Genomic DNA, 72,089 nt, shown 5'->3' with positions numbered 1-72,089 from the left:
TGCCATAGACACATAATTGGGTGAACCTTTTCAGATTGTGACTCAGCTTTGCTAAAGTCCCCAATTAGAGGTGTCCAGGGTTCTTAAGCACACTCTTTTTTTTGCTTTGGACCTTGACTTTAACCGCTCAGTCTCAAGTTTTCACTTGACACCTTCACGCCACAAGCACATGGTTAGGGACAGCTTGGTTTAGCCGCTTAGGCCTGGATTTTATTCCTTTAGGCCCTCCTATCCACTGATGCTCAAAGCCTTGGGATCCTTTTTATTACCCTTGCCTTTTGGTTTTAAGGGCTATTGGCTTTTTGCTCTTGCCTTTTGGTTTTAAGAGCTTTTGGCTTTTTCTGCTTGCTTTTTCTCTTTTTTTTTTCTATTTTTTTTCGCCATTTTTTTTTTGCTAGCTTTGTTCTTTGCTACTTTTTTTTGCTTCAAGAATCATTTTTTTGATTTTTCAGATTATCAAATAACATGTCTCCTTGTCATCATTCTTTCAAGAGCCAACATATTTAACAATCTTAAACAACAACTTTAAAAGACATATGCACTGTTCAAGCATTCATTTAGAAAAAAAAAAGTATTGTCACCACATCAATATAATTAAACTTAGTTCAAGGATAAATTCAAAACTCATGTACTTCTTGTTCTTTTGAATTAAAACATTTTTCATTTAAAAGAGGTGATGGATTCATAGAACATTCATAACTTTAAGACAAAGTTACTAATTACTAATGATCATGTAATAAGACACAAACATGGATAAGCACTTAACATAAAGAAAACGAAAAACAGAGAATTTAAGAACAAGGAATGAGTCCACCTTAGTGATGGTGGCGTTTCCTTCGTGAGGAACCAATGATGTCCTTGAGCTCTTCTATGTCTCTTCCTTGTCTTTGTTGCTCCTCCCTCATTGCTTTTTGATCTTCTCTAATTTCATGAAGGATGATGGAGTGCTCTTGATGTTCCACCCTTAATTGTCCCATGTTGGAACTTAATTCTCCTAGGGAGGTGTTGATTTGCTCCCAAAAATTCAGTGGAGGAAAGTGCATCCCTTGAGGTATCTCAGGGATTTTTTGATGATGAGCTTCCTCATGTGTTTCTTGAGCTCCATGAGTGGGCTCTCTTGTTTGCTCCATTTTTTCTTAGTGATGGGCTTGTGAGATGAAACTTTCCATCTCCCATGGCTCAGAGGTGGAAGCAATTGTCTTCCCTTTCCTCTTTCTTCAGGTTTCTCTGGCCTTAGGTGCCATTAATGGTTATGGAAAAACAAAAAAAGCTATGCTTTTACCACACCAAACTTAGAATGTGGCTCGTCCTCGAGCAAAAGAAGAAAGAATAGAAGAAGAAGAAGAAGAAGAAGATATGGAGGAGATGGAGGGATGTGTGTATGAATGTGAGTGGTGAATGGAAAACAGAAGGGATGACCATGAATGGAGAGGGAGAGGGTGAGGTGGGTGGGGATCCTGTGAGATTCACAGATCCTGAGATGATCCTGTGGTGTCCACAGATCCTGAAGTGTCAAGTATTTACATCCCTGCACCCATTAGGCATGTAAAATGCCTTTGAATACAATTCTGGCGTTTAAACGCCGAATTGATGCTTGTTCTGAACGTTCAGCGCCCAGATGAAGCATATTTCTGGCGTTCAGCGCCAGCTTTCCTCACTGTGCATTTTTGGCGTCTGAACGCCAGGATGCTGCTTGTTTCTGGCGTTCAACGCCAGAAACATGCTCTGTTCTGGCGTTGAACGCCAGACAGATGCTCCTTATTGGCGTTTAAATGCCAGTAAGATCCTCCTCCAAGGTGTGATTTTTCTTCTGCTGTTTTTGATTCTGTTTTCAATTTTTCTATTTATTCTGTGACTCCACATGATCATGAACCTAATAAAACATGAAAGAACAACAAGAATGAAAATAAATTAGATAAATAAAAATTGGGTTGCCTCCTAACAAGCGCTTCTTTAATGTCAATAGCTTGACAGTGGGCTCTCATGGAGCCTCACAGATGTTCAGAGCTTTGTTGAGACTTCTCAACACCAAACTTAGAGTTTGGATATGGGAGTTCAACACCAAACTTAGAGTTTGGTTGTGGCCTCCCAACACCAAACTTAAAGTTTGACTGTGGGGACTCTGGTTGACTCTGTTTTGAGAGAAGCTTACTGTGACTCTTTTCCATGTTTACAGAAGGATGACCTTGAGTTTTAAACTCAAGGGAGTCCTCATTCAATTGAAGGACTAGTTCGCCTCTGTCAACATCAATCACAGCTCTTGCTGTGGCTAGGAAAGGTCTTCCAAGGATGATGGATTCATCCTCATCCTTCCCAGTATCTAGGACTATGAAATCAGCAGGGATGTAAAGGCCTTCAACCTTTACTAACACGTCCTCTACTTGTCCATAAGCCTGTTTTCTTGAATTGTCTGCCATCTCTAATGAGATTTTAGCAGCTTGCACCCCAAAGATTCCCAGTTTCTCTATTACAGAGAGGGGCATGAGGTTTATCCCTGAACCAAGGTCACACAGGGCCTTTTCAAAGATCATGGTGCCTATGGTACAAGGTATTAAGAACTTTCTAGGATCCTGTTTCTTCTGAGGGAATGTCAGTTGATCCAGATCACTTAGTACATTGGTGAACAAGGAAGGTTCATCTTCCCGAGTCTCAATACCAAATAATTTGGCATTCAGCTTCATGATTGCACCAAGGTACTTGGTAACTTGCTCCTTAGTAACATCCTCATTCTCTTCAGAAGAGGAATACTCATCAGAGCTCATGAATGGCATAAGGAGGTTTAATGGAATCTCTATGGTCTCTAGTTGAGCCTCAGCTTCCTTTGGTTCCTCAGAGGGAAACTCCTTATTGATCACTGGACATCCCAGGAGGTCTTCCTCCTTGGGATTCATGTCCTCCTCCTCTTTTGTGGTTTCGGCCATGATGGTCATTTCAATGGCCTTGTACTCTCCTTTTGGATTTTCTTCTGTATTGCTTGGGAGAGTACTAGAGGGGATTTCAGTGACTCTTTTACTCAGCTGGCTCACTTGTGCCTCCAAATTTCTAATTGAGGACCTTGTTTCATTCATGAAACTTACAGTGGCCTTAGATAGATCAGAGACTAAGTTTGCTAAATTAGATGTATTTTGTTCAGAATTCTCTGTCTGTTGCCGAGTGGATGATGGAAAAGGTTTACTATTCTTAAACTTATTTCTTCCACCATTATTAAAGCCTTGTTGAGGCTTTTGTTGATCCTTCTATGAGAGATTTGGGTGATTTCTTCATGAGGGTTTATAGGTGTTTCCATATGGTTCACCCATGTAATTCACCTCTGCTATTGCAGGGTTTTCAGGATCATAGGCCTCTTCTTCAGAAGGCGCCTCTTGAGTACTGTTGGATGCAGCTTGCATTCCATTCAGACTCTGAGAAATCATATTGACTTGCTGAGTCAATATTTTGTTCTGAGCCAATATGGCATTCAGAGTATCAATTTCAAGAACTCCCTTCTTCTGAGGCGTCCCATTACTCACAAGATTCCTCTCAGAAGTGTACATAAACTGGTTATTAGCAACCATGTCAATGAGTTCTTGAGCTTCTGCAGGCGTTTTCTTTAGGTGAATGGATCCACCTACAGAAGTATCCAATGACATCTTAGCTAATTCAGACAGACCATCATAGAATATATCCAGGATGGTCCATTCTGAAAGCATGTCAGAAGGACACTTTTTGGTCAGTTGCTTGTATCTCTCCCAAGCTTCATAGAGGGATTCACCTTCTTTCTGTTTGAAGGTTTGAACATCCACTCTAAGCTTGCTCAGCTTTTAAGGAGGAAAGAACTTGGCTAAGAAAGCCGTGACCAGCTTATCCCAAGAGTTCAGGCTATCTTTGGGTTGAGAGTCCAACCGCACTCTAGCTCTGTCTCTTACAGCAAAAGGGAAAAGCATGAGCCTGTAGACTTCAGGATCTACTCCATTAGTCTTAATAGTATCACAGATCTGCAAAAATTCAGTTAAGAACTGAAAAGGATCTTCAGATGGAAGTCCATGAAACTTGCAGTTCTGCTGCATCAGAGAAACTAATTGAGGCTTCAGCTCAAAATTGTTTGCTCCAATGGTAGGGATGGAGATGCTTCTTCCATGTAAATTGGAATTAGGTGCAGTAAAGTCACCAAGCATCCTCCTTGCATTATTATTATTTTCGGCTGCCATCTCCTCTTCCTGTTCGAAAATTTCTGAAAGGTGCTTGCTGGATTGTTGTAATTTAGCTTCTCTTAGTTTTCTCTTCAGAGTCCTTTCAGGTTCTGGATCTGCTTCAACAAGAATATTCTTGTCCTTGCTCCTGCTCATATGAAAAAGAGGGAACAGAAAAATAATAATAATAGGGATCCTTTTTGCCCAGGTATAGAGGTTCCCTTATGTAAGTAGAAGAAGAAAAGAAGAGTAATGTAAAGAAAGAAACACAAGGGTAAGGAGAGCAAAGATATGAGATGAAGAGAAGTGTTAGTAGATGAATAAATAAATAGAAGGAGATGAGAGAGAAAGAGGATTTTCGAAAATAATTTTTGAAAAAGAGTTAGTGATTTTTGAAAATAGTTTTTGAAAATTTTAGTAATTTTTGAAAATTAGGAATAAAATTAAAATAAAAAATTAAAATAATTAGTTAATTAAAAAGAAATTTTGAAAAAGAGAGAGATATTTTCGAAAATTAGAGAGAGAGAGTTAGTTAGGTAGTTTTGAAAAGGATAAGAAACAAACAAAAAGTTAGTTGGTTAGTTGAAACAAATTTTGAAAATCAATTTTGAAAAGATAAGAAGATAAGAAGTTAGAAAAGATATTTTAAAATCAAATTTTTGAAAAAGATAAGATAAGAAGATATTTTTTGAAAAGATATGATTGAAATTAGTTTTTGAAAAAGATTTGATTTTTAGAATCACAATTAATGACTTGATTCACAAGTAATCACAAGATATGATTCTAGAACTTATGTGATAAAGTTAAGAAAAGATTTTTGAAAAATATTTTTAAAAATTTTTGAAAATAAAAAAGAAAAATGAAAAAGATTTGATTTTTGAAAAAGATAAGATTTTTAAATTAAAAATTTGATTTGACTCATAAGAACAACTAAATTTTAAAAAGTTTTGAAAAAGTCAATCCAAATTTTCGAAATTTTAAGAGAGAAAAAGGGGAAGATATTTTTTTTTTGGTTTTTTTTTGAATTTTTATGATGAGAGAGAAAAACATGAAAATGATGCAATGCATGAAAATTTTTAGATCAAAATATGTGATGAATGCAAGAACACTATGAATGTCAAGATGAACACCAAGAACACTTTGAATGTAAAGATGAACACCAAGAACATATTTTTGAAAATTTTTTATATGCAAAGAAAACATGCATGACACCAAACTTAGAAATCTTTAATGCTTAGGCACTAAGAATTCAAGAATGCATATATTAAGGTACCTCAGAAAGTGTGCGGAATATGTGTCTGCTATACTCATTACACTGATGAGTGTCCACAGCTCCAACAAGAAGACAATACTTTGGCAGCTACTCATAATTTCGATGACCGCCCGAATCAAGGATACTATTCACAAGGCGGCAACTATATCCAAGGTGGGAACTATATTAAGGATGGATTCATTATCTACTCCCAATAATCAGCCTTCAAGCTCTAGTGCAATTATTTCTCAACCTTTACCCAACACCAAAGGTGGAATCAATGCCATCACTTTGAGGTTTGGAACCACACGGCAAGAGAGGAGTCATGAGGAGCCAAGCTCAAAGGAAAACATTCAAGTTGAAGATATTGTTGAGGTAGAGGATGTTGAAGAGGAGGAGGAAGTACAAGACATGGTTGAAGAAGAAGCAGCTTGGTGCACGAAATTATGATCCCAGGCAACGGTGCCAAAAACTCTGTACGCACGTCTTAATAAATCGTTTTTCATTCACAACTTCGATACAACTAACCAGCAAGTGCACTGGGTCGTCCAAGTAATAAACCTTACATGAGTAAGGGTTGATCCCACGGAAATTGTTGGTATGAAGCAAGCTATGGTCACCTTGTAAATCTCAGTCAGGCGGATATAAAATGGTTATGGAGTTTTCGAAATTAATACTAACTAAACAGAAAATAAAAATAGAAATACTTATGTATATCACTGGTGAGAATTTCAGATAAGTGTATAGAGATGCTTTCGTCCCTCTGAATCTCTGCTTTCCCGCTGTCTTCATCCAATCAGTCCTACTCCTTTCCATGGCTGGCTTTATGTAAGTACATCACCATTGTCACTGGCTACTTTTCATCCTCTCTGGAAAATGGTCCGATGCGCTGTCACTGCATGGCTAATCGTCTGGAGGCATCACCGTGGTCAATGGCTGCATCCTATCCTCTTGTGAAAATGGTCCAAATGCTCTGTCACAGCATGGCTAATCATCTGAGGTTCTCGATCATACTGGAATAGGATTCACCCTCCTTTTGCGTCTGTCACTACGCCCATCACTCGCGAGTTTGAAGTTCGTCGCAGTCATTCAATCCCAGAATCCTACTCGGAATACCACAGACAAGGTTTAGACTTTTTGGATTCTCATGAATGCCACCATCAATCTAGCTTATACCATGAAGATTCTGACTAAGAGATCCAAGAGATACTCATTCAATCTAAGGTGGAACGGAAGTGGTTGTCAGGCACGCGTTCATGGGGGAATGATGATGATTGTCACGTTCATCACATTCACGTTGAAGTGCGAATGAATATCTTAGAAGTGGAATAAGTTGAATTGAATAGAGAAATAGTAGTACTTTGCATTAATTCATGAGAAACAGCAGAGCTCCATACCTTAATCTATGGAGTGTAGAAACTCTACCGTTGAAAATACATAAGTAAAAGGTCCAGGCATGGCCGAATGGCCAGCCCCCAAAACGTGATCAATATGATCCTAAGATGAACTAAAAATCATAAGATGTCTAATACAATAGTAAAAAGTCCTATTTATAATAAACTAGTTACTAGGGTTTACAAAAGTAAGTAATTGATGCATAAATCCACTTCCGGGGCCCACTTGGTGTGTGCTTGGGCTGAGCTTGAATGTTACACGTGCAGAGGCTCTTTCTGGAGTTGAACGCCAGGTTGTAATGTATTTCTGGCGTTCAACTCTGGTTCGTGACGTGTTTCTGGCGTTTAACTCCAGACAGCAGCATAAAACTGGCGTTTAATGCTCTTTTACGTCGTCTAAACTCGGCCAAAGTATGGACTATTATATATTTCTGGAAAGCTCTGGATATCTACTTTCCAACGCAGTTGGAAGCGCGCCATTTTGAGTTCTGTAGCTCCAGAAAATCTACTTTGAGTGTAGAGAGGTCAGAATCCAACAGCATCAGCAGTCCTTCTTTTACCTCTGAATCTGATTTTTGCTCAAGTCCCTCAATTTCAGCCAGAAAATACCTGAAATCACAGAGAAACACACAAACTCATAGTAAAGTCCCGAAATGTGAATTTAACATAAAAACCAATGAAAACATCCCTAAAAGTAACTAGATCCTACTAAAAACATACTAAAAATAATGCTAAAAAGCGTATAAATTATCCGCTCATCACAGCTCAACCAAGGAATGGAGAACCAAAGGAAGATGAAGCTACATGAGAAGCCATTCCTATTCCCTTTTCGCACCTTGCAATGAAGTCTAAAAAGCAGATGGAGCTCGACCCCAAGATGGTGGAGATCTTCAAAAAGGTTGAGGTAACCATTCCCCTTTTTTATGCTATTTGCCATGTACCTAAATATGCGAAGTTTCTAAAAGATTTATGCATGCATAAAGATAAATTACATGGTTTAGAAAATATTCCTCTATGTAGTTCCATTTCTGCTTTAATGGGTGATATACCGGAAAAATGTAGTGATCCGGGTCCATGCATGGTTACCTGTACCATTGGGGGTGTAACATTTTCTGACTCCATGTGTGATTTAGGAGCGTTTGTGAGTATTATGCCATTGTCTGTATATGATGCTTTGAGGCTCCCTCCCTTAAAAAGGTCGGCAGCTCGTTTTGTTTTGGCAGATAAAAGCATAATCACGGTGGTTGGAATTGCTGAGGACGTGCTGGTAAGCATTAAGGAGCTTACATTTCCCATTAACTTCTACATCTTGGAGATGCCCCCTAATAACTTTGGAAGACCGTCATCCATCCTGCTTGGAAGGCCATTTCTAAAGACTTCAAGGTTCAAACTGGATGCGTTCTCAGGAACTTACTCTTTTGAGATAGATGGCCGAGCAGTGAGTTTCAACCTGGATGAAGCTATGAAGCACCCACCAGAAGATCACTCCATCTTCCATTGCGACATTATTGATGAGACCGTGGCTGAAGTCCACCAAGAAGAAGTAGAAAAGATGACCATGGAGCAAGGTGCAAGTGTGGGAAACCCTCTGAGCCTACTGAAGATAACTTGCCACCACAAATGGATCCAGATGATCCAGTGCCCAACCATAAGCAGAAAATGGAGTTAAAGCCCCTTCCACCCCACCTCAAGTATGCTTACCTTGAGGATAATCAGAAGCTCCCAGTTATCATTGCAAGGGAACTCACTTTCCAACAAGAGGAGCAATTGCTTAGTGTGCTAAGAAGACACAAGATGGCTATTGGGTGAAGCTTGGCGGATATAGTAGGCATCAGCCCTCAAGTCTGTGAGCACCGTATATTTTTAGAAGAGGGAGCAAGGCCTGTCCATCAGCCTCAAAGGCAACTGAATCCCACCATCTTAAAAGTTGTCAAGAATGAAGTGACCAGACTGCTTGAAGCTGATATCATCTATCCAATCTCGGATATTGAATGGGTTAGCCGAGTACAAGTGGTGCCCAAAAAGTCTGGAGTCACAACAGTGAAGAATGAGCATGGGGAACTCATAACAACTAGAGTGCAGAACTCCTGGAGGGTATGCATTGATTACAGGCGCGTCAACCAGGCTACTCACAAGGATCACTACCCCTTGCCTTTCATCGATCAGATGCTTGATCGCCTGTCAGGTAAATCACACTACTGTTTTTTAGATGGTTACATTGGCTATTTTCAAATTCATATAGCTCCTGAAGATCAGGAGAAAATTACTTTTACATGTCCCTTTGGAACGTATTCATACAAAAGGATACCTTTTGGCTTATGTAATGTACTGGCTATGTTCCAAAAATGCATGATGAGCATTTTCTTAGATCTTCTTAAAGACTGTATGGAAGTTTTCATGGATGACTTTAGTGTGTATGGTGATTCTTTCAACCTTTGCTTGGATAGTTTAGCTAGAGTATTAGACAGGTGTGTTAGTTCAAACCATGTATTGAATTTTTAAAAATGTCATTTTATGGTTAAACAAGGTATTGTTCTAGGACATGTTGTTTCTAATACTGGTATTTCAGTTGATCCAGCAAAGGTAAATGTCATTTCTAGTTTACCTTACCCCTCCTCCGTGAGGGAAGTCCGTTTGTTCCTTGGTCATGCACGTTTCTACCGGAGATTTATCAAGGACTTCAGTAAGGTCGCACTGCCTTTATCCAGACTGCTGCAGAAGGATGTTGAGTTCGAGCTGAGTGAGGACTGCATAGAAGCATTTGATAAGCTGAAGATCGCCTTGAATCAAGTTCCGATTGTGAGAGGGCCAGACTGGAGCCAGCCATTTGAGATTATGTGTGATGTCTCCAACTATGCAGTAGGAGCGACGCTGGCTCAGCGCGAAGGTAAGGACCCTTATATAATTGCTTATGCTTCTAAGACCTTAGACGCTGCTCAGTCTAATTACACTACCATTGAAAACGAGCTTCTGGCTATTGTTTTTGCTCTGAATAAATTCTGAGCCTACATACTTAGTACTAAGGTGGTAGTGTACTCAGACCATGCAGCTCTAAAATATCTATAAGCTAAAAAAGAGTCCAAGCCAAGGCTAATACGTTGGATATTATTACTGCAAGAATTTGATTTAGAAATCAAAGATAGGAGTGGTTCCCAGAATTTAGGGCGGACCACTTGAGTTGCCTTGAGCACATTAAGAATGACTCTGATAAACCCTAATTTTGTGGTTTATATTGTGTAGAAATTGGGGGGTTTTGTCAATATTTCTCACACTTATTCACAAGAAATGCATGGTTTTGTGTTCACTTTTTAATATTGCTCCATAATGAAAAACATGCTTGTTTTGCTTTAAAATTTCCATATTTTAATCCTCTTCTATTTCCATTCGATGCCGTGATGTATTTGTTGAGTGATTTCAGGAATTATAGGGTAGGAATGGCCTAGCAGAGAGAAAGAAAGCATGCACAAAAGGGAGGAAAATGAAGATTTGAATTTTGGGAAAAGCAGCATTGGCGCTCACGCGCACTCCACGCGCATGCGTGGATGAGGATGGCTGGAAGCGGCACGCAAGTATGGACGCATCCGCGCGGATCAGAAGATTCCTATCGACGTGCACGCGCACTTGGCGCGCACGCGTGGATCACAAAAGTAATCGGCGCGCACACGCGGGAAGCTGCACGTGACCTCATTAAAGGAAATCGTGCTGGCGATTTCTGAGGCTCATCAGGCCCAAATTCAAGCTGTTTCTGCATGAAAAAGACCCAAGGATGCTAGGGGAAAAGGGGGGGGGATCAATCATTTTGACATTAAGACACATTTTTAGCTAATTTTTGGTTCTTTGTTCTTCTAGAGAGAGAAACCCTTGTTCCTCTCTAGATCTAGTTTTAATTTGATCTTTCCTTGTTGAATTGTGAATTAGATCTTGTTAATTGCTAGTTTTAATTGTTCAATTTGAATTCCTTAGTATAATTTTGCTTAGATCTTGTGATAGTTTTATAAATTCTTGTCAATTGTCATTTTATACCCATTTCGTGAATGTTGTGAATCTTGACTTGTTGATGTTGCATTGATGATTTCTATGATTAATTGTGTTGTTTGGATGATTGTATGTTAATAATTGTTAGTGGGTACTTGTTAATGTCAATTTAATTGCAATTTGAACATGTCCTTTATTAATGCTTACCAAGTGTTTGATGAATTGTTTACTTTGATTATGGAGTAGTTCTTTTCACTCTTGGCCTAGGCTAAGGGAATTGGGTAAACTTGAGTCATTTGGTCTAATAGATTTGATGATTTGGGAGCCCTTAGTGGTCATTTTGATAACCATTGATGCTAACCTTCTATTAAGTCAATTAGTAGTGAGGTTAGAACTTATGGGTTGATGTTGACCAAACCATTTGACATACTTCAAGTATAGAAGTAGACTTAATGAGTTTGGTTCCTCATAATTGTCAAGATATGATTATTAGACAAGGATGGTGACCCCAATTCCCATGCCTAGCCAAGAGTTGCTTTTATCATCTCTATTTGAAAACCCAAATTCTTAATTACTTGACTTAGTTATAGTTACTTGTTTAGTTTAGAATAGAATCATATTGAATGTTACTTGTTAATTTAAAATTGCTCATATTTTGCTTAGTTATTTGAATTAATTTATTGCAATTTAAGATTACTTGCTTGTTAAGATTCCCATTTATTTTTGTGCTCATGACTCACAACCCCAGATTTCTACCCAATGTTGAAGCACATGTTTGCCCATTCCTTGTGAGACGACCCGAGGTTTGAATACTTCGGTTATTTCTATTGGGGTTGAACTTGTGACAACCAAATCCCTCTCTAAATTTGATACTCGAGGCTTGTTGTTGGTAGAGCTATACGGCTAGTACTTCGGCCTCTCATGAGGAACATACCAAATCACTAGGCGGTACCGAGAGTGACTTGGAGTCTGCTACTTCCTATTCTTCTGTTGGCATTAATAATACTTCTTTACATCCTACAAGTGAGCCGCACATGGCAAAGCCACGATGGATCACTTTGCATGAGCAAGGAGCTCCGGATATCATACTTCAACCATTGCAAGCAAGGTATCCTAACCTTGATCCAAACTTTGAATTGAAGAGTAGCTTGATACATCTACTTCCTAAATATCATGGGTTGCCGGGTCAAGACCACATCCGACATCTGGTGCACAAAATCACAATCACACTTTTGCAATTCCGCACAACTAAACAGCAAGTGCACTGGGTCGTCCAAGTAATACCTTACGTGAGTAAGGGTCGATCCCACGGAGATTGTCGGCTTGAAGCAAGCTATGGTTATCTTGTAACTCTTAGTCAGGATATCAAAAAGTCTCAGATTTAATTGTAAAAAGTAGAAGAACATGAAATACATACTTGTTATGCAGTAATGGAGAACAGGTTGAGGTTTCGGAGATGCTCTGTCCTCTGAATCTCTGCTTTCCTACTGTCTTCTTCTTCACACACGCAAGGCTCCTTCCATGGCAAGCTGTATGTTGGTGGATCACCGTTGTCAATGGCTACCATCCGTCCTCTCAGTGAAAATGTTCCAAATGTGCTGTCACCACACGGCTAATCATCTGTCGGTTCTCGATCATGTTGGAATAGGATCCATTGATCCTTTTGCGTCTGTCACACGTCCAACACTCGCGAGTTTGAAGCTCGTCATAGTCATCCCTTCCCAGATCCTACTCGGAATACCACAAACAAGGTTTAGACTTTCCCGACCTCAGGAATGGCCACCAATAATTCTAGCCTATACCAAGAAGGTTCTAATCTTAGATTAGAAACCCAAGAGATACACATTCAAGCTTGATTGCATGTAGAACGGAAGTGGTTGTCAGGTACGTATTCATAGGTGAGAATGATGATGAGTGTCATGGATCATCACATTCATCAAGTTGAAGTGCGAATGAATATCTTAGAATAGAAGCACGCGTGATAAAATGGAAAACAGTAATAATTGCATTAATTCATCGAAACACAGCAGAGCTCCTCACCCCCAACAATGGGGTTCAGAGACTCATGCCATAGAAGATACAATATGAAACGTGTAGAGTGTCATGAGGTACAAGATGAATCACTAAAAGTAGTTTTTATAGTAAACTAGTGACCTAGGGTTACAGAAAATGAGTAAGCTAGAATAGTTAGTGTAGAAATCCACTTCCAGGGCCCACTTTGTGTGTGCTTGGGCTGAGCATTGAAGCTTTCACGTGTAGAGACCTTTCTTGGAGTTAAACGCCAGCTTTTGTGCTAGTTTGAGCGTTTAACTCCAGCTTTCATGCCAGTTCTGGTGTTTTGACGCCAGAATTTCTATGCTGACTTGGAACGCCAGTTTGGGCCATCAAATCTCGGGCAAAGTATGGACTATTATATATTGCTGGAAAGCACAAGATGTCTACTTTCCAACGCAATTTAGAGCGCGCCAATTGGGCTTCTGTAGCTCCAGAAAATCCACTTCGAGTGCAGGGAGGTCAGAATCTAACAGCATCTACAGTCCTTTTTCAGCCTCTGAATCAGATTTTTGCTCAGGTCCCTCAATTTTAGCCAGAAAATACCTGAAATCACAGAAAAAAACACAAACTCATAGTAAAGTCCAGAAATGTGATTTTTGAATAAAAACTAATAAAAACATAATAAAAACTAACTAAAATATACTAAAAACATACTAAAAATAATGTCAAAAAGCGTATAAATTATCCGCTCATCAACATCTAAGAGATTTTCAAGTTTCTTGTTCTACGGCTCGAAGGCATGGAGCCGATGAGGTGGCTATCATGGTTTTTGCCTTCATTTTCTCTCTTGAAGGGCAAGCAAAGACATGGTTTTATTCGCTACCGGATGAGATTGTGACTAATTGGGATTTCTTGAGAAGAGAGTTTTTAGATAAAGTCTTCCCACCGGAGAAGACCGACTACATCCGGAAGGAGATTTTGGGCATAATGCAAAGAGACCAAGAGAGTTTGTATGAGTATTGGTCTCGGTTCAAGAGGCTATTGGAATCTTGTCCACACCATGGAATGAACACTCACTTGCTCATTAGCTACTTCACCAGAGGTCTTTGTGTGGAAGATAGAAGATTGCTCACCGCTTCTAGTGGTGGTTCCCTTTCGAAAAACAAGACGGAGGGAGAAGCTTGAAATTTGATAAAGGATGTTGCCGAAGCTACACAACATACAAGGGTGAGAAGTAATCCTCTCAAGGGTGTGGTAGAACCATCCCCTTCCGAATCAAGCCTAACCAAAGCACTTGGAGATATGACTACCATCCTTACCCAAATACAAAATGATCAAAAGGAATACTACTCCATCCAAGCCATCCAAGCCCCACCTCCGGTTGCTCAACTTGAAGGTCCTCCTAGGATTTGTGGTTTGTGCTCTAGCACCACACATTACACCGATCAATGCCATCAAATTCAAGAGGAACATGCTCTTGTAGTAGCCAATGTGAATTACAACAACCGTCCACCTTATCCTTCTCAAGGCCAAAACAATTACCCTCAAGGTGGTAATCAACATCAAGGGTGGAGAGATAATTCACAAGGAAGCAATCAAAACCAAAGATAGAACAACTCCTCTTCTCACCACAACAATAACCAATCCTCATCCCAATACCACCATAACAACACTAACTACCAAGCCAACCAAAATCACTCCAACCAAAATCAAAACAACTACACCAAGTACCAAGCACCACACCATAGACAACAATCCAACCAAACTCCTCCATCTTCCAACAATTAATTTGATGAGCTTAGAGCCACCATGGAAAAGCGAGATGAGAGCAACAAGGCTCAATTCGATGCCTTGGGCGCTCAATTGGCTAACCTCACCAACATGCTCTCAAAGATGACCATGTCAAACCAACCATCAACTCCCAACAACAACACCAATCAACCTTCAAGCTCTTCTAACCTTCCATCCCAACCCCAACCAAACCCAAAGGGTGGTCTCAACACCATCACTCTACGGTCAGGGACTACATTGGAGGAGATACCTCCAAGGGTCATGGGAGACATTCATAAGGAAGAAGTGGTTATTGAAGCTCCACATGGAGAAGAGGTGGTAGAGAAAAGGCATGAGGAAGAAGGAGTAAATCTCAAGGAACCTAAGAGGAAAGCTATAGTGGATGAGTCCATTCCTATTCCATTCCCTTCCATGGTGAAGAAGGCAAAGAAAACACCGGAATTTGATCTGAACATGTGTCAAGTGTTCAAGAAGGTTGAGGTAACCATACCACTTCTTGATGCTATTCAACAAATTCCAAAGTATGCAAAATTTTTGAAAGACTTGTATACACACAAAGATAGGATAGGAGAATTGGAGACATTATCCTTGGGTAGTTCAATTTCTTCCTTGATGGAACCTATTCCAAAGAAATGTGGTGACCCTGGACCTTGTTTGGTGTCTTGTTGTATTGGTGGATGCACTTTTCATGATTGTATGTGTGACTTGGGTGTAAGCATCATGCCACTTTCTATCTATGTGCAATTGAATTTAGCTCCATTAAAGAAGTCGGCGGCGAGGTTTGCCTTAGCCGATAAAAGTGTGATCACAGTGATGGGAATAGCGGAAGATGTACTTGTGACGATCAAGGATTTGGTTTTTTCGGTTGACTTTTACATCCTTGAAATGCCTCCAACAGAAAATAGAAACTCATCCTCCGTTTTACTTGGTAGACCCTTCCTCAAAACCTCTAAATTCAAGTTAGATGCCTTCACCGGCACATATTCCTTTGAGGTTGGAGACAAGACTATCAAGTTCAATCTGGAAGAAGCCATGAAACACCCTCCCGAAGAACATTCCGTGCTCCGATGTGATATAATTGATGAAGTTGTAGCGGAAGTGCAAGAAGACCACAACAAGTTGTGCTACCCTATTGTTGAGGAGACGAATGACCAAGAGGATGAACATGAGAAAGTTGTCAAGAATGGACACCATGAGCTTGATGAAAAGGAACTTCAGCTTGAGGCAAAGGGTGAAATGAAGCCCCTTCCATCTCATTTGAAGTATGCTTTCTTAGAGGACAACCAAAATTTTCTGGTCATTATTGCTAGTGAGCTTTCAAGTGAAGAAGAAGAAAAGCTCCTAGATGTTCTAAGGAAGTACAAGAAAGCAATAGGATGGAGCCTAGCGGATATTGTGGGAATTGACCCCCGTAAGTGCATGCATAGGATATTTCTCCAAGATGGAGCTAGGCCGGTTAGGCAATCACAAAGGAGGCTTAACCCGACCATCCTCGACGTAGTGAAGAAAGAGGTCACCAGATTACTGGACGCGGGAATCATATACCCAATCTCCGACAGTGAGTGGGTAAGCCCAGTCCAAGTTGTCCCCAAGAAGTCGGGCATCACAACGGTCAAAAAGGACGACGGTGAAATGGTCACTAAAAGGGTACAAAATGCGTGGCGACTGTGTATTGATTACAGAAGACTGAACGCCGCTACACGGAAGGACCATTATCCCTTGCCCTTCATCAATCAGACTGTTTGGCAGGTAACTCTCACTACTGCTTTCTTGATGGTTTTACTGGCTACTTCCAGATTCATATTGCTCCTGAAGATCAGGAGAAGACCACGTTTACTTGTCCGTTTGGCACTTTTGCCTATAAAAGGATGCCATTTGGACTATGTAATGCACCCGCTACTTTTCAGCGGTGCATGACGAGTGTCATCTCCAATCTAATGGAGAATTGTCTGGAAGTCTTTATGGATGACTTCAGCGTTTATGGTACTTCATTTGCTTATTGCCTAGAGAACTTGGACAAGGTCTTAGCTAGATGTGTTGACACTAACCTTGTCTTAAATTTTGAAAAATGTCACTTCATGGTACGACAAGGCATAGTGTTAGGACATGTAGTATCTCATGAAGGCATTTCTGTAGACCCGGCCAAGGTCGATGTTATCACCACTTTACCTCACCTCTCATCTGTGAGGGAGGTCCGCTCGTTTTTGGGATATGCAGGATTCTATAGGCACTTTATCAAGGATTTCAGCAAGATTGCTTTACCATTGTCGCGCCTACTCCAAAAAGATGTGGATTTTGAGTTTGATAGTGAATGTGTGAAAGCTTTTGAAGAGCTAAGGAGAGTTCTTACCACGGTACCGATTGTGTGAGGCCCCAACTGGACGTTGCCATTTGAGATAATGTGTGATGCGTCAAACCATGCTGTAGGTACCACGCTTGCACAACACGATGGTAAACTCCCTTATGTCATTGCTTACTCTTCTAAGACACTAGATGCAGCACAATCCAACTATACCACTAATGAAAAAGAACTCTTAGCTATTGTTCATGCTTTAGATAAATTCAGATCTTATTTGCTAGGATTAAAGATAGTGGTATACACGGATCATGCAGCTTTAAAGTACTTATTGACAAAGAATGAGTCAAAGCCTAGACTCATACGTTGGATCTTGCTTTTGCAAAAATTCGACATTGAGATTAGGGACCGCTAAAAAGGTGTTGGATTGTGGATTCTGGTGGCCAACCTTATTCAAGGATGCTAACCGGTTATGTGTGTCTTGCCATCAGTGTCAGAGATCGGAAAACACATCCCAAAGGGATGAAATGCCTCAGCAACCTATGTTGTTCTGTGAGATATTTGATGTATGGGGCATTGACTTTATGGGACCGTTTCCCAACTTTAGTGGGTATTTGTATATTCTGTTAGTGGTTGATTACGTGTTAAAGTGGGTAGAGGCCATACCTACCCGCCTTGACGATGCCAATACCGTTGTTTCTTTTATTAGGAATAACATTGTGTGCCGTTATGGGTCGCCATGAGCAATTGTGAGCGACCAAGGATCCCACTTTTGTAACAGGAAGGTAGAGGCATTGCTCAAGCGCTATGGAGTGTCGCATAAGGTTGCTACTACCTATCATCCGCAAACAAATGGACAAGCGGAAGTGTCCAACCAGGAAATTAAGAGGATTTTGGAGAAAGTGGTCAATCCACAAAGAAAGGATTGGAGCCTCCAGTTAGGAGATGCACTATGGGCATATAGAATAGCCTACAAGACTCCGATAGGGATGAGCCCCTTCCAGATCGTCTATGGTAAGGCATGCCACCTTCCAGTGGAGATTGAGTATCGAGCCTATTAGGCGGTAAAGCAGTGCAACATGGATTTAGCCAAGGCGGGTAAAGCCAGGAAATTACAACTAGAGGAGCTTGAGTGTTTGAGGAACGAGTCATATAAGAATGCCCGGATCTATAAGGAGAAGACTAAAGCATTCCATGACCATCACATCCGGAAGAAGGACTTCCAAGAAGGTGATGAGGTCATCCTCTACAACTCAAGACTTCGATTCATGCCTGGCAAGCTCCGCTCTAGATAGGAAGGACCTTTCAAGGTGAAGGAGATAAAGCCCTATAGAGTGGTGGAGTTGTTTGATCCCAAGAGTGAAGCAACTTTCAACGTGAATGGACATAGAGTGAAGAAGTATCATGGCTACAAGCCCCCAAAGAAGCTAGAGGTGTACCTATTGGAGGATGCACCAAGGAGAGAGGAAGCTTAAGAAAAGGACCGTCCAACTTAAGGAAGTTAAAGAAAAGTGCTTGGTGGGAGGCACCCCACCGTGGTAAGATCTTCCTTGTTTATACCATTTTGTTCGTAACCTTAAACTCTTGTGATTTTGTAAATTCTTGATGATTGATTGATTGCATAGGAATATTAGTTTTATTCTTCTTGTAAATCGATAGGATGTTCATATAGTTTTCATCATTTTGGTATGGATGAATTGTTGAAGTAGGGAGAATGGTATGTTTTGGATAGTGCATGAAATTATGAAGTATTCTCTTTGACTACTAGCTTAAGCACCTACCAAGAATGTGTTAGAATAGGTCTTGTTATGTTGAAAAGAAAAAAAAAGTGAAGAGAAAAAGGAAAAATGGGCACCGACGCGCCAGCGCACTGTGCGCGCGCGCACCGGTGGTGCAATTCCAACTCTTGGGCCAAATACCCAAGAGTTATGCCCACTTCGTGCCCAACTCGCACCTGCACTCACGCGTCCACGTACTTGCCGCCTGCGCACACCATTGCAAATCATCCATTGACGCGCAAGAGCACTGTGCGCGCGCGCGCCGATGGCGATATCTGAACTCTCTGGTACAATATCCAGAGACTTGTGCCACATTTGGGCCAATCTTGCACCAAAATTGACGCGTCCACGCGTTGTGCGCGTCCGCGCCAGTCGCGAAATCCCTCAAGCACGCGTTTGTGCACTATGCGCGTCCGTGCGCCTGCGCCACTCACCAACTATTGTACATATTCCAGAGACTTATGCCAACTTTGTGCCAGTTCTGTGCCAGGAGCACAACTCCCCTCGCACGAGCGTGCCACTGCCGCGCACGCGTCCCTTGCCAAAATCTCACCGACGTGCCAGCGCACGGTGCACGAATCGATTTTAAAGCTGCGCGCTCTGCCTTTCTTACCCCCTTTCTTTCCTTATTTCTTTTTTCTTCTTCCTCCATCACACCCCTTCTCTTCTTCTCCTCCCACAACCCACCACCACTGTCTCCGGCCACTCACCGGCGACAACCACCTCTTCCGGTGGCACTACACTTCTCCTATTCCTTCTCATCTTCACAAAAGAAAATTCAACCTTGTTCTTTTACACTTCTCAAGGTTCCACTTTCTTCGTTTCTTTACTTTCATTTTCTTTGCATCATTTCTTCTAGTTAGATTCTTCTTGTTGCTTTACTTAATTTTTCTTTCAGCTACATGATTATATTACTTACCTTTTGCTTACTTTTCTTTTTTTTTTTAATTTTTCATGGATGTTGAATTTGAGTTTACATTGCTTTAGTAGAATTTTTGTCATTTTTTTCCTTATCTTTGCCAACATGTGATGTTTATGTGATGATTGTTATTTCAATTTGGGCTTTAATTTGATTGAGTATCTTATAATTGCTCTTTGCTTGACAATTGCACGCCAAGTGTTCGAGGAAATGCATCAATACCATTTTGGTTTCTTTTAATAATGTACTTTGAATTTGGATGCTTCCCCTCATTCACTTGTTGTCTTCTATACGCATTGAGTCCACTTTGCTTGTTGATTAGATACTCATTGAACATGACTTGCTCTTTGTTATGGATGCTTGAGACTATACTTCTCATGCCACTTTGCATGCTTCACTTCCTCTTGCATCCCATGCCAAGTGTTGTGACCCATGTCTTTATGATTAGATTATTGCAATGCTTCCTTTGGGCACTACCTTTTACTTGCATGTTTTGATTAAGATGATTCTTTGGGTTTAATGTTTTCTTATTTCCCTTCCCTTCCCAGGATGGCCACCAAGAAAGGCAAGGAGAAAGCTCCAAGGAAACCGGCTGCAAAGAGGGCACCCCAAAGATCAACTTCTAAGGCGCACTCTTCATTAGGAGCCAAATCCCTATCCAAGAAGGCTAAGACACCCGCTCCTATTGATGAGAAAGAAAAGAGAAAACCGGCAAAAGATTCTTCAAGGTTCCCCAACCACTTCTGTGAACTTGTGTTCCCCTCCATGGTTGTCAGGAAATATCATCCTGAGCATCTACTTGCTCCGCCGGACAAGGTTGCTCCTTATATTCTACCCCGCATTGAACAGCGAGGATGGGAGTTTCTTTTGAGTAAACCAAGGGAAATCAACCTCTCTTGGGTGGAAGAATTCTACACTAACTACCATCTTTCCTCTTTTCAATCGGTGTACATGCGCCGGAAGCAAGTCTCAGTTTCAGAAGACGCTATTCAGCAAGTGCTTAATGTCCTACTGGTACCGAGTGACATGGATGGCTACCAAGAAGTCTTACGTCAGCGAGACAAGTTTGGATTTGATTGGGACTCGATCCTCCGAGTCATTACTGAGCCGGAGACATTTTGGACCCAAGGTCGACTCCGGATGAGGACCAAGAACATTGACGCTCGCTTCCTCACTGTAGAAGCTAGAGCTTGGGCCCAGATCCTATCTCACTATGTACTACCTAGCACCAATAAGTCGTCCTTTATGGCATACCTCGCCTTGCTTGTTTGGTGTGTTATCACGGAGAGGCCGGTGAACATTTCGTTTCTTGTCCAGCAAGCGATGAGTCAAGTTCACGCCCGGGCTAATTTGCCATTTCCAGCATTGGTATCTGATTTAGTTGCTACTGCGGGTGTTCCTTGGGAAGCAAAGGACAGGAAGATTATAGTTTCGGCTAAGGGCGATGTGGTCCCAAGTGGAAAATACTTACATCTTCCCATGAACAACCCAAGCCTTAACATAGCCCTCCCATCTTCTGTTCCTTCCACTTCATCATCACCACCACGGCAAAGATCCACACATCAAAGGATAGAAGATCTACACCGGAAGCTTGATAGATATGAGCGGTGCAATCAACGCCGATACACTTACATCAAGAAGCTTCTGCGTTGTGTTACCCCTAGCATGGAGGAACCCGAAATATTCACATCCATCTCAAACCCAAGTGATGGAAGCTCTGAAGGAGAGGATAGTGACGGTTCCGGTCCCGACCACCCTTTGCGCATTGTTCATAGCACGGAGGACCGTGTGATGAACGAGTTTTGCTCGATGGTTTAGAATTTCTCTTCTAGAAATAAGAACTTCGTTGTAAGAATAGTTCTAAACCAACAAACAATTCCCACTACAAAAATTTGAGTTGTCACAAGTACAAACCCCAATAAAAATTAACCAGAGTATTTAGACTCCGGGTCGTCTCACAAGGAGTTGCAATGAAGTGGTCAATTATTGGCTACGGGGATCAAGGGGTTTTGTTGATAAGAGGGCAAGAAAATAAATGTGCAAGAAAAGTAAAGAGAGCAATTAAAGAAAGCAAGTAATAAAGAGAGACATTCATGGAAAGAATTGAGATCATAGGCTTTCTATCCTAGTCATGCAATGATTAATTCATCTTATTTAGTCAACTCCAACAAATAGGGAGAAAGTCAAACAAGATTAATCAATCATGTTACAGTATATAAACAAGAATTTATCTCATTACGTCAACTCCAACAAATAGGGAGAAAGTCTAACGAGACTAGCTAATCTCAATCCAAAAGTCCTAACCAACTTACTAATTAAACTAGCAAAAGATTAGCGTCAATCGAAACAATATTCCATAAGTCCTAATCAACTCACTAATTAAATTAGCAAAAGATTAGCGTCAATGGAAACAATATTAGCTAACAACTCTAGATCACCAACATAAGTTGGGTTTTCATGACTCAAGATTGCCTAATTACTCTTTCCAAGCCAAGAATGCTCAAAATCTACTCTAACATCCTTCCAAGCATTCTATCAAACACTTGGAAGGCATAAAAGGAAAGCATAGTAAATGTGCAAGAATAATAAAATCTACCAACTACCAATAGCAAGAAAAGTAAAATCAATAACTCAAATCAACAATAAAAATAACATCAAACATAAAATTGCATTAAAGGAAAATTAAGATCCAACAAGGTTCATGAACATAAAAGCAACAAAATAAAAGAAATGGACAAGTAAAAACTAGAAGAGTAGAGATGTAACAACAAGAAATTAAAAGGAGAAACTAAATCAAAACAAGAATTAAAAGTTGGATTTAAGAAAATTAAACCTAAACTACCCTAAATTCTAGAGAGAAGAGAGAGCTTCTCTCTCTAGAATTCTACCCTAAAAACATGATGAAAAACTAAAATTCTGACTACTTTCTCTCATTTCCCCTTCAATCCTTGGGTTCAATAGCATCAGAAATGGGTTGTATTGGGCCCAAAATGAGCTGCAAAATCGCTGGGGGCGATTTCATTAAAGTGGGCCACGGATAGCATCGGCATGCGCGCGCAAAGTGCACGTGCGCGCCCCTGAACGCGTAGCAACATATGGCAAAATTTATATCATTTCGAAGCCTCGGATGTTAGCTTTCCAACGCAACTGAAACCGCCTCATTTGGACCTCTGTAGCTCAAGTTATGGTCATTTAAGTGCCAGAAGGTCAGGCTTGACAGCTTTACGGTTTCCTCATTTCTTTATGAGTTCTCCTACTTGCATGCTTTTCTCCTCACTTCTTCCATCCAATACTTGCCTTATGAACCTAAAATCACTCAACAAACATATCAAGGCATCGAATAGAATTAAAGTGAGTTAAATTTAGCTATTTTAGGGCCTAAAAAGCATGTTTTTATATTTACGCACAAATAAAGGGAGAATTACAAAACCATGCTATTTCATTGAATAAATGTGAGAAAAGGTGATAAAATCCCCCAAAATAAGTATAAGATAAATCACGAAATCGTGGTTTATCAAATCTCCCCACACTTAAACCAAGCATGTCCTCATGCTAAGAATAAAGAAGGACAAGAAAAGGGTATGAACTTTTATTCAATGCAAATAAACTAGATGTTCCTATCTACATGCATGCAACTAATTGTAAATTGATTCTACCTACTTGGTTAAAAGCAAATCAATCTCCAAGAACATATATAAGCAAGTAGGGCAAAGATCATATGACAATTCATGAATCCTACCAATTCAAATATCAAAACGAAGTTCAAATATACTTGCAAGAAGAAAGCTCATGAAATCCGGGAACAAGGAATTGAGCATCGAACCCTCACCAGAAGTGTATCCGCTCTAGTCGCTCAAGTGTATAGGGTCGATTCACTCAATTCTCTTTTACTCATGCTTTCCATGATTTGTTTTTCATCTAACAATCAACAATTATTCAATGCATGCATACATTCATCATGAGGACTTATTCATAGGTTGTAATGGGGCTAGGGTCAAGGTAGGGATGCATATGGTCAAGTGAGCTTGAAATTTGTATCTTTGATTAGCCTAAGCTCTCACTAAACACATATAACAACCTATGAAATTCTAATACACAACCTAGCTACCCATGATTCTCACTTTTTTACATACTCATGCATTCTCTTTAATTAACATTTCATATGCATTGATTTTTATTGAACTTTACTTTGGGGCTGATGAGAGAACTTTTGCGTGGTCTAGAAATTTGTGGATAAATCCTCGTTGCAAGTATAGTTTCTAAACCTTCAAAAGTCCTTTCATACAAACGTTTTGGTTGTCACAAGTAACAAACCCCTTAAAAATTGTTAACCGAGTATTCAAACTTCAGGTCGTCTTCTCAAGGAACTGCAGGGAAGTATGTTCTTATTATTGGTTATAGAGGTTGTAAAATCGGGGTTGAGAGTAAAGAGTAGATATGACAAATAATTTAAATGGCAATTTAAAATAAATAAATACTGTAAAGCAATCTTTTGGCAAGGTAAGAGAAATTGGAAGTCCAACTTAGTTCTCTCTCTCAACAATAATGAAAGTTGAATCTAAATTCCACTTAGTTAACCTTTACTAAAGTAAAGGAAAGTCAAGGGACTAATTAGTTTGACCTTCGAATCCTATTTATTTCCTAAGAAAAAGTTGGGATATTTGAAGTTCAGTTCAATTAGCAAGATAACGATTATCAATTATGCTGAGTTTAATAATGTTGAGTTACTGATTTCTTAACCAAGACCAAAATGGGAAAAGTAAAATTGTTGGAATAAAAATGTCCTTAGATGGAAAGCAATGGTAACACAAATCAAGGAGAAAGCAATCAATAACTGAAATACCTCAAATAATCATTAATTCAAATCATAACATGGAAAGGGTTCATAAGTCAAGTTGGCAACATTTATAGATACGAATAAAAGCATTAAAGTAAATATTAAACCTGGATCGAGAGTCACTCTTACAAACTAAGAGAAGTCCTAAATCCCAATCCTAATCCTAAGAGAGAGAGGAGAGAACCTCTCTCAAACTAAATCTAAATCATGGAAAGTGAAAATTGGCGAGCTCTCCCTGAATGGATGTATTCCCTCACTTTGTAACCTCTGGTCTATGCCTTCTGGACTTGGATTTGGACCAAAAAGGGCTTCAGAATTTTCTATGAGCATTTTCTGCAATTTCTGGTGCATGGCCTCTGTCACGCGTCCGCGTGGGTCATGCGGTCGCGTCATTCGGAGCATTTCCTTGCCACGCGGTCGCGTCAGTCATGCGACCGCGTCATGTGCATTCTGCTTAAGGCGCGCGGTCGCGTCAGTCATGCGGCCGCGTCACTGCTGATTCGCGCTTGGCACGCGATCACTTCGTCCATGCGATCGCGTGGATGCTAGTTTCTTTAGGAGCTCTGTTTTGTGCTTTACTTCCATTTTTGTATGTTTCCTTTCCATCCTTTAAGTCATTCCTACCTTAGAAGATCTGAAACTACTCAACACACTAATCACGGCATCGAATGGAAATAAAGGTAATTAAAATAGTTAATGTTAAAGCATAGGAAACATGTTTTTCACATACAGCACATAATAAGGAAGGGAAAGTAAAACCATGCAATTAATATGAATAAGTGGGTGAAGGATTGAATAAATCACTTAAATTAAGCACAAAATATATCATAAAATATGGATTTATCAGGGGTATTTTTTCCCCCTTTTTTTTATTTCTTTTTCTCTTTTTTTTCTATATATTCTTTTTTTATTTCATCATTTCATTTTTTTTGTATATACAAATGTATCAATGCATATGTTTTTACATATAGTGCATGAATATGTACCCAATTCCCAATATTTTAAACAAAAATAAAAATTACACTTTTATCTCAACCAATGTCCCAAGTTTTCCATACCCAATTGATAAACACTCTCACTAGCCTAAGCTAATCAAAGATCCAAATTAAGGACATTTATTGTTTTTCACTTAGGGGTAGTGATGTGCTAAAATTAAGAACAAAAGGGATTCAATAAGCTCAAATCGGCTAACAATGGTTGATGAAAGATAGGCTATTTGGGTAAGTGAGCTAAATGAAATGATGGCCTTAATCATATAAATGCATGTATACATGGAATAATGGACATAAAGAATCAAACAAATCAAAGATTGCAATCATAGAAAGAGAACAATACACACAAGAATGGGAATAAGTGGTTATATGATGTAACCACACCATTTGGCTCAAAACTCACATGCTTGTGTTCTTAGCTCAAAAATCATGTTCCAAAATAAATTCTTCAAGCAAGTACAACAAAAAAAAATTTTCAAATTGGTAGGGTGCCCTAAAAATAATTTTTCTTGGAAAAGAAATCATCACCCTAACCAAGTAGTCCTAACATAAAAAGAAGTGGTAAAATATGTACAAATTCTAACTAACATGCAACCTATCATGCAATGCAACAACTAACTAGCAAAGGAAATTAAGAATTGGTGTTGAAAAAGGAAATTGTTACCCATGAAGATCGGTCGGACGACCTCCCCACACTTAGAAATGTTCACCGTCCTCGGTGCATGCAAAGAAGAACAAGGTGGACGGGTTGCTACAACTTGTTGAGCTTCTTCAAAAGGTTGTGCGGATGACTTGTTTGTTTCCCCATTAGAAATTTTCCCTCCTTTTCCTTCTTGGTGGCCAACCTAAAAGGAAAGAGAAAGAAAGGAATTAAGCCCACAACAAAGATATTCAAGCAAATAAAACATAGGCGGGGGCTAATGCCAAATAAGAGTAAGGTTCTCAAATACATGGTAGCTACAACATGTGAGTGAGATCTCCATTCAAATAAAGGCATATTAACTAATACTTGATGCAAGAACAAGTTAAAGCATGGGTACATGACATGAAGAGCATGTTGCATCAAGCTTAATCAAAAATTGACACAAACAAGATTAGTGATAAGCATGAGAGCATTTGGTCCCATCCTAACTCAATGATGATGAAGTATAAAAACAAGGAATCATGAGTCAGGAAGGACTAAAGCACCAATCTTGTGTGTAGAGAAAATATTACAATTAATGCCAAACAAGTCACAAAGCACCAAGATTAACCAAGAAATTCTCAACAATTGAATATATGAATCCAACACCATTATTAAAATAAGAAATTTAGAAAATAAAATAAGAACAAGCTATAAAAATAAAATTAAAATGAAATGGATGATAATATGCAAATGCAACATATAAAAGAAGATGAAAATAAGAAAAATAAAAAGTGGAATTTTGAAAAGAAAAGAAGAAGTGAAAGAAAGTAAGAAAGAAAGAAAGAAGAAGATAGAAGGTAGAAAGAAAGAGGAAGAAAACAAAGTAGAAAACAGGGGAAGCAGCGCGCGGAACCGACGCGTACGCGCACGGCACGCGTGCGCGTGGGTGGGCAGGCGGAACAAGCGACGCATACGTGCATAGCACGCATACGCGTGGATGTGAATATGGCGACCGGCGCGGACGCATGATGTACGCCTGCGCGTGTTGGCACAACTCTCTGGTTTTTGTACCAGGAGTGTGATATGCACCACCGGCGCTCGCGCGCACAGTGCGCTTGCGCGCGGATGCCCGGTTTTTTTTTTTTTTTGAAACAAGGCACTCTCCTAATCTACAAGAATTATAAAACAATCAAAATTAAATTCAACAACAAATCTTTGTGGTGTTTAAAAAATTTTCAAATACACTAAAAACAGAACTTATACTACAAGTAAAATGCAATTCAACAATAACTAGACTAATCAAAGCATGAATGCAACAAACAACCTATCAATAAAAGCAAAATGCATAAGAGTATAGAAAGTAAGAAGAACTACCTACAATGGTAACTCCAATCACTTATTAACCAAATCTAAAAGAGAGTGGAAAGAGTTTACCATGGTGGGGTGTCTCCCACCTAGCACTTTTAGTTTAAGTCCTTAAGTTGGACATTTGGGAAGCTCCTTGTTATGGTGGCTTGTGCTTGAATTCATCTTGGAACCTCCACCAATGCTTGGTTTTCCATTGTGCTCCAAAATTTCTAATCAGTTGCAACAAGTCTTGATGGAGTCCTTCACAAGCTAAGGGTTCCCAAAATTGATCCTCATATATACCCGGATCCCAAATCTTGTTTCTACACCCATCTTCAAGTTGATCATCACAATTCCAATTGGGTGGTTTAGCTTTGGAATTCTCAAAGAAGCCTCCAAACAACTTCCTAGACCCATGAAATTTGGTTCTACACCAACCATTGCCATTCAACTTTGAGCATGCAACCATTATGAACTTAAAATAATGTTTCTAACCACTACACAACTCTCTCTTACTCTTAACTCCACAAAGAGCTCTAAGTTGACCATCATTTTCAATCAAACCATATTCAAGTGAGAAAGTAAAGCTTAGGGATAAGAATTTTACCCACTTGAATGTTGTATTGGATGTGACTTAGGAAGGGATGTCTCCAATGATCTTGCAAGCTCCACTCCCTTGTACTCTTCCTTGATTACCTCCACCTCTTTACAACTTTCCTTAACTTCAACCTCTTCCTCTTGGTGGCTTGCTTCCAATTCAATTTCTTCTTCATTGCTCACTGATGAGCGGATAATTTATACGCTTTTTGACATTGTTTTTAGTATGTTTTTAGTAGGATCTAGTTACTTTTAGGGATGTTTTCATTAGTTTTTATGTTAAATTCACATTTCTGGACTTTACTATGAGTTTGTGTGTTTTTCTGTGATTTCAGGTAATTTCTGGCTGAAATTGAGGGACTTGAGCAGAAATCAGATTCAGAGGTTGAAAAAGAACTGCTGATGCTGTTGGATTCTGACCTCCCTGCACTCAAAATGGATTTTCTGGAGCTACAGAACTCGAAATGGCGCGCTTCTAATTGCGTTGGAAAGTAGACATCCCGGGCTTTCCAGCAATATATAATAGTCCATACTTTGGCCAAGAATTGACGACGTAAACTGGCGTTCAACGCCAGCCTTCTGCCCAAATCTGGCGTCCAGCGCCAGAAAAGGATCCGAAACCAGAGTTGAACGCCCAAACTGGCACAGAAACTGGCGTTCAACTCCACAAATGGCCTCTGCACGTGCTACACTCAAGCTCAGCCCAAACACACACCAAGTGGGCCCCGGAAGTGGATTTATGCATCAATTACTTACTCATGTAAACCCTAGTGACTAGTTTATTATAAATAGGACCTCTTACTATTGTATTAGGCATCTTTGGATTGTATTTTGATCCTGTGATCTCGTTTAGGGGGCTGGCCATCTCGGCCATGCCTGGACCTTCACTTATGTATTTTCAACGGTAGAGTTTCTACACTCCATAGATTAAGGTGTGGAGCTCTGCTGTTCCTCAAAGATTAATGCAAAGTACTACTGTTTTCTATTCAATTCTTCTTATTTCGCTTCTAAGATATCCATTCGCACCCAAGAACGTGATGAAGGAGATGATTATGTGTGACGCTCATCATCCTTCTCCCTTATGAACGCGTGCCTGACAAACACTTCTGTTCTACATGAATTAAGCTAGAATGAATATCTCTTAGATCTCCTAACCAGAATCTTCGTGGCGTACGCTAGAATGATGGCGGCATTCAAGAGAATCCGGAAGGTCTAAACCTTGTCTGTGGTATTCTGAGTCGGATTCAATGATTGAATGACTGTGACGAGCTTCAAACTCGCGATTGTTGGGCGTTAGTGACAGACGCAAAAGGAGGGTGAATCCTATTCCAGCATGATCGAGAACCGACAGATGAATAGCCGTGCCGTGACAGGGTGCGTGAGCATATGATTCACTGAGAGGAGGGGATGTAGCCACTGACAACGGTGATGCCCTTGCATACAGCCAGCCATGGAAAGGAGTAAGACTGATTGGATGAAGATAGCAGGAAAGCAGAGGTTCAGAGGAACGAAAAGCATCTCCATTCGCTTATCTGAAATTCCTGCCAATGAATCTACATAAGTATCTCTATCCCTTTTATTGTTTATTTTAATCTAATAAAGTATCATGTTTAAATCCGCCTGACTGAGATTTGCAAGGTGACCATAGCTTGCTTCATACCAACAATCTCTGTGGGATTCGACCCTTACTCACGTAAGGTATTACTTGGACGACCCAGTGCACTTGCTGGTTAGTTGTATCGAAGTTGTGACAATTATGAATTAAGATCAAAGCACCAAGCTTTGGAGCCATTACCAGGGATTGTTTGAGCCTGGACATCACAATTTCGTGCACCAAGTTTTTGGCGCCGTTGCCGGGGATTGTTTGAGTTTTCGGCAAGCTTTTGGTCCGGTAACATCAGTGCCAGATTCCCTTTTGATCCGGCAACAGCACCAAGTTTTTGGCGCCGTTGCCGGGGATTGTTTGAGTTTGGACAATTGACGGTTCATCTTGTTGCTCAGATTAGGTAATTTTCTTTTTATTTTATTTTCAAAAATCTCTCATATGTTTTCGAAAAAAAATAATAATAAAAATGTTTTCAAAAATTTTATTCAGAATTTTTAAGAATGAATTCTAGTGTTTCATGGAGCATGTTGAAGCCTGACTGGCTGTAAAGCCATGTCTAAATTCATTTGGACTGAGGCTTGCAATTTGTTATCAAGAGCAACTTAGTTGTTGCTCATCCACCTGCTGCTGATCCATGATCACCTGCTAAAGCTTGGCTGGCCATTGGCCATGTCTAGTGTTTTGGACTGGAGCTTTCTTTGAAAGCTTGGCTGGCTAGTGAGCCATGTCTAATTCCTGGACTGAAGCTTTAGACTAACATGGCAAGATTCCTGGAATTCATATTAAAAATTTTTTGGAATCCTTATTTTTCCTTTTAATATGCGAAAAATATAAAAGAAAAATCCAAAAAAATTAGAAAATCATAAAAATCAAAAATATTTTGTGTTTCTTGTTTGAGTCTTGAGTCACATTATAAGTTTGGTGTCAATTGCATATGCATCTAGCATTTTTCGAAAATATCATGCATTCATAGTGTTCTTCATGATCTTCAAGTTGTTCTTGGTAAGTCTTCTTGTTTGATCTTGATGATTTTTTGTTTTGTGTCTTTTCATGTTTATCATATGCATTCTTGAATTCTTAGTGTCTCAGCATTAAAGAATTCTAAGTTTGGTGTCCTGCATGTTTTCTTTGCATTAAAAATTTTTCAAAAATGTGTTCTTGATGTTCATCATAATCTTCATAGTGTTCTTGGTGTTCATCTTGACATTCATAGCATTCTTGCATGCATCACATGTTTTGATCTAAAAATTTCATGCATTGCATCTTTTTAGTGTTTTTCTCTCTTGCATCATAAAAATTCAAAAATCAAAAAATTATCCTTCCTTTTTTCTCTCATCAAATTGGAAAATTTGGGTTGACTTTTTCAAAAATTTTTAAAATCAAGTTGTTTCTTATGAGTCAAATCAAATTTTCAATTTGAAAATCTTATCTTTTTCAAAATCTTTTTCAAAAATCAAATCTTTTTCAAAATTATTAGTTATTTTTGAAAATTCCAAAAATATTTTTCAAAAATCTTTATCTTATTTTTATCACAAATTTTCGAAAATAACATAATCAATTAATGTTTTGATTCAAAAATTTGAAGTTTGTTACTTGCTTGTTAAGAAAGATTCAAACTTTAAGTTCTAGAATCATATCTTGTGATTTCTTATGAATCAAGTCATTAATTGTGATTTTAAAAATCAAATCTTTTTCAAAACTAATTTTATCATATCTTTTCAAAAATATCTTCTTATCTTATCTTTTTCAAAAATATCTTTTCAAAATATCTTTCCTAACCTCCTAACTTCTTATCTTTTCAAAATTTGTTTCAACTAACTAACTAACTTTTTGTTGTTTCTTAACTTTTTCAAAAACTACCTAACTAACTCTCTCTCTTCAATTTTCGAAAATATCTCTCCCCTTTTTTCAAAATTTCTTTTTAATTTATTAATTATTTTAATTTTTAAAACTTAATTTTCGAAAATTACTAACAATTTTTCAAAAACCATTTTCAAAAATCACTAACTCCTTTTCAAAAATAATTTTCGAAAATTCCCTCCTTCTCTCTCATCCTATTCTATTTATTCATTCATTAACTAACATCTCTTCCTCACATCATCACCAAATTCGAACCCCCTCTTCTATCTGTGTTCGAATTTCTTCCTCTTTTCTTCTACTCACATAAGGGAACCTCTATACTGTGGTAAAGAGAATCTCTATTATTATTATTATCATTTTTCTGTCCATTCTTCCTTGTCATATGAGCAGGAGCAAGGATAAGAACATTCTTGTGGAAGCAGATCCAGAACCTGAAAGGACTCTGAAGAGAAAATTAAGAGAAGCTAAAATACAACAATCCAGAGATAACCTTTCATAAATTTTCGAACAGGCAGAGGAGATGGCAGCCGAAAATAATGATAATGTAAGGAAGATGCTTGGTGACTTTACTGCACCTAATTCCAATTTACATGGAAGAAGCATCTCCATTCCTGCCATTGGAGCAAACAACTTTGAGCTGAAACCTCAGTTAGTTTCTCTAATGCAGCAGAACTGCAAGTTTCATGGACTTCCATCTGAAGATCCTTTTCAGTTCTTAACTGAATTCTTGCAGATATATGATACTGTTAAGACTAATGGAATAGATCCTGAAGTCTACAGGCTCATGCTTTTCCCTTTTGCTGTAAGAGACAGAGCTAGATTATGGTTGGATTCTCAACCTAAAGACAGCCTGAACTCTTGGGATAAGCTGGTCACGGCTTTCTTAGCCAAGTACTTTCCTCCTCAAAAGTTGAGCAAGCTTAGAGCTGATGTTCAAACCTTCAGACAGAAAGAAGGTGAATCTCTCTATGAAGCTTGGGAAAGATACAAACAGTTGACCAAAAAGTGTCCTTCTGACATGCTTTCAGAATGGACCATCCTGGATATATTCTATGATGGTTTATCTGAGCTATCAAAGATGTCACTGGACACTTCTGCAGGTGGATCCATTCACCTAAAGAAAACGCCTGCAGAAGCTCAAGAACTCATTAACATGGTTGCTAATAACCAGTTCATGTACACTTCTGAAAGGAATCCTGTGAATAATGGGACGCCTATGAAGAAGGGAGTTCTTGAAGTTGATACTCTGAATGCCATATTGGCTCAGAATAAAATATTGACTCAGCAAGTCAATATGATCTCTCAGAGTCTGCATGGAATGCAAGCTGAATCCAACAGTACTCAAGAGGCTTCTTATGAAGAAGAAGCTTATGATCCTGAGAACCCTGCAATAGCAGAGGTGAATTACTTAGGTGAACCTTATGGAAACACCTATAACTCAACATGGAGAAATCATCCAAATTTCTCATGGAAGGATCAAAAGCCTCAACAAGGCTTTAATAATGGTGAAAGAAACAGGTTTAGCAATAGCAAACCTTTTCCATCATCAACTCAGCAACAGACAGAGAACTCTGAACAAAATACTTCTAATTTAGCAAATCTAGTCTCTGATCTATCTAAGGCCACTGTAAGTTTCATGAATGAAACAAGGTCTTCCATTAGAAATCTGGAAGCACAAGTGGGCCAGCTGAGTAAAAGGATCACTGAAATCCCTCCTAGTACTCTCCCAAGCAATACAAAAGAGAACCCAAAAGGAGAGTGCAAGGCCATTGACATAAGCGCCATGGCCTAACCTACAAGGGGAGTGGAGGACGTGAATCCCAAGGAGGAAGACCTCCTGGGACGTCCAGTGATCAATAAGGAGCTTCCCTCTGAGGAACCAAAGGACTCTGAGGCTCATCTAGAGACCATAGAGATTCCATTGAACCTCCTTATGCCCTTCATGAGCTCTGATGAGTATTCCTCTTCTGAAGAGAATGAGGATGTTACTGAAGAGCAAACTGCCAAGTTTCTTGGTGCAATCATGAAGCTAAATGCCAAACTATTTGGCATTGATGCTTGGGAAGTTGAACCTCCCTTGTTCATCAATGAACTAAGTGATCTGGATCAACTGACATTGCCTCAGAAGAGACAGGATCCTGGAAAGTTCATAATCCCTTGTACCATAGGCACCATGATCTTTAAGGCTCTGTGTGACCTTGGTTCAGGGATAAACCTCATGCCCCTCTCTGTAATAGAGAAACTGGGAATCTATGGGGTGCAAGCTGCTAAAATCTCAATAGAGATGGCAGACAGCTCAAGAAAATAGGCTTATGGACGAGTAGAGGACGTGTTAGTAAAGGTTGAAGGCCTTTACATCCCTGCTGATTTCATAGTCCTGGATACTGGAAAGGAAGAGGATGAATCCATCATCTTAGGAAGACCTTTCCTGGCCACAGCAAGAGCTGTGATTGATGTTGACAGAGGTGAAATAGTCCTTCAATGGAATGAGAACTCCCTTGTATTCAAAACTCAAGGATCTCCCTCTGCAACCATGGAGAGGAAGCTTGAAAAGCTTCTCTCAAAGCAGAGTCAACCAGAGCCCCCACAGTCAAACTCTAAGTTTGGTGTTGGGAGGCCACAACCAAACTCTAAGTTTGGTGTTGAACTCCCATATCCAAACTCTAAGTTTGGTGTTGAACTCCCATATCCAAACTCTAAGTTTGGTGTTGGAGAGTCTCAACAAAGCTCTGCACATCTGTGAGGCTCCATGAGAGCCTACTGTCAAGCTATTGACATTAAAGAAGCGCTTGTTGGGAGGCAACCCAATGTTTATCTAATTCTTAATTTTATTGTTTTTCATGTTTTCTTAGGTTCATGATCATGTGGAGTCACAAAATAAATAGAAAAATTGAAAACGGAATCAAAAACAGCAGAAGAAAAATCACACCCTGGAGGAGCATCTGTCTGGCGTTCAAACGCCAGAACAGAGCATAGTTCTGGCGCTGAACGCCCATAATGGGAGCATCCTGGCGCTGAACGCCCAGAACAAGCATGGTTCTGGCGTTCAACGCCAGAAATGGCACACAGATGGGCGTTGAACGCCCAAAATGGCCACCAACCTGGCGCTGAACGCCCAGAGTTGGATACAAAGGCATTTTTACATGCCTAATGGGTGCAGGGATGTAAATCCTTGAACACCTCAGAATCTGTGGACCCCACAGGATCCACTCAGGATCTGTGGACCCCACAGGATCCCCACCTACCTCCACTCACTTCTTCTCACCACTCTCTTTCACACAACCCCATAAACACTCTTCCCTAAAAACCCCTCACCAATCACCTCAACCTCTCTTCCCCATTAAACCTTCACCACTCACATCCACCCACTCTTCCCAATAAACCTACCTCATAAACTCCACCTACCTTCAAAATTCAAAACCAATTTCCCACCCAAACCCACCCATAGGGCCGAAACCTTCCCCCCCTTCCCTTCCCTATATAAAGCCCTCCACTCTTCTTCAAATTCACCCAACACAACCCCTCTATACCCTTCTTGGCCGAACAATATCACCATCTCCCTCTCCTCCATTTCTTCTTCTTCTTCATCTTCTATCCTTTTGTTTATTGCTCGAGGGCGAGCAATATTCTAAGTTTGGTGTGGTAAAAGCATAGCTTTTTTGTTTTTCCATTACCATTGATGGCACCAAAGACCAGAGAATCCTCTAGAAGAGGGAAAGGGAAGATAAAAACTTCCACATCCGAGTCATGGGAGATGGAAAGGTTCATCTCCAAAGCCCATCAAGACCACTTCTATGATGTTGTGGCAAAGAAGAAGGTGATCCCTGAGGTCCCTTTTAAACTCAAAAGAAATAAGTATCCGGAGATCCGACATGAAATTCAAAGAAGAGGTTGGGAAGTTCTAACAAACCCCATCCAACAAGTCGGCATCCTAATGGTTCAAGAGTTCTATGCCAATGCATGGATCACCAAGAACCATGATCAAAGTAAGAACCCGGATCCAAAGAACTATGTTACAATGGTTCGGGGGAAATACTTGGATTTTAGTCCGGAAAATGTGAGGTTGGCGTTCAACTTGCCATACATGGAAGAGAACGCACGCCCCTACACAAGGAGAGTCAACTTTGATCAAAGGTTGGACCAAGTCCTTATGGACATATGTGTAGAAGGAGCTCAATGGAAGATTGACTCCAAAGGCAAGCCGGTTCAACTAAGAAGATTGGACCTCAAGCCTATAGCTAGAGGATGGTTGGAGTTTATCCGATGCTCAGTCATTCCCACTAGCAACCGGTCCGAAGTTACTATAGACCGGGCCATCATGATCCATAGCATCATGATTGGAGAAGAGGTGGAAGTTCATGAGATTATACCTCAAGAACTCTACAAGGTGGCTGACAAGTCCTCCACTATGGCAAGGTTAGCCTTCCCTCACCTCATTTGCCACCTATGCAATTCAGCTGGGATTGACATAGAGGGAGATATCCTCATCAAAGAGGAAAAGCCCATCACTAAGAAAAAGATGGAGCAAGCAAGAGAGCCCAATCATGGAGCTCAAGAGGCGCAAGAAGCTCATCACCATGAGATTCCGGAAATGCCTCAAATGCACTTTCCTCCACATAACTATTGGGAGCACATCAACACCTCCCTAGAAGAATTGAGTTCCAATATGGGACAACTAAGGGTGGAACATCAAGAGCACTCCATCATGCTTCATGAAATAAGAGAAGATCAAAAAGCAATGAGGGAGGAGCAACAAAGACAAGGAAGAGACATAGAAGAGCTCAAGGACATCATTGGTTCCTCAAGAAGGAAACGCCACCATCACTAAGGTGGATTCATTCCTTGTTCTTCTTTCTTCTGTTTTTCGTTTTCTATGTTATGTGCTTATCTATGTTTGTGCCTTCATTACATGATCATTAGTAGTTAGTAACTATGTCTTAAAGATATGAATGTCCTATGAATCCATCACCTCTCTTAAATGAAAAATGTTTTAATTCAAAAGAACAAGGAGTACATGAGTTTCGAATTTATCCTTGAACTTAGCTTAATTATATTGATGTGGTGACAATGCTTCTTGTTTTCTGAATGTATGCTTGAACAGTGCATATGTCTTTTGAAGTTGTTGTTTAAGAATGTTAAATATGTTGGCTCTTGAAAGAATGATGACTAGGAGACATGTTATTTGATAATCTGAAAAATCATAAAAATGATTCTTGAAGCAAGAAAAAGCAGCAAAGAACAAAGCTTGCAGAAAAAAAAAAAATTTAGGCGAAAAAAATTATAGAAAAAAAAAAGGGAAAAATCAAGCAGAAAAAGCCAATAACCCTTAAAACCAAAAGGCATGGGCAAATAAAAAGGATCCCAAGGCTTTGAGCATCAGTGGATAGGAGGGCCTAAAGGAATAAAATCCTGGTCTAAGCGGCTAAACCAAGCTGTCCCTAACCATGTGCTTGTGGCGTGTAGGTGTCAAGTGAAAACTTGAGACTGAGCGGTTAAAGTCAAGGTCCAAAGCAAAATAAGAGTGTGCTTAAGAACCCTGGACACCTCTAATTGGGGACTTTAGCAAAGCTGAGTCACAATCTGAAAAGGTTCACCCAATTGTGTCTGTGGCATTTATGTATCCGGTGGTAATACTGGAAAACAAAGTGCTTAGGGCCACGGCCAAGACTCATAAAGAAGCTGTGTTCAAGAATCATCATACTGAACTAGGAGAGTCAATAACACTATTCAAAAGCTGAAGTTCCTATAGATGCCAATCATTCTAAACTTCAATGGATAAAGTGAGATGCCAAAACTATTCAAGAGGCAAAAAGCTATAAGTCCCGCTCATATGATTGAAACTATGTTTCATTGATAGTTTGGAATTTATAGTATATTCTCTTCTTTTTATCCTATTTGATTTTCAGTTGCTTGGGGACAAGCAACAATTTAAGTTTGGTGTTGTGATGAGCGGATAATTTATACGCTTTTTGACATTGTTTTTAGTATATTTTTAGTAGGATCTAGTTACTTTTAGGGATGTTTTCATTAGTTTTTATGTTAAATTCACATTTCTGGACTTTACTATGAGTTTGTGTGTTTTTCTGTGATTTCAGGTAATTTCTGGCTGAAATTGAGGGACTTGAGCAGAAATCAGATTCAGAGGTTGAAAAAGAACTGCTGATGCTGTTGGATTCTGACCTCCCTGCACTCAAAATGGATTTTCCGGAGCTACAGAACTCGAAATGGCGCGCTTCCAATTGCGTTGGAAAGTAGACATCCAGGGCTTTCCAGCAATATATAATAGTTCATACTTTGGCCAAGAATTGACGACGTAAACTGGCGTTCAACGCCAGCCTTCTGCCCAAATCTGGCGTCCAACGCCAGAAAAGGATCCAAAACCAGAGTTGAACGCCCAAACTGGCACAGAAACTGGCGTTCAACTCCAAAAATGGCCTCTGCACGTGCTACACTCAAGCTCAGCCCAAACACACACCAAGTGGGCCCCGGAAGTGGATTTATGCATCAATTACTTACTCATGTAAACCCTAGTGGCTAGTTTATTATAAATAGGACCTCTTACTATTGTATTAGGCATCTTTGGATTGTATTTTGATCCTGTGATCTCGTTTAGGGGGCTGGCCATCTCGGCCATGCCTGGACCTTCACTTATGTATTTTCAACGGTAGAGTTTCTACACTCCATAGATTAAGGTGTGGAGCTCTGCTGTTCCTCAAAGATTAATGCAAAGTACTACTGTTTTCTATTCAATTCTTCTTATTTCGCTTCTAAGATATCCATTCGCACCCAAGAACGTGATGAAGGAGATGATTATGTGTGACGCTCATCATCCTTCTCCCTTATGAACGCGTGCCTGACAAACACTTCTGTTCTACATGAATTAAGCTAGAATGAATATCTCTTAGATCTCCTAACCAGAATCTTCGTGGCGTACGCTAGAATGATGGCGGCATTCAAGAGAATCCGGAAGGTCTAAACCTTGTTTGTGGTATTCTGAGTAGGATTCAATGATTGAATGACTGTGACGAGCTTCAAACTCGCGATTGTTGGGCGTTAGTGACAGACGCAAAAGGAGGGTGAATCCTATTCCAGCATGATCGAGAACCGACAGATGAATAGCCGTGCCGTGACAGGGTGCGTGAGCATATGATTCACTGAGAGGAGGGGATGTAGCCACTGACAACGGTGATGCCCTTGCATACAGCCAGCCATGGAAAGGAGTAAGACTGATTGGATGAAGATAGCAGGAAAGCAGAGGTTCAGAGGAACGAAAAGCATCTCCATTCGCTTATCTGAAATTCCTGCCAATGAATCTACATAAGTATCTCTATCCCTTTTATTGTTTATTTTAATCTAATAAAGTATCATGTTTAAATCCACCTGACTGAGATTTGCAAGGTGACCATAGCTTGCTTCATACCAACAATCTCCGTGGGATTCGACCCTTACTCACGTAAGGTATTACTTGGACGACCCAGTGCACTTGCTGGTTAGTTGAACGGAGTTGTGTCCACACATAGAGCCACAATGAGGATTCAATACAATTATGTATTGTTACTCTCACACAAGTACAAAGAACATGGAACACAATTTCGTGCACCACTCACCAAGGGCATGAGAGGTTGTGCATCTTCTTCTTTGATCTCCATGTCAAGCCCAATCGGAGAGGATTCAATTGTACATAGGAATTCCTCAATGATTAAATCCATCTCTTGGTCAACCTCTTCAAAGTTTTCCACCATGATATGCCTTGGAGGTTGTACACCCTCCTCAACATCAATATCAAGCTTCTTTGAAGAGGGCTCTATGACTTCACATTCCCATGGACTTCCAACATCTCCTAGGTCTTCAACCACTTCTTCTGGCTCAATTGTCTTAACTTCCTCCCCTTGTGACAATTCTTGCTTCAACTCTTCTTCTTCACCTTGAAGCTCTAAACTCACTCCCTCACTATGCTCCTTGGTTTCTTCTCCACATTCGTCGATGGGAGTGCCTTGGTCGCTTAGGCTTAGTCGGGAGGAGGCCATGTTGCTAACGGCTTCCACTAGGATAGCCATCTTGGCTCTTAGCTCTTTAAACTTCTTTTCATCCTCCTCTTGTCGCCTTAAGATATGAGATTCAAGATCTCTCAATTCATGTGTGGGGGCTTCATCGGGAGGTGATGGTGGAAGAGAAGGTTCATTGTTTGGGAGGAAGGTTTCATTATTGGAAGTTGGTTCACCTTGGTAAGGGTGTGGAGGTGTATATTGAGGTGGTTCTTGAGAGTAGTTGTGTTGGAATTGTGGTGGTTCTATGTATGGTTCATATGGTTCATAAGGTGGTTGATATGGTGGATAAGGATTAGGGTCATATGAAGGTGTTTGGTGAAAAGGGGCTTGTGAGTAAGGTGGTTCAAAGTCATGTTGAGGGGGTGGTTCATAGGCATGTGGTGGTGGTTGTTGACAATCACAATAAGGGTCACCACATCCATTAGATTGATATGCATTAGGATGAGAGTTATACCCATAAGAATCCGGAGGTTATTGTTACCAAGAAGGTTGATCAATCCTTTGAGACTCTTCCCATCTTTGATTATTCCATCCTTGATGCATATCCTCATTGTAGTTCCCATTTCCTACAACATAATTTGAGACAAACTCATAGCCAAAGTGGTGAGAATTCATAGTAGCAAATAAAAGCAAAAGCTAATAAAAATAAGTAACAAAGTCCTAAAGCTATCAAAAACTAACAAATAAGCAAAAGGCAAACATATTCACAATATTCACAATAGCCAACAATATAACACCATTGCAACTCCCCGGCAACGGCGCCATTTTGATGAACGAGTTTTGCTCGATGGTTTAGAATTTCTCTTCTAGAAATAAGAACTTCGTTGTAAGCATAGTTCTAAACCAACAAACAATTCCCACATCAAAAATTTGAGTTGTCACAAGTACAAACCCCAACGAAAATTAACCGGAGTATTTAGACTCCAGGTCGTCTCACAAGGAGTTGCAATGAAGTGGTCAATTATTGGCTACGGGGATCAAGGGGTTTTGTTGATAAGAGGACAAGAAAATAAATGTGCAAGAAAAGTAAAGAGAGAAATTAAAGAAAGCAAGTAATAAAGAGAGACATTCATGGCAAGAATTGAGATCATAGGCTTTCTATCCTAGTCATGCAATGATTAATTCATCTTATTTAGTCAACTCCAACAAATAGGGAGAAAGTCAAACAAGATTAATCAATCATGTTACAATATATAAACAAGAATTTATCTCATTACGTCAACTCCAACAAATAGGGAGAAAGTCTAATGAGACTAGCTAATCTCAATCCAAAAGTCCTAACCAACTTACTAATTAAACTAGCAAAAGATTAGCATCAATCGAAACAATATTCCATAAGTCCTAATCAACTCACTAATTAAATTAGCAAAAGATTAGCGTCAATGGACACAATATTAGCTAACAACTCTAGATCACCAACATAAGTTGGGTTTTCATGACTCAAGATTGCCTAATTACTCTTTCCAAGCCAAGAATGCTCAAAATCTACTCTAACATCCTTCCAAGCATTCTATCAAACACTTGGAAGGCATAAAAGGAAAGCATAGTAAATGTGCAAGAATAATAAAATCTACCAACTACCAATAGCAAGAAAAGTAAAATCAATAACTCAAATCAACAATAAAAATAACATCAAACATAAAATTGCATTAAAGGAAAATTAAGATCCAACAAGGTTCATGAACATAAAAGCAACAAAATAAAAGAAATGGACAAGTAAAAACTAGAAGAGTAGAGATGTAACAACAAGAAATTAAAAGGAGAAACTAAATCAAAACAAGAATTAAAAGTTGGATTTAAGAAAATTAAACCTAAACTACCCTAAATTCTAGAGAGAAGAGAGAGCTTCTCTCTCTAGAATTCTACCCTAAAAACATGATGAAAAACTAAAATTCTGACTACTTTCTCTCATTCCCCCTTCAATCCTTGGGTTCAATAGCATCAGAAATGGGTTGTATTGGGCCCAAAATGAGCTGCAAAATCGCTGGGGGCGATTTCATTAAAGTGGGCCACGGACAGCATCGGCACGCGCGCGCAAAGTGCACATGCGCGCCCCTGAACACGAAGCAACGAATGGCAAAATTTATATCATTTCTAAGCCTCGGATGTTAGCTTTCCAACGCAACTGGAACCGCCTCATTTGGACCTCTGTAGCTCAAGTTATGGTCATTTAAGTGCCAGGAAGTCAGGCTTGACAGCTTTACGGTTTCCTCATTTCTTTATGAGTTCTCCCACTTGAATGCTTTTCTCCTCACTTCTTCCATCCAATACTTGCCTTATGAACCTGAAATCACTCAACAAACATATCAAGGCATCGAATGGAATTAAAGTGAGTTAAATTTAGCTATTTTAGGGCCTAAAAAGCATGTTTTTACATTTACGCACAAATCAAGGGAGAATTACAAAACCATGCTATTTCATTGAACAAATGTGAGAAAAGGTGATAAAATCCCCCAAAATAAGCATAAGATAAATCACAAAATCGGGGTTTATCACCGTGCTAATTTCTAAGTGTGGGGAGGTCGTTCGACCGATCTCCATGGGTAACAATCTCTTTCTTTCAATACCCATGGATTTATCTTTTGCTTAGTAGTTAGTACATTGTTAGTACATTGCATGTGTAGTTAGTTTTGCTTGTAAATACTCCTTGCATGATAGTTAGTTTCTATAGAGTTGCTTGGTCAAAACAATAACTTCTTTCCCAAGAAACTATGTTTTGGGTACCCTACCAAATTTTGAAATTTTCTGCAGTAAACTTGCTTTAAGAATGTATTTTGGAACATAGTGATTGAGCTAAGAACACAAGCATGTAAGTTTTGAGCCTATTGCATGGTTACATCTTCTAACCATTATTTTCCATTCTTGTGTGCATATCTTTCTCTCTATGATTGTGATCCTTGCTTTGTCTGATTCTATATGTCCATTACTTTGTGTATGAACGCATTTACATGATTGAGGCCATCATTTTAATAGTCACTTTTTCCAAATGGCCTTAACCCTTTTGAGCCCATGATAAACCCTTTTTGTTCTTAAATAGAGCACATCAACAACCCTAAGCAAAAAACCATGAATGCCCCCAAATTTGGATCCTTGATTAGCTTAGGTAAGTTAGGATGTGTATCATTCAATTAGGAGGGTATACTTGGGAAATTTGGGTAGATATATAGGTGTATAATTGTAGTGTAATTGAAATTCTAGGATTTGGGAACATACTCATGTATTGAATGATTGAACTATATGCATTGAAACTTTTGTACACAAGGCCCCAAGAAAAGGGGATAATAAAAAAAACTAACAAACAAAGCAATAAAAGGGGACAAAGAAACCCCAAGACAAAGTAATGAAGAAAATAATGCATATGGGTGTGAATTGAAAAGAATGCATGAGTATGCAAAAAAAGTGAAACTCAAAGGTAGCTAGGTAATGTATTGTAGTTGTATAGGTTGTTCTATGTGTCTAGAGGGATCCTAGGTTAATCAAGGACTCAAATTTTAGGCTCACTTGGCCATATACATCCTTACCTTCACCCTAGCCCCGTTACAACCCATGAATAAGACCTCATGATACTTGTAAGCATACATTAAGTAATTGTTGATTGTTAGATGAAAGACAAATCTTGGAAAGCATGATTAGGAGAAGATTGAGTAACGAACCCTATACACTTGAGCGAATAAAGCGGATACACTTCCGGTGAGGGTTCAATGCTCAATTCTTTGTTTTCGGCTTTCTGATGGGATGCAGAAGCTGGTGAATTAAAAATTTATTAAAATGGTTATGTTGCAAGTATAGTTCTTAACTCACCGAAAATCTGCCTATCAATTTAGAAATATGTCACAGAGAGTTTAAATTAAAATTACTGGGAGTTTTAAGTCCCAGGTAGTCTCCCAACGAGTTGCAGAAAAGTGTGCTATTTTATTAATCAGATGTTCCGAGAAGTTGAGCTAAGTAAATTGGAATTTAAATTGAGGAATTTTAATTAATATAAATAAAAGCCTTGACTGGGAATTGATTAGTTAGAATCTCTATCATTGATGGAGTGATTTTTAAGATTGATTTATAATTAATGGTTACTCTGTTTGGTTATCCTTTACTAGGTAAGGGAAAGTCAAACAAGTTGGAATGCCAGATCTGTTCACGAGTTACAACCCACTTAATTCAAAGGGATTGGCGTTGGTGACAGGATAGCAATCCAACATTTAACCCAACTACAAATTTTTCCTTCAATCCTTCCAACTCAAGAGTTCCTTTTAATCAACTCCCCATCAAGTAATGAAACTACTCACGCATTGTAACTAAAGAATCCATGGCACATGAAAGGGAATTAAAAGAAGACATGATTATTGGAATTGAAATTGAATTAAAAAGAAATAATCCTTGCATCAATTAATCATAAAAGTATCTGAATGACAAAATTGAACATAACAAAGAACATGGAAGAATAAAACCAAGTTAAGAGAACAAACTAGAATAATGAAGTCTTGATGAGGAAATAACTCTTCTCAATGTTCCAATGCTAAGACCAATTGAAAATCCAAATTCTAAAAACTAGAGAGAAAAACCTAAGAGAGTGAAAAACTAGATCTAAAACTACTGAATGAATGTCTGTGTTGTTTCTGCATATTCTCTGACTCTAGTCTGCTGTTCCGGGCCAAAAACTGGGCCAAAATAAGGTCCAAAATCGCCCCCATCGAATTCTGCAGATTATGCAGATCGCGCATGTCACGCGATCGCGTCATCCATGCGGACGCGTCGCTTGCGCTTTTTCCTCTCCACGCGTTCACATCGTCCATGCTACCGCATCGCTTGCGCTTTCCAAACCGCGCGGCCGCGCAAGCCATGCGACCGCGTCACTGCGATTTGTGCCCCTTCGCGCGGTCATGTGAGCCATGCGACCGCGTCACTTCTCGCTGGTTATCTCCTCAAATTCTTGTGTTCCTTCCATTTTTGCTAGCTTCCTCTCCAATCTCCATCTCATTCATGCCCTATAAAGCCTGAAACACTTGACACACAGATCACGGCATCGAATGGAATAAAGGAGAATTAAAATTAAATAATTAAATTCTCTAGGAAGCAATTTTCAAACATGTACTGAATTTAGGAAGGAAATCTAAATGCATGCTAAATTGATGAATAAGTGGGTAAGGATCATGACAAAACCACACAATTAAACACAATATAAACTATAAAATAGTTCTTTATCAACCTCCCCACACTTAAACATTAGCATGACCTCATGCTAAATTGAAGGAGACAAGGAAATAAGTATGAACATGTAGAAACTCATGAAATGCAATGCAATCCTACATATATAAATAAATGCAACTATATGATTATTGTCCACTTGATCAAAAGTAAATAAGCCCTTCAAAACAATTACAAATCAAATTCCACTAATTATATCATTATACAATAAAACCGACAAAAGTGCAAGAAGATAGCTTATGAAAGCAGGAAACATGAAAATTTAAGCATTGAACCCTCACTGATAATGTATGTACGCTCTAATCTCTAGTGTATAGGGTAATCACTCTATTCTTCTCTAGTCATGTTTTCTAACTTTTGTTTTTCTCCTAACCAATCAACAACAGTTAATATACCAATGCAAACATCATGAGGTCTTTTCAGGGTTGTAATGGGGCCAAGGTGCAGGTAAGGGTATACATATGGCTAAGTGAGCTTTATAAATTGAATCTTTAATTAACCTAAGCTCTCACCTAATATACATATATTCTATATACTTTTAAATTCATGCTTAGCTACCCATAATTCCTTTTTTCAACCCATACTCATGTTTCAACTTTGTATTTTAATTCTATCATATGTGCATTGATCTTTGAATTCTGAATTTAATATTGGGGTAATTTTGTCCCCTTATTTATTTGTTTATCCTTTTTTTTTGAATTGAAATAAATAAATCTTATCAATGCACATAGATTTTTTATTCTTATAGTTTCACATGAATAGGTATCCAAATTCCCTTTAAATTTTCATGACACATTCCCTTAACAACTTTGGTTCCCACAATTTCCCATACTTAACTAGCACACACAATTCTATCTTAAGCTAACTAAAGATTCAATTTGGGATATGCAATTATTTTTCAACTTAAGGTTAGTAATGTGGTAAAATATAGAACAAATGGGGTTTTAAAGGCTCAAAGTAGTTAACAAGGGTAATTGAAAAGGGTAGGCTTAATTTGGATGAGTGAGTTTAAACAAATAATGGCCTCAATCATGTGCAAGCATGTAGATATAATAAATATTGGACATATAAGATAAAACAAAATATAGATTACAATTATAGAGAAGTAAACACACAAGAATGAAATAATTATGGTTAAATAATGTAACCATTCATAAAGGCTCAAATCTTCCACAGGTTGTGTGTTCTTTAACTCAAATATCATGTTCCAAATACAGCTCAAGCAAATTTATCATAAAAATTTTGAAAAATTAGTGAAATTTTATTCTAAAGATAGATTTTTAAAAGAAACTTATTGTCTTTTCAATCAAGTAGAACATGCATGCAACTATCCTAACCTATGCAATTTATTCTATTCTATAAAGAAAAGAAAAATCTAACTAAAATATCTTAATTATTGGTGCCAGAGAAGAGAATTTACCTCCGGAAGTCAGGTACTGACCGACCTCCCTACACTTAAGGCTCTGCACCGTCCTCGGTGCCATCTGTCAGGAACAGGGGTGGGCTGGTGGCAGTATCTCCACAGTCGGGACCATCATGGCTCCATGTGCTAGTAAAGGAAGTGGAGTCCGGGGTGTCTGAGTCTCTGAAGCGTCCCTTGAGTAGCTCCTTGAGGTGTTTGAATCGGCGCTCGTTACGGCGCTCTCTCATCTTTGCTTTCTGTTCTTGCCGATCCAACCGTTCGATTATCTGCTGGAGTAATTTCTCAATTGTAGATGCTTGTGGTGTTGAAGAAGGATTATCTTCAATTGGAGCAGTAGGAAGGCTTGTAGTGGCTGCTGAGAGTCTGAGGTATTTCCCGTTAGGGACATATTGATCATCCCGTGGAAGCATGGCTTTGGTGTCCCTAGCTCTGTAGGAGACTCCGGCTGCTGAGACAAGATCTGAGACCAAGGCAGGGAAAGGTAAGTTGTCCGCAATTTGTACGTGTTCTATAGCATTCCAGATATGTCTTGAGAGATTCAGAGGTTGGTCTGTAAGGATGCACCATAGTAGAACAGCCATGTCTGCAGTGAAGGAGGACTCATGAGTGCTCGGAAAGACGTAATGGGACATGATCTGTGCCCATACGTGAGCCTCCAAGGTAAGTGCGGAAGCCAAGATTCCCTTAGGGCGGTACGGTGGTATCCGTAGATCCAACGGCTTCCAGGTAATGCGATGACTCCGAGAATGGAGTCCCAGTCAAATTGGTATCTCTAGCGCTGAAGGGTGGCTTCGTGAAAAGCGTCCATTCCTGCTGGAAAAGGAGGAAGACTCAGAGCTTGCTGGATGGCCTCTTCTGTGATGGGGACTTGCTTCTGCCGGACATAAACGGACTGCAGGGTCGGCATGTAGAAGTTGGAGTAGAACTCAACTACCCAAGAAAGATTGACCTGCCTTGGCTGTTTTCGTAGGAAACCCCATTGTCTTCGCTCAATTTGCGGCTCAACAAAGGTGGCAATATTGGACGGGAGGATAAGAAGGTATTCATTGTTATATTTCCTTTCTGCCAGGATAGGGAACATCTGCTCACAGTAGCGATTGGAAAATCGCGCAGCGTCCTTTGCTGGAAAGGCTTTCTCCTTTTCGTCAACCTTTATTATTCTCTTGACTCATTTTGTTGAGGGCTTGACTGCGGTTGAAGAAGGCTCTGCCATTAATGTTCTTTTAGTTCCTCTTCTTGCTAGTGATTTGGAAGTAGCTTTCTCTTTTCCTTTCTTGGTGGCCATCCTGAAAGAAGGGAAAAGAAAGAAAATTAAATTTAAAGAGAGATACAGCAAGGAAGGAAACAGAAAAGAGGGTGAATGATGCACAGTAAAATGTAGATGACATTAACACATGCTCTCGAGTACATATGAAAAGCCATCAATGGGGAATAGCTAGTGCATAAAAAGACAAGTGAATGCAAGATGTTTATTAGCATGCTGGCAAAGGGCATGAGTAGTATAGACCAAGCATTACTTTGTAACAAACCATCACATTTGTATTGACAATTGAATTCAATTAATAAAATAATAAGGGAAAGTTGTGAAAAACAAGCATTGAATAGTATAGTAACATAGAAAAGTGCATAATGCCACATGGGCTTTTTCACAAACACATGGTATGCATGTTAAACAAGATATAAAAAGTATGAAATTGAACATGCAAGCAATCCCTTAAAAATAATAATAATTATCAAATAAATTGTAACAAGTCACAAGCATATAATGAGGGATAATGACTCAAAAAATTTCTAACACCATGTAAAAAGGGAAAAGAAGAATAAAGAAAATAGGAATAATTAAAAGAAGAAGAAAAGAAAAAGAAAATACATGTAGAACAATAAAAAAATGATAGAAAAAGAAAGAAGGAAGAAGAAGGTAAAACCTTGTTAATGGAGGAGAGAGAGAGAGAGAGAGAAAGAGTGAGAGGTGAGATAGAAAGGGGAATGGAGAAGGAAGAAAGAAGGAGGGAAAAGAAAAATTAGGATTTGGAGGAAAGAAAGATAAGATAATTTGGCAATTTAGGTTGAGCTGTGCGGCGCATGCGACGCGGCCGCGTGGGGCACGCGTTCGCGCGGGTGCGCATCAGGTAAGAAGACGCGATCGCATCAGTCACGCGGTCGTGTGACCTGTGTTGCGCTGCTGGCACGAGTGCATCCTCGCTCCAGCACAACTCTCTGTTCAATTTATTTTAATAGCCAAAATTGGGTGTCGCGATCGCGTGGGTCACGCGATCGCATGAGTGTGCGTTATAAAATGGGTGACGCGGCCGCGTCAGCGACGCGGTCACATGACAAGGATTGTGCTTCCAGCACCAATCTAGCATCAATCTCGCACAGAATGTGACTGTGCACCCTTTGACGTCGAAAACTCAGGGCACGCGGCCGCGTGGGGCATGCGGTCGCGTGGGAGGCCATGATTTCCATGCGACGCGGTCGTGTGGGGTAATTTGTGCCATTGGCACGACTCCAGTGCTCCTCCTGCGTAACTTTCTGTTCATTTTTATTTTTCTTTACTCCCCCTGCCATGCGGACGCGTCGCTGGTACGATCGCGTCGCGCGGCGAAAATTTTTTTTTTAAAAGAAATATAAGGACATGTAGGTGTAAAAGCATGAAAGTATTAATGAAGAGAAGAGTTATTGAAGAAAAGAACGATCATACCGCGGTGGGTTGTCTCCCACCAAGCACTTTGCTTTAACGTCCGTAAGTTGGACGCTCCACTAGCTCAATCTGCTGCTATGTGGGGATCTTCCAAGTGGAGGATCTCAAGCTCCTTGCTTTTCTGCACCTTTTCACCATGGTACAGCTTCAGATGGTGTCCATTAACCTTAATAAGTTCAGAGCTTGAAGGATGGCTTAGGTGGTAAACTCCATACGGTTCAGCCTTCTCTACTCTGTATGGACCTTCCCATTTTGATCTTAACTTACCGGGCATTAGCCTTAGTCGAGATTTGTAAAGGAGGACGAAATCTCCAGGTTGAAATTCTTTCTTCTTGATGTTTTGATCATGCACAGCTTTCATCCTTTCCTTGCAAATTCTGGAATTCTCATAAGCTTCTAGGCGAATGTTCTCCAATTCCTGCAGTTGCAACTTCCTTTCAGCTCTGGCCTTCTCAATTTCCATGCTGCACTCTTTAACTGCCCAGAAGGCCTTGTGTTCGATTTCAACTGGAAGATAGCAAGCTTTTCCATAAACTAAGCGAAAGGGACTCATCCCAATGGGTGTCTTGTATGCTGTTCTATATGCCCACAGTGCATCTTATAGTCTGGTGCTCCAGTCTTTTCTATGAGGCTTCACTTTCTTCTGCAAAATACGCTTAATTTCTCTGTTTGACACCTCGGCTTGCCCATTAGTTTGGGGATGGTAAGCTGTTGCAACTTTATAGATTATCCCATGCTTCTTCATCAATCCTGTTAGTCTCCTGTTACAAAAATGGGTGCCTTGATCGCTCACGATCGCTCGTGGTGATCCAAAGCGGCATATAATATGGTTTCTCACAAAGGAAACAACAGTGTTAGCATCATCAGTGCGGGTAGGAATTGGTTCCACCCATTTGGAAACATAATCCACAGCTAACAATATATAAAAATATCCACTAGAATTTGGAAATGGACCCATGAAGTCAATGCCCCAAACATCAAAAATTTCACAGAAAAGCATATATTGTTGAGGCATCTCATCCCTCTTGGATATGTTACCAAATTTCTGGCATGGGTGACAAGATTTAAAAAACTCAGCAGCATCTCTAAAAAGAGTAGGCCACCAGAATCCACAGTCTAAGATCTTTCTAGCTGTTCGTTGAGGGCCAAAATGTCCTCCACTCTCAGATGAGTGACAGGCCTCTAAAATGGACTGGAATTATGATTGAGGCACACAACGTCTAATTATCTGGTCAGCGCCACATCTCCATAAATATGGGTCAACCCATATATAATATTTAGGCTCACTTTTCAGCTTGTCTCTTTGATGTTTAGAAAAATGTGGAGGAAATGTGCGGCTAACTAAATAATTAGCAACAGGTGCATACCAAGGGACTACCTCAGATACTGCTTGCAGGTTGTCAAAAGGAAAATTATCATCTATAGGAGTAGAATCATCCTTAATATGTTCAAGGTGACTCAAGTGGTCTGCTACTAAATTTTGATTACCACTCCTATCCTTTATTTCTAAATCAAATTCTTGTAACAGCAGTATCCAACGTATAAGTCTTGGTTTGGATTCCTTTTTAGCTAATAGATACTTTAGAACTGCATGGTCTGAATACATTACTACTCTAGTACCAAGTAAATAAGCCTGGAATTTATCCAGAGCGAAAACAATAGCAAGTAGCTCTTTCTCAGTAGTAGTATAATTGGACTGGGCAGTGTCTAAAGTCTTAGACGCATAGGCAATAACAAAAGGATCCTTACCTTCATGCTGAGCTAGCGCTGCTCCTACTGCATGGTTGGAAGCATCGCACATGATTTCAAACGGCTGGCTCCAGTCGGGTCCTCTCACAATTGGGGCTTGAGTTAGAGCAGTCTTCAACTTATCAAATGCTTGTTTGCAATCGTCACTGAACTCAAACTCAATGTCCTTCTGCAGTAATCTGGATAAGGGAAGTGCCACCTTACTAAAGTCCTTAATAAATCTCCTGTAGAAACCTGCATGGCCAAGGAACGAACGAACTTCCCTCACAGAAGAGGGGTAAGGTAAACTAGAAATAACATTCACCTTTGCTGGGTCTACAGAAATGCCATTATTAGATACCACATGTCCTAATACAATCCCTTATTTTACCATAAAGTGGCATTTTTCGAAATTCAATACAAGGTTTGTATTAACACATCTATCTAATACTCTAGATAACCCATCTAAGCAAAGGCTAAAAGAATCACCATAAACGCTAAAATTGTCCATAAAAACTTCCATACAGTCCTCAATAAGATCAGAAAAAAGGCTCATCATGCACCTTTGAAAAGTAGCTGGTGCATTGCACAAGCCAAAGGGCATTCTCTTATAAGCATAGGTCCCAAAAGGACATGTAAAAGTAGTCTTTTCCTGATCCTCAGGAGCTATATGAATCTGGAAATAACCTGTGTAACCATCTAGAAAGCAGTAATGTGATTTACCTGACAGGCGATCCAGCATTTGATCAATGAATGGAAGTGGGTAGTGATCCTTACGGGTAGCTTGGTTGAGACGCCTGTAATCAATGCAGACTCTCCAAGCATTCTGAACTCTAGTTGCTATGAGCTCTCCATGCTCATTCTTCACGGTAGTGACTCTGGACTTCTTGGGCACCACTTGTACTGGGCTTACCCATTCACTGTCTGAAATGGGATATATGATACCGGCCTCCAATAGTCTGGTCACCTCCTTCTTGACAACTTCCAAGATGGTGGGATTCAATCTTCTCTAGGGTTGAGGGACAGGTCTTGCTCCCTCTTCCAAAAATATTCTGTGCTCACATACTTGAGGGTTGATTCCCACTATGTCTGCCAAACTCCACCCAATTGCCTTCTTATGCTTCTTTAGCACATCAAGTAACTGCTCTTCTTGTTGAGAAGTCAGTTCCCTTGCAATAATAACCGGAAGCTTCTGCTCATCCTCGAGATAAGCATATTTGAGATGCGGAGGGAGAGGTTTCAATTCTAACTTTTGATCATGGGCAGGCTCTGGATTATCTGGGGCTTGTGAAAATGGCAAAGTGTCCTCATTGTCAGTTAAGAGGGTCCCCACACTTGGACCTTGTCCAGTGTGCCTTTCTTCAAACTCTTCTTTTTAAACTTCAGCCACACTTTCGTCTATGACATCACACTGGAAGATAGAACGATCTTCTGGGGGGTTGTCAATGACTCCATTCAGATTGAAGATTACTATGCGGCCATCTATTTCAAAGGAGTATGTTCCGGAAGAAGCATCCAATTTGAATTTTGATGTTTTCAGGAATGGTCTTCCAAGTAGGATTGATGACGGCTTATCTGAATCATTATGGGGCATCTCCAAGATATAAAAATCAGTGGAAAATGTGAGCCCTTTAATGTTTACTAAACATCTTCAGCAACTCCAGCCACTGTAATAATGCTTTTATCTGCTAACACAAAACGAGCTGCCGACCTTTTTAAGGGAGGAAGCCTTAAAACATCATATATAGACAAAGGCATTATACTGACACATGCTCCTAAACCACACATGCAATCGTAAATTACTACATCACCAATAGTACAACTAACTATGCAAGGACCTGGATCACTACATTTTTCAGGTAATCCTCCCATTAAAGCAGATATAGAACTACCTAAAGGAATAGTTTCTAATTCATTAATTTTGTCTTTATGGATACATAAGTCTTTTAGAAACTTTGCATATTTAGGTACCTGCTGAATAACATCAAAAAGAGGGACAGTTACCTCAACCTTTTTGAATATTTCTACCATTTTAGGATCAGGTTCCAGCTGCTTCCTGGGCTTCCTTGCAAGTTGTGGAAATGGAATGGGAGTAGTGTTTTCTGTGGTGCCTGCGCCTTTTTGTGCTTCTTCCTGTGGTTGAGCTATCTCTTCTTCAGCTATGTCCTGTATATCCTCTTCCTCTTCAACATCTTCGACTTCTACCACCTCTTCAGCTGAGGCGTATAGTGGTGAGCTTGGTTCCTCCTGATTCCTCTCCTGTAGTGTAGTTCCAGACCTCAGGGTGATGGCATTAATGCCTCCCTTTGGATTCGGTAATGGTTGAGAGGGGATTCCAGTGGTGCTTGAAGGTTGGTTACTGGAATTTTTTGCTGAACCAAGCTGTGTCATAAAAGCTTGCAGAGTAGAGGCGAGACCATTCAGACTGGCGTTAATACTGTTCACAATGGTACTTTCCATGGCCAGTTGTCTTTTCTCAAAAGCTTGTAATAAATCTTCATTAGAAGATACCGAAGAATGAGTAAATTGAGAGGTTTGCTGCTGATTGTTCGGTGGTCCTTGGTTTTGCCTCACGTGAGGTGCTCGGTAAGGTTGATTTTGCTGCCTGTTGTTGTTATTATTCCACCTCTGATTTCCCTGATTATCTCTGCCTCCCCTGTTATTGTTGTCCCTCCAATTCTGGTTTGAATTGTCTTGCCATCCATGGTTATTATTTCCACTTTGATTGTACTCTTGGTTGGGGCGGTCATAGAAGTTGTGAGTGGATGCCACCATGTTGTCTTCTTGTTGGAGCTGCGGGCATTCATCAGTGTAATGGCTGTAATCAGCACAAATTCCGCAAATTCTTTGTGGGACTAGTTGTTGGTTTTGTTGCAGTTGAGTTTGCTGAGCTTGTTGATTCAACTGCATTTGCTTCAGTAGGTTGGTCATCTCACAGATGCTTTGATTTAGAGTAGCAGTCTCTATGCCAGAAGATACTTCTGCAACGGATTTTGAACGGCCTTACTTCTGTCTGTGGTTCTGAGTTGATTCAGCTAAATGACTAATCAATTGCCAAGCTTCATCAGTGGTCTTGTACTTCTTCATAGACCCATTGCTGGCACTTTCCAATGTGGTCTTATCTTGGGGCCTCATACCTTGTGTGATATAGCTGAGTAGCACGATCTTGTCAATCATGTGGTGGGGGCATGCTTCCAGAAGATTATTGAAGCGCTCCCAGTATTCAAAGAGGGTCTCATTGTCATCCTGAACAATCGTAGAGATATCCTTCCTCAGTTTATCAGTAACTTCAGATGGGAAGAATTTCTCCAGAAACTCCTTTCTGAGTGTATCCCAGTTGGATACATTTGCTATAGGTTGAGTGTAGTACCATTATCTTGCTTTTCCCTCAAGAAAGAACGGAAAAGCTTTCAGCAGAATTGAAGTTTCATCAGTGCCATCACGCCTGACAGTAGAACAGGCTGCCTGGAAATCTCTCAAGTGCTTGATAGGCTCCTGAGCAGGTAGGCCATGAAACTTGGGCATCAAATTTAGCAGTGCGGTCTTTATTTTAAAATCCATAGCTACCGCTGGATGATGCGCTTGAAACGGTTGCATTGTAAAATCAGGAGCTCCTTCCTCCTGAATGGTAACTCTTCTAGCTGCCATGTTTTCTGCACGTAAAACAACCAAATCAGTAGAACGGGGGCTGATTTCTTCCTCAGATTCACTTTCAAATCCGCCCTCAGAGCGGGCTAACCTACGCTGTTCTCGCCTTATTCGTGAAATTGTTCTTTCAATTTCAGGATCGAATATTAGCAAGCACGGATCAGGAAGTGAACGTGTCATTTGGCGAAAGAAACATGCAGCTCATAGTAGCAAAATTAAATAAAATGCAAATAAATAAATTCTAATTAATAAAATTAGCACTCTATTGCAACTCCCCGGCAACGGTGCCAAAAATTGATGGCATGCAGAAGCTGGTGAATTAAAAATTTATTAAAATGGTTACGTTGCAAGTATAGTTCTTAACTCACCGAAAATCTACCTATCAATTTAGAAATATGTCACAGAGAGTTTAAATTAAAATTACTGGGAGTTTTAAGTCCCAGGTCGTCTCCCAACGAGTTGCAGAAAAGTATGCTGTTTTATTAATCAGATGTTCTGAGAAGTTAAGCTAAGTAAATTGGAATTTAAATTGAGAAATTTTAATTAATATAAATAAAAGCCTTGACTGGGAATTGATTAGTTAGAATCTCTATCATTGATGGAGTGATTTTTAAGATTGATTTATAATTAATGGTTACTCTGTTTGGTTATCCTTTACTAGGTAAGGGAAAGTCAAACAAGTTGAAATTCCAGATCTGTTCACGAGTTACAACCCACTTAATTCAAAGGGATTGGCGTTGGTGACAGGATAGCAATCCAACATTTAACCCAACTACAAATTTTTCCTTCAATCCTTCCAACTCAAGAGTTCCTTTTAATCAACTCCCCATCAAGTAATGAAACTACTCACGCATTGTAACTAAAGAATCCATGGCACATGAAAGGGAATTAAAAGAAGACATGATTATTGGAATTGAAATTGAATTAAAAAGAAATAATCCTTGCATCAATTAATCATAAAAGTATCTGAATGACAAAATTGAACATAACAAAGAACATGGAAGAATAAAACCAAGTTAAGAGAACAAACTAGAATGATGAAGTCTTGATGAGGAAATAACTCTTCTCAATGTTCCAATGCTAAGACCAATTGAAAATCCAAATTCTAAAAACTAGAGAGAAAAACCTAAGAGAGTGAAAAACTAGATCTAAAACTACTGAATGAATGTCTGTGTTGTTTCTGCATATTCTCTGACTCTAGTCTGCTGTTCCGGGCCGAAAACTGGGCCGAAATAAGGTCCAAAATTGCCCCCATCGAATTCTGTAGATTATGCAGATCGCGCATGTCACGCGATCGCGTCATCCATGCGGACGCATCGCTTGTGCTTTTTCCTCTCCACACGTTCGCGTCGTCCATGCTACCGCGTCGCTTGCGCTTTCCAAACCGCGCGGCCGCGCAAGCCATGCGATCGCGTCACTGCGATTTGCGCCCCTTCGCGCGGTCGCGTGAGCCATGCGACCGCGTCACTTCTCGCTGGTTATCTCCTCAAATTCTTGTGTTCCTTCCATTTTCGCTATCTTCCTCTCCAATCTCCATCTCATTCATGCCTTATAAAGCCTGAAACACTTGACACACAGATCACGGCATCGAATGGAATAAAGGAGAATTAAAATTAAATAATTAAAGTCTCTAGGAAGCAATTTTCAAACATGTACTGAATTTAGGAAGGAAATCTAGATGCATGCTAAATTGATGAATAAGTGGGTAAGGATCATGACAAAACCACACAATTAAACACAATATAAACTATAAAATAGTGGTTTATCACTTTCACAAGCGTTCATCTAGCAAGTTATATGCACTCCTTAGTGATGTTCAATTTGGTAGGATTCATGAACTACATGCTATTTTCAACCCAGGTATTCATATGTGTTCTTGGAGGATAAATTTACCCTTGACCAAGTAGGTAGATGATTTTACATTAGTTGCATGCATTCACTTAGGTAGTTTGCATTTTATAAACCCTTTCTCACCATGATCTTTGGTCTTTTTATTCTAAGCATGAGGACATGCTTGGTTTAAGTGTGGGGAGATTTGATGAACCCAATTCTGTGGTTTATATTGTGTAGAATTTGGGAGGTTTTGTCAATATTTCTCACACTTATTCACAAGAAATGCATGGTTTTGTGTTCACTTCCTAATATTGCTCCATGATGAAAAACATGCTTGTTTTGCTTTAAAATTGCCATATTTTAATCCTCTTCTATTGCCATTCGATGCCGTAGTGTATTTATTGAGTGATTTCAAGAATTATAGGGTAGGAATGGCCTAGGAGAGAGAAAAAAAGTATGCACAAAAGGGAGGAACATGAAGATTTGAATTTTGGGAAAAGCAGCATTGGCGCGCACGCGTGGATGAGGATGGCTGGAAGCGGCGCGCAAGGATGGAGGCATCCGCGCGGATCAGAAGATTTCTATCGACGCGCATGCGCACTTGGCGCGCATCCGTGGATCACAAAAGCAATCGGCTCGCACGCACGCATGGCGCGCATGCTGATGACAAGTCATCTTAGCCTAGTTTCACTAGTCTTTTTCCTTTGTTTTCATTTAGTTTTATGCACTTTCTTAAGCCATAAGTAAGCCAATTGGGTTGAATTTCATGTTTCCTTTGATTCAATCAACCAGGGATAAATTGATGCATTTTCATGAGTTTTTGTGCCATAATTGCTCATGTGACAAGAAGAAGAACAACTCTCATGATTATGGCATAGCTTTGATACAATTGTTGATTGATGATAGGTGGAATAAAGCTTGGAAGAAGGTTGCAAGAATGGGCTTGAAAAGAGGGATCAACGTTTGAGTTAACGTTTGCCTCAAACATTAACTCAAACGTGAGAAGCAGCTGAAGAACACCCCTGGATGTCGCCAACGTTTGCGCCAACGTTTGCCTCAAACGTTAAGGCAAACATTGGCTAAAGAAGAAACAGGGGAAGGAGCCAACGTTTGCGCCAACATTTGCCTCAAACGTGAGGTCAAACGTTGGCGCCAAAAAGAAGAGAAATAGCACTCCTGGGCACAGCAACGTTTGAGCCAATGTTTGCCTCAAATGTGAGGTCAAACGTTGGCTACATTTTGGCAAGAAAGAGCATGGAAGAGCACCCTTGATTGATGGGTTAGATGAGCTACGTTTGCGCCAACGTTTGCCTCAAACGTTGGGCCAAATGTTGGCCAAAAAGGGAGCCTGGGAAGACCCACGTTTGAGCTCACGTTTGACCTCAAACGTTGGCTCAAACGTGGATGACAGCAAATGGGCTATCTGCATAATGCCTCAAACAAGGGACGTTTGAGTCAACGTTTGCCTCAAACGTTGACTCAAACGTGAATGGTTCATGGCCCGGTTCACAAATGGATTTCTTCCCAACACTAAGAACAATCAACGGAGGCTATTATCAACCCAATTCCATCAAGACTGAAGGCCCAATTCAAGGCTTAATGATCATTTGAAGAAAGTGTATAAATAGCTTAGGATTTGAAGTTTTAAGGGAGCTTTTCTTTTTAGAGTTTTCTTTAAAAATTCTCATAGTATTCACAGTAGAGAGCTTTTGGGTTTTGAGCTGTTTGGAGATTCTGAGTCTTGGGGAAGGAGAATTGAATTCTCTTCCTCTTAGTTTTCTTGTTTTTCAATTTTATCTACACTTGTCTTGAGTCTCGGGTGTTGAAGAATTGAGGAAATTCTGTCTCAATCTCACCTTGAGATCTCTCTGTTTTTCTTACTGCAGCTTCTGGAAAATTGAACTTGAATTTACATTTCTACATTGCTCTCTTCTTTAATTTGGCATTTGCTCTCTAAATTTGGATCTAAGAAGGCATTGAGATCTAGACTTAGTTATCTAGTCTCTTGGGTCCTGAGATCTATTGGTTTCCATTTTAATTTCCTTGTTTAATTACTACACCAAGTTTATTTTCCTTTTAGTTTTGAGATCCGGTTCAACTAATTACATCAACTACTCTTCATTCTGTTAAGTTTTGCTTTTTCCTGTTTAATTTCTGCAGATCCAATTCCCATTCCCCTTTTATTTTTCAAGTCATTTATATTTCTTACACTTTAAGTTTCTGCAATTTACATTACTTGCACTTTAAGATTCAGCTCTTTTTCTTTTTGTTCCCTTTAATTTCCTGCAAATCACCCACTCCCCTTTACATTCTATGCAATTTAATTCCTGTCAACATAATTTCACATAATTAACACTTGTTTGCTTGACTAATTCAACCACTAAACTAAAGTTGCTCAATCCTTCAATCCTTGTGGGATCGACCTCACTCCCGTGAGTTTTATTACTTGATGCGACCCGGTACACTTGCCGGTGAGTTTTGTGTCGGATCGTTTTCCGCACATCAAGTTTTGGCGCCGTTGCCGGGGATTGAATAGATTGACAATGATTAAGTGAGGTGGTAGTTTAGATCAAGCATTTTTTCTTTAATTTTGACTAACCTACTAACTGTTTGAATTTTTGCTTAAGCTAACTAAAACTTCATTCTAGCAATAGATTGAAGTATCACTGGTTGTGTGTTTCTCTTGCTTTGTTTGTATGTCAGGTACAGGGAGAGCTACTCCTATCTTATCCGAAGCTGACCAGAGGACTCTCAGGAGATTAAGAAGAGCTGAAAGAGGGAAAGGTATTGTTGGAGAGGAAGAATCTGAGGAAGAATACCACGAGATGGAAGGAGATCCATCTAATCCCAATCCACCACAGAGGAGAGTGTTAGCCTCCTACACTTTTGCAAATCCCAGACACTGTGGAAGCAGCATCTTAACTCCCAATGTCAATGCAAACAATTTTGAGCTAAAACCACAACTTATTACACTTGTCCAGAACAATTGTTCCTATGGAGGCAGCCCATTGGAAGATCCCAACCAGCATTTATCTACCTTTTTAAGGATTTGTGACACTGTCAAATCCAATGGTGTGAATCCTGAAACTTACAAGCTTCTGTTGTTCCCGTTCTCATTAAGGGACAAGGCTGCACAATGGCTTGAAACTTTTCCCCAAGGAAGTATCACTAGTTGGGATGATTTGGTGACTAAATTTCTAGCCAAATTCTACCCACCCCAAAGGATCATCAGGCTGAAAACTGAGGTGCAGACTTTCACACAATTAGACGCCGAATCCTTGTACGAAGAATGGGAGAGGTACAAAGCCTTAATCAGAAAGTGTCCTCCGGAGATGTTCAATGAATGGGATGTGCTGCAGAATTTCTATGAAGGCCTAACATTGAAATCTCAAGAGGCATTAGATCACTCTGCTGGAGGTTCATTACAACTGATAAAAACTGCTGAGGAAGCCCAGAATCTTGTGGACATGGTGGCCAACAATCAATATTTCTTTGCTCATCAAATAACCCGCCAACCATCACAGAGAAAGGGGGTACTAGAACTGGAAGGAGTAGACTCCATTTTGGCTCAAAACAAGATGATGCAACAACAAATTCAACAACAGTTTGAACAAATGGCCAAAAGGATTGACAGCCTTCAAGTAGCAGCTGTGAACACAAGCCACCCATCAACTGTATGGGTGCAGAATGAAGAAAGCCAAGAAGAACAACAACAGGAGCAAGTGCAGTACATGCATAACCAAAACTCTGGACAGAATGAAGTTTATGGTGATACCTACAATCCTTCCTGGAAGAATCACCCTAACCTTAGATGGGGAGATAATCATAACCATAACCAACAGCCATGGCAAAGAAACACAACCCAAAATAACCCAAGGAACAACCAGCAAAATAACCAAAATTCATTCAGAAAACCGCAAAGCACTTACCCCAACTCTAACCATTATCCAACCCATAACCAACCCATCAACCAAAACACCTATCATTCACCACCCACATCTCACAACCAACCACAAGCATCACCAGAATCTCAAAGAATCACTAACCTGGAAACCTTGATAGATAAAATGTGGAAACACCAAGAAATAACGGCCAAGAATCAAGAATCTTCTATCAAGAACATGGAAAAACAAATAGGCCAGCTCTCTAAACACTTTGCAACAGAGAGACCATCAAGTTCACTACCAAGTGACACAATTCCAAATCCTAAGGAAGAGTGCAAGGCAATACAGTTAAGAAGTGGGAGAACATTGATGAGCAACAATGACACTACAAGGAAACAAGTGGAGAGCAGCAAAAAGCCAACAGATATGGAGGAAGCCAATGATCAAAATATGGTGCCAAACAAGAACTCAGAAAACCCCAAAAGAAAAGAAGACCAGCCAATCAATATACATGAGAGAGAGGAAGAAGCACAGAAAAAGGAGAAAGCCTTCATTCCTCCGCTGCCATATCCACAGAGGTTCAACAAAGAAACCAAGGATCAACACTTCCGTAAATTCCTGGAAACTTTCAAGAAGCTGGAAATCAACATTCCCCTGGCTGAAGCATTGGAACAGATGCCCTTATATGCCAAGTTCTTGAAGGAACTCATTAACAAGAAAAGAAGCTGGTTGGAGAAGGAAACTATACTTCTCACTAAAGAATGTAGCGCGGTGCTTCAGAAGGGAATCCCACCAAAGCTTAAAGATCCAGGAAGTTTTGTAGTTGCTTGCACCATAGGCAAAATGACATTAGACAAGGCTCTTTGTGATCTCGGAGCTAGTATTAACCTAATGCCCCTGTCTATGATGAGGAAGCTTGCTATAGAAGAACTCAAACCCACCAGGATGTCACTAGTCATGGCTGATAGATCGATCAAGACACCCAATGGAATTGTAGAAAACCTGTTGGTGAAGGTTGGGGAGTTTATTTTTCTAGCAGATTTTGTGATTTTGGATACTGAAGAGGAAGGAAACAATTCAATCATTTTAGGAAGGCCATTTCTAGCCACAGCAAGAGCCATCATTGATGTAGAAAAAGGAGAGATGATCTTCAGGGTCCACAATGAACAAATGGTCATAAACATTTTCAAGTTAATGCAACACATTCCTGAGCAAGAGGATTACATGAGAGTGGATATGATAGAGAGTTTGGTGGAAGAAATGTTGAAAGATAATCCTCAAGAGTAAGAAGAAAATCAAGAGACAACAGAGGAACAAGTAGCCGAGATGTCTATTGAGCAAGAGAAACAACAAGACAAGAAGGAAGAAGTACGAAAACAAGAACTGAAGCCATTACCCACCCATCTCAAATATGCATTCCTGGGTGCATCAAATAACTTCCCAGTGATCATCAATTCGTCATTAACAAAAAAAGAAGAAGGAGAACTTCTTGATGTACTCAAAGCTCACAAAGATGCTTTAGGATGGACTATTGACGACCTGAAAGGCATCAGCCCTGTAGTATGTATGCATAAGATCCTCTTGGAAGATAACTCCAAGCCAGTAGTTCAACCTCAAAGAAGGCTAAATCCCACGATGAAAGAAGTTGTCCAGAAGGATGTAATGAAGTTGTGGAATGCAGGGATAATCTTCCCAATATCTGACAGCTCATGGGTAAGCCCGGTCCAAGTTGTACCAAAGAAAGGAGGAATGACGGTCATCACCAATGAGAAGAATGAGTTAATCCCTACTAGAACGGTGACGGGGTGGAGGATGTGCATAGACTATAGAAGATTGAATGATGCCACCAGGAAAGATCATTTTCCTCTCCTATTCATTGATCAGATGTTGGAAAGATTGGCCGGCCATGCCTATTATTGCTTTTTGGACGGATATTCTGGGTATAATCAAATCGTGGTGGACCCCAAGGATCAAGAGAAGACTGCATTTACATGTCCAATTGGAGTCTTTGCATACAGGAGGATGCCCTTTGGGCTTTGTAATGCCCCAGCCACATTTCAAAGGTGTATGCTCTCCATCTTCTCTGATATGGTCGAAAAGTTTCTAGAGGTCTTCATGGACGACTTCTCTATTTTTGGTGATAATTTCAATGCTTGCCTGAAACATCTAACTCTTGTCTTGAAACGGTGCCAAAAAACTAATTTGGTTTTGAACTGGGAGAAATGCCATTCCATGGTGCCCGAAGGGATTGTTCTTGGTCACAAAGTTTCAAGAAAAGGGATAGAAGTTGACAAGGCAAAAGTGGAAATCATAGAGAAGCTCCCTCCACCAACTAATGTGAAATCTGTTAGAAGTTTCTTGGGACATGCAGGATTTTATAGAAGGTTTATCAAGGATTTTTCTAAAATAGTTAAACCTTTGAGTAATCTGCTTATGATTGATACTCCTTTTGTTTTTGATGAAAATTGCCAGCATGCCTTTGAAACTTTAAAAAACAGACTCACAACAGCACCAATCATCACACCCCCAGATTGGGAACTACCTTTTGAACTCATGTGTGATGCAAGTGACATTGCAATTGGTGCTGTGCTTGGACAAAAGAAGGGAAACTTGCATCACGCCATATATTATGCAAGTAAAGTATTGAATGAAGCTCAAAAAAATTACACCACAACAGAGAAGGAATTGTTAGCTGTAGTTTACGCATTTGATAAGTTTAGATCATACTTGATAGGATCCAAAATTGTGGTTTATACTGATCATGTTGCCATTAAGTATTTAATGTCAAAACAGGATGCTAAGCCAAGACTTATCAGGTGGATATTACTCTTACAAGAATTCGATATTGAAATAAAGGATAGGAAGGGCACTGAAAACCAAGTTGCTGATCATTTATCAAGAGTACCACAAGAAATAATTCAAGAAGCCTCACAGTCTGTGAATGAAAGCTTCCCAGATGAACATCTGCTGCAGATTCAACAAGCACCTTGGTTTGCTGACATAGCAAACTACAAAGTAGGGAGGAAGATACCTCAAGAATTATCTAAGCAACAAGTGAAGAAGTTAATCAATGAAGCAAGAAAGTTCTTGTGGGATGAACCTTTCCTGTTCAAGAGATGCTCTGATGGAGTAATTAGGAGATGTGTCCCTGAGAGTGAAATAAGAAATATACTGTGGCATTGTCATGGCTCAGCCTATGGTGGACATTTTGGCCCAGAAAGAACAGCTGCAAAGATACTACAGAGTGGGTTCTATTGGCCAACTATCTTCAAAGATGCTAGAGAATTTGTTCACCAATGCAACGAATGCCAGAGAACAGGAGGCTTGACAAGAAGGAATGAGATGCCTCAAAACTTCATTCTGGAAGTGGAATTATTTTATTTATGGGGTATTGACTTCATGGGACCTTTCCCCCCTTCCTATTCTTTCAGATATATTTTGGTGGCAGTAGAATATGTCTCAAAGTGGGTGGAAGCCATAGCCACAACCACCTGTGATGCACAAATTGTCCTTCAATTCCTTAAAAAGCATATTTCCACTAGATATGGGGTTCCCAAGGGTCTTGTGAGTGACGGTGGTAGCCATTTTTGCAACAAACAGATGGAGAAACTCCTCCATAAATATGGAGTGATTCATAAAGTAGCCACGCCATATCACCCCCAGACCAATGGACAGGCTGAATTGGCAAATCGGGAATTGAAGAAGATTTTGGAAAAGACAGTAGGAAGTTCAAGAAAAGATTGGGCTCGGAAGCTGGAGGATGCACTTTGGGCATACAGGACAACTTTCAAAACTCCCATTGGGAAGTCACCCTTTCAGCTATTATATGGCAAATCATGTCACCTCCCTGTGGAGCTGGAACACAAAGCTTTTTGGGCTACTAAACTCCTAAACCTTGACTCTGAAGCAGCAGGTGAGAAAAGGTTGTTGCAGCTAAATGAGCTGGATGAATTTAGGTTAGAAGCCTATGAAAGTGCCAAGATATACAAGGAAAAAGCCAAGAGGTGACATGACAAGAAGGTCATGAAGAAAGAATTCAAACCTGGGCAGCAAGTACTTTTGTACAACTCACGGCTCAAGATATTCCCTGGCAAGCTTAAATCTAAGTGGACTGGTCCATATTTGGTAACCAAGGTTTTCCCTTATGGGAGTATTGAATTGCTAGATGAAGCAACAAAGAGTCAATTCACAGCAAATGGTCACAGAGCAAAGCTGTACTTGGGAGGACATTGGGACAAGAAAAAAGAGGTTCAGAGCTTACAACGTCCTTGAAGCAAAAATGAAGAATGTCAAGCTAGTGACATTAAAAGAGCGCTTGTTGGGAGGCAACCCAACCTGAGGTAGTCCTTTTCTTTCAATGCTAGTTCAATAAAAAGATTAAGTGGATTCACCTGCAGTGCAAGGAGCTAAGTTTGGTGTCACACACCAAAATAATTTAAAGGAGAATGAAGGATTTTAAGTTTGGTGTTCCACCAAAAATCTAATCTAAAAACACATTCTCACCTTCTGCATAAAGGGTTGCTAGCTCCAAGCAATCAGATGAATCATTTAATCATTGTCTGCTTCTACTTTGTAGTTTTATTACTTTTAGCTAAGACACTAGGAATTCACATATGATCAACTCGATGCATCAAAGGTAGTGGCAAGGGACTAAGTTTGGTGTTCACAAACCAAAGTAAGTTCAAAAGCCTACAAGAAGGTCCCGCACACTAACTAGTTATCTAAGGGCTTGAGAAACAAGCAACTTCCATTAACTCTGCAGGGATTCAAACACTTTCTTGGGAGGGCTTCACACCATCAGTTGAGAGTAAGAAGCCACCAAAAGGTTGTATTGTCACTTAACTCCATCAGCATGCAATCTTTCTAAATTTGAAGTTTGAATATGCCCATCTTAGCAGTAACTGTTAGTTCAGTAGTTATGCATCTTGAATATTATTGTCAATAAGAACGCTAATCTAAATGTACTTGTGTGTTTACTTTCACTTAACTAATGCATGCTTTGTCCCCTAAGTCTTTTCAATTCAATAAAAGAAATGTTTGAAACATGAAGTAAGATGGTTCATTGCTAGCTAGAAGTCAAATAATAGTAAGTGGTGGCATGTATGTGTGATTGTGTGGCAACTCACTATTAGTGAATAAAAGGAATAGACTATTCTCTTTTTAAGAAAAAAGTAGTTCACTGTCTATGAATCTCAACAAAATAAAAGTCCTTGGGTGAAAAGAAAAACAAAAAAGAGAAAAGAAAAAGCCAAAAGTGGCAACAGAACAAAAGAAAAAAATAGAAAAAAGAGAAACAAAGCTAGACACCAATAGCTTGAACCTTAGAATATATGCCTGTGGTGTCTTTGTACTAGGATCTGCTTGGATTATTAACTTCTTTGGAGTGCATCAACACTTGGTAACTTGGGTTAACTAACCCGGGATTATCAACTGAAAGTCCACTGTCAAGAGCAACCTGGCTACAAGACATTTAGTAACCCAAAGAGGTGCTGGGCATCAATGTTCTAAGAAGGCATGTGAGCCAAGTGTCTAAAGTGAATAATGTGTCAAGCATAAATAAAGAAAAGAGCTTGTTACACATGACACTGAACTAAAGTTTATAAAAAAAATCAGTAAACAAGGACAAATGAATAATGAGAGGTCATAGCAGTGTGTTGCTTAATGCTTAGAGGAAACTTTCTAGGCCTACTTGTCAATAAGAAGTGAGTAGTTACATATCTGCATAAAATCCCATGAGCTACCAATAATACTCTGCTAACATGAGCATTCTCTTTTGTTTTCATTCTTTCTTCTTAATAATTCTGTTCTAGCTTGGGGACAAGCAAGTTTTAAGTTTGGTGTTGTGATGACAAGTCATCTTAGCCTAGTTTCACTAGTCTTTTTCCTTTGTTTTCATTTAGTTTTATGCACTTTCTTAAGCCATAAGTAAGCCAATTGGGTTGAATTTCATGTTTCCTTTGATTCAATCAACCAGGGATAAATTGATGCATTTTCATGAGTTTTTGTGCCATAATTGCTCATGTGACAAGAAGAAGAACAACTCTCATGATTATGGCATAGCTTTGATACAATTGTTGATTGATGATAGGTGGAATAAAGCTTGGAAGAAGGTTGCAAGAATGGGCTTGAAAAGAGGGATCAACGTTTGAGTTAACGTTTGCCTCAAACGTTAACTCAAACGTGAGAAGCAGCTGAAGAACACCCCTAGATGTCGCCAACGTTTGCGCCAACGTTTGCCTCAAACGTTGAGGCAAACGTTGGCCAAAAAGCGAGCCTGGGAAGACCCACGTTTGAGCTCACGTTTGACCTCAAACATTGGCTCAAACGTGGATGACAGCAAATGGGCTATCTGCATAATGCCTCACACAAGGGACGTTTGAGTCAACGTTTGCCTCAAACGTTGACTCAAACGTGAATGGTTCATGGCCCGGTTCACAAATGGATTTCTTTCCAACACCAAGAACAATCAACGGAGGCTATTATCAACCCAATTCCATCAAGACTGAAGGCCCAATTCAAGGCTTAATGATCATTTGAAGAAAGTGTATAAATAGCTTAGGATTTGAAGTTTTAAGGGAGCTTTTCTTTTTAGAGTTTTCTTTAAAAATTCTCATAGTATTCACAGTAGAGAGCTTTTGGGTTTTGAGCTGTTTGGAGATTCTGAGTCTTGGGGAAGGAGAATTGAATTCTCTTCCTCTTAGTTTTCTTGTTTTTCAATTTCATCTACACTTGTCTTGAGTCTCGGGTGTTGAAGAATTGAGGAAATTCTGTCTCAATCTCACCTTGAGATCTCTCTGTTTTTCTTACTGCAGCTTCTGGAAAATTGAACTTGAATTTACATTTCTACATTGCTCTCTTCTTTAATTTGGCATTTGCTCTCTAAATTTGGATCTAAGAAGGCATTGAGATCTAGACTTAGTTATCTAGTCTCTTGGGTCCTGAGATCTATTGGTTTCCATTTTAATTTCCTTGTTTAATTACTACACCAAGTTTATTTTCCTTTTAGTTTTGAGATCCGGTTCAACTAATTACATCAACTACTCTTCATTCTGTTAAGTTTTGCTTTTCCCTGTTTAATTCCTGCAGATCCAATTCCCATTCCCCTTTTATTTTTGAAGTCATTTATATTTCTTGCACTTTAAGTTTCTGCAATTTACATTACTTGCACTTTAAGATTCAGCTCTTTTTCTTTTTGTTCCCTTTAATTTCCTGCAAATCACCCACTCCCCTTTACATTCTATGCAATTTAATTCCTGTCAACACAATTTCACATAATTAACACTTGTTTTCTTGACTAATTCAACCACTAAACTAAAGTTGCTCAATCCTTCAATCCTTGTGGGATCGACCTCACTCCCGTGAGTTTTATTACTTGATGCGACCCGGTACACTTGCCGGTGAGTTTTGTGTCGGATCGTTTTCCGCACATCACATGCGCGGGAAGCTGCACGTGACCTCATTAAAGGAAATCATACCTGGCGATTTCTAAGGCTCATCAGGCCCAAATTCAAGCTGTTTCTGCATGGAAAAGACCCAAGGATGCTAGGGAGAAAAGGGGGATCAATCATTTTGACACTAATTCACATTTTTAGCTAGTTTTTGGTTCTTTGTTCTTCTAGAGTGAGAAACCCTTGTTTCTCTCTAGATCTAGTTTTAATTTGATCTTCCCTTGTTGAATTATGAATTGGATCTTGTTAATTGCTTGTTTTAATTATTCAATTTGAATTCCTTAGTATGATTTTGCTTAGATCTTGTGATAGTTTTATGAATTCTTGTCAATTGTCATTTTATACCCATTTCGTGAATGTTGTAAATCTTGACTTGTTGATGTTGCATTGATGATTTCTATGATTAATTGTGTTGTTTGGATGATTGTATGTTAATAATTGTTAGTGGGTACTTGTTAATTTCAATTTAATTGTAATTTGAACATGTCCTTTATTAATGCTTACCAAGTGTTTGATGAATTGTTTACCTTGATTATGGAGTAGTTCTTTTCACTCTTGGCCTAGGCTAAGGGAATTGGGTAAACTTGAGTCATTGGGTCTAATGGATTTGATGATTTGGGAGACCTTAGTGGTCAATTTGATAACCATTGACGCTAACCTTCTATTAAGTCAATTAGTAGTGAGATTAGAACTTTTGGGCTGATGTTGACCAAACTATTTGACGTACTTCAAGTATAGAAGTAGACTTAATGCATTTGGTTCCTCATAATTGTCAAGATATGGTCATTAGACAAGGATGGTGACCCCAATTCCCATGCCTAGCCAAGAGTTGCTTTTATCATTTCTATTTGAAAACTGAAATTCTTAAATACTTGACTTAGTTATAGTTACTTGTTTAGTTTAGAATAGAATCATATTGAATGTTACTTGTTAATTTAGAATTGCTCATATTTTTCTTAGTTATTTGAATTAGTTTATTGCAATTTAAGATTACTTGCTTGTTAAGATTCCCATTTATTTTTGTGCTCATGACTCACAACCCCGGATTTCTACCCAATGTTGAAGCACATGTTTGCCCATTCCTTGTGAGACGACCCGAGGTTTGAATACTTCGGTTATTTCTATTGGGGTTGAACTTGTGACAACCAAATCCCTCTCTAAATTTGATACTCGAGGCTTGTTGTTGGTAGAGCTATACTTGCAACGCAATTTTATTGAGAAAAATCTTTACTGAGCATCCTCGGGACTCCATCAGACTTCACTCCTATCAATGATGCTTTTCCATTTGATAGCTTGCACGCAATATCTGAAGTAGTGCCTTGGTACGCACCTATAGCTAATTTTCTGGTTAGTCGTACCTTCCGTCCTAATTTTACTAAGCATCAGAGGGACAAGCTGAAAAGCGAGTCCAAATATTATATATGGGATGACCCATATTTATGGAGGTATGGTGCTAACCAGATAATTAGAAGGTGTGTGCCACAATCAGAATTCCAGTCAATTTTAGAGGCCTGCCACTCTTCAGAGAGTGATGGACATTTTGGTCCTCAAAGAACAGCTAGAAAAATTTTAGACTGTGGATTCTGGTGGCCCACTCTTTTTAAAGATGCTACTGCCTTCTGTAAATCTTGCTCCCCATGCCAAAGGTTTGGAAATATATCCAAGAGAGATGAGATTCCCCAACAACTTATGTTGTTTTGTGAGATTTTTTATGTTTGGGGCATTGACTTCATGGGTTCATTTCCAAACTCTAATGGTTTCTTATATGTATTGTTAGTTGTTGATTACGTTTCCAAATGGGTGGAAGCGATTCCTACCCGTACTGATGATGCTAACACTATTGTCTCCTTTGTTCAAAATAATATTATATGTCGCTTTGGATCACCACGAGCAATCGTGAGTGATTAAGGTACTCACTTTTGTAACAGGAGATTAACAAGCCTACTGAAGAAACATGGCATTATTCACAAGGTGGAAACTGCTTACCATCCCCAGACTAATGGACAGGCTGAGGTGTCTAACAGAGAAATAAATCGTATCCTCGAGAAAGTCATCAAGCCTCATAGAAAAGACTAGAGCACCAGGCTTGCATATGCGCTTTGGGCATATCGGACAGCGTATAAGACACCAATCGGGATGAGTCCTTTCTGCCTAGTCTATGGAAAGGCCTGTCACCTCCCAGTGGAGGTCGAGCATAAAGCTTTCTAGGCGGTAAGGGAATGCAACATGGGATTTGAGAAGGTCGGAGCTGAAAGGAAGCTGCAACTACAAGAATTAGAGAACCTTCGACTCGAAGCATATGACAACTCCAGGCTATACAAGGAGAAGTTGAAGGTTGTACATGACAAGAATATCAAGCGAAGAGAGTTCAGACCTGGGGAGTTAGTTCTCCTTTACAACTCCAGGTTAAGGCTCATGTCAGGCAAGCTGAGATCAAGATGGGAAGGTCCCTACAAAGTGGAGAAGGCAGAGCCATATGGCGTCTTCCACCTGAGTCATCCTTCAAGTTCCAAATTCATCAAAGTCAATGGCCACTGCCTGAAGCTGTATCATGGAGAGAAGATGAAGAACAACAAGGAGCTAGAGATCTTCCTCTTGGAGGATCCACCAACAGAAGAAGACTGAGCTTGTGGACCGTCCAACTTAAGGACGGTAAAGAAAAGTGTTAGGTGGGAGACAACCCACCATGGTACAATCTTTCATTTTTATTCTTAATTTACTTTATAAATTCTGCATAAATCATCTGCATTCTGCATATAAAAAATATGGGAGCATTCGACGCGCAAGCGTCCATGACGTGTACGCATCATGTTGGTATGCGAAATTATAGAGAATGACCAGAGAGTTGCGCGGGAGTGGAGCAGGAAGCGTTCCTAGCGCACAATCACGCCCACACGTATGCTCATCACTTGAAATTTTGGTCATCCACGCGTACGCGTACAAGACGCGCATGCGTGCATCAGAAAATTGGTGTAAATGGGTGTGCAAACCGAGCGTTGTGCTGGTCTGGGGCTGGCACTGTGCTGGAGGCACAATTTTCATCACGCGTACGTGTCCCTGACGCGTGCGCATCCCTTCACTTGATGACCACGCGCACGCGTCGTATGCAATTATGGCCCCAACCCAGATTGAACAGAGAGTTGTGCGTACGCAGGGCTGCCTTCACGCGATTCTCACCACCAAGGGCACGCATACGCGTGCCAGACGCTTACGCGTCGTATGCGCCGCCTCACTTACACAGTATGCCGCCTAGATTTCAATTTTTCCCTCCCAATCCTAATTCTCTCTCAATCCTAATTCTTTCTTCTTTCTTCTTTCTTCTTCCCTCTTCCTACTTCTTACTTCCTACTTCCTTCTTCCCCTTTTTCGTCTTCCTCACCAGGTTTCTTTTCTTCCTCTCCTCTACTATTTCATTCTTATTTATTGCATTTAATTATTTTATTCTTCTTTCTTCTCCTCTTAGCTTAGTTATTTATGGTTTCTTTTTCATTCATTTCTCATGCATTTTTATGTTGGTGTTAGAGCCTTATTTGGGTCTTATATTATTATATTTGAATTTATGGATATTCTGAGAAGTTATTTGACAATTGACATTTTATTATGGATCTCATATACACTTGATTTACTTATTTTAATTCCTATTCTAACTTGAACACCAACTATTTATGAAAAAGCCAACATGGCATTTTGAATTCTTTTCTACTCTTTTCTTACTAATTTAATGCCTCTTTTTCACAACACTTGCATTCCACATGGATTGGGATTATCATTCACAATTGTCATCATACAAATGCTCACTCTTTTCTTCCATGTGATACTTCTTGTTCAATTTGATGCTTGAGTTATGCTTCTCATGCCTCTTAATTGCATGCCATAAACCCTATTGCATCTTGTTGTTATGAATTGCCTTTATGATCCTAATTGATGTCTTACCTACATGTTGTAGCTACCATGTATTTAAGCAATTATCTTTTCTTTGGCATTCATTATCACTTGAAATTTCTTCCTTCTGGTTCTTGGCACTCTATATTTAACATTCTTCCTTTTTCTTTCTTCCTTAGGATGGGTACCAAGAAAGGAAAAGAGAAGGCTATTGACAAGACACCGGCAAGGAAAGGCACTAAAAGAACTGTGGCTAAGGCACAATCCACTACAAGCATTAAGCCACCCACGAAGCGGGTGAAGCGGATAATCAAAGTTCATGAGGCGGAAAAGGCATTCCCTGCTAGGGACTCTGCACGGTTCACTAACCGTTACTGTGAGCAGATGTTCCCCATCATGGCTGAGAGAAACTACAATAATGAGCCCCTACTCATTGTTCCAACACACTTTCTTGATTTTGTGGAGCCCCGCATTGAGAGGAGACATTGGGGATTCTTGAGAAGACTGCCGCGGGAGGCCAATCTGTCATAGGTAGTCGAATTCTACTCCAACTTCCACTCGCCTACCCTGCAGTCTGTTTATGTTCGTCAAAAGCAAGTACCTGTCTCCGTAGGGGCCATCCAGAGAGTATTGAATCTTCCACCTAGCCTAGAGGGATGGAACGCCTATCAAGAAGCCTCTTTCAAGTGCCAGACATACCAGTTTGACTGAAATAGGGTCTTTGGCGTCATAGCACAACCTGGCAGCACATGGATCTACGGACAACATCGGACTCGACCTAAGAGCATCGCAGCTCCTGCACTCACTTTGGAGGCTCGCGTGTGGGCACAGATTATGTCCCACTATGTCTTTTTGAGCA

The 72,089-nt window shown here is 39.8% G+C and overlaps 3 non-coding genes across 3 annotated transcripts; 2 read left to right on the top strand and 1 right to left on the bottom strand.

The window, feature by feature from the left end:
- Positions 1 to 3,683: 3,683 nt before the first annotated feature.
- LOC112787046 (small nucleolar RNA R71) lies at positions 3,684 to 3,791 on the top strand. The gene has a single exon (XR_003194483.1). It is a non-coding gene; the product is annotated as a small nucleolar RNA R71 (small nucleolar RNA).
- A 28,558-nt stretch (positions 3,792 to 32,349) lies between these two features.
- On the bottom strand, positions 32,350 to 32,457 carry LOC112788241 (small nucleolar RNA R71). Its single transcript, XR_003195614.1, has one exon. It is a non-coding gene; the product is annotated as a small nucleolar RNA R71 (small nucleolar RNA).
- Positions 32,458 to 53,706: 21,249 nt separating this feature from the next.
- On the top strand, positions 53,707 to 53,814 carry LOC112787102 (small nucleolar RNA R71). Its single transcript, XR_003194534.1, has one exon. It is a non-coding gene; the product is annotated as a small nucleolar RNA R71 (small nucleolar RNA).
- The last annotated feature ends 18,275 nt before the right edge of the window (positions 53,815 to 72,089 follow it).

The sequence above is a fragment of the Arachis hypogaea genome, chromosome 20 (genome assembly GCF_003086295.3).
Source record: "Arachis hypogaea cultivar Tifrunner chromosome 20, arahy.Tifrunner.gnm2.J5K5, whole genome shotgun sequence".
Lineage (NCBI taxonomy): Eukaryota > Viridiplantae > Streptophyta > Magnoliopsida > Fabales > Fabaceae > Arachis > Arachis hypogaea.
This window is presented reverse-complemented; position numbering and strand designations above follow the sequence as displayed.